General features: G+C 36.2%; 3 protein-coding genes across 3 annotated transcripts in view; 2 read left to right on the forward strand and 1 right to left on the reverse strand.

Moving 5' to 3' along the window:
• Positions 1–5,071: 5,071 nt before the first annotated feature.
• LOC113066362 (zinc finger protein 501-like) lies at positions 5,072–19,923 on the forward strand. The gene is made up of 3 exons (XM_026238281.1): positions 5,072–5,132; positions 11,901–12,229; positions 17,090–19,923. The coding sequence occupies exons 2-3, from the start codon at positions 11,971–11,973 to the stop codon at positions 18,136–18,138; spliced, it is 1,308 nt and encodes a 435-aa protein (XP_026094066.1). The 5' UTR covers positions 5,072–5,132; positions 11,901–11,970; the 3' UTR covers positions 18,139–19,923.
• A 28,082-nt stretch (positions 19,924–48,005) lies between these two features.
• LOC113067016 (gastrula zinc finger protein XlCGF49.1-like) lies at positions 48,006–54,365 on the reverse strand. The gene is made up of 3 exons (XM_026239193.1): positions 54,308–54,365; positions 51,933–52,138; positions 48,006–49,694 (listed from the first exon to the last, which is right to left on the reverse strand). Exons 2-3 carry the CDS (start codon positions 52,069–52,071, stop codon positions 49,009–49,011), a joined length of 825 nt encoding a protein of 274 aa, XP_026094978.1. The 5' UTR covers positions 52,072–52,138; positions 54,308–54,365; the 3' UTR covers positions 48,006–49,008.
• A 12,171-nt stretch (positions 54,366–66,536) lies between these two features.
• Positions 66,537–72,089, forward strand: part of LOC113066244 (gastrula zinc finger protein XlCGF57.1-like) — a 6,072-nt gene continuing 519 nt past the window's right edge. The window contains exons 1-3 of the mRNA XM_026238068.1: positions 66,537–66,613; positions 67,111–67,257; positions 71,039–72,089. The exon at positions 71,039–72,089 is cut by the window's right edge and continues 519 nt beyond it. Coding sequence (XP_026093853.1) covers positions 67,167–67,257; positions 71,039–72,089 — 1,142 coding nt within the window. The 5' untranslated portion in view covers positions 66,537–66,613; positions 67,111–67,166. The remainder of the gene's footprint in view (positions 66,614–67,110; positions 67,258–71,038) is intronic.

Genomic DNA, 72,089 nt, shown 5'->3' on the forward strand with positions numbered 1-72,089 from the left:
CAATTCTTTATTACTTGTGAAAACATAACACTATCTCATAAAACACATTACCCCCCTTTTCAGCCATTATTGGTCCACATGCAAAGCGGACGTGCTCACATCAGGCGACGAGGATACGAGGGAAATCTTAATCAGTTTTCATCCCTCAACAGACTCAATCAACTTCCTCATTCTCTGTAGTATTTAAACAGTGACATCGGTTGTGAGCTCTCCTAGCCCAAAGTCGTATCCCTAACTGTCTAACACATTTACACACCACTAACTGCCTATCTTCACCACTGGAGATACTAATTATCCTGAGCGGCCGTCTAGCGCTTCCCCACGAGTGAGAGCTCCCCGAATCTCTCTCGAACAGTACTCAAACCATCCTTAAATAATCATCTCCTCCCACATCAGCTGTACACTAACTTGATTAAGCAACAACCATTCATTCAAATTAAGGGGGCGTGTAATCACACCTAAATTCCAATTATTCCCTTGTCTTCATTACAACAGAGTCAGATCATCTTCAGATTATGCTGACAGGATAATGTACTGTCACAAACAATAAATTGCTTACAAAATTTATTAAATCAATTTTAACTTTAAAATTATAAGACATAGCTGAAATGGACTCTCAAGACACTGAAGAGTTCCTTTGCCCAATCAGGGTTTCTCAGTTTTCTACACAAATGACAACCTGTATCCACAAAACATCTTAAGGGTAAAATATGTCACAACATTACCATTTAGGTGAAAATCAATATTAAACGTAGGACTCCTAAATGTTTGCTTTAAGGATACAAATTGTTTTAGCACTAAAACTAGCTCTTAAATCTGTGAAACATTAGGAGTGATGAACGTGATTTGAGTAAGTAACATTCTAATCAATCAGTCAGAATTGAGGGACAGCCTATCATAAAATGTCAAGTCAAGCCACATTTCTTTATATAATGCTTTTAACAATACAGATTGTGTCAAAGCAGCCTTATAGTATTCTAAATAGAAAATAGTGTGTCAGTGAAAAAGAAAATTAAATACTTCATTGTCAATTAAAAGCAGCTCATAATTGAAATCTGTGCTATCAAGTCGACGATATCGCTGTAAATGAAGTGTCCCCAACTAAGCAAGCGACAGCGGCAAGGAACCAAAACTCCATTGGTGACAGAATGGAGGAAAAACCTTGGGAAAAACCAGGCTCAGTTGGGGGGGCAGTTCTGCCCTTCATCTTCATTTCGGGGCTACACTTGCTTAATTCAATGTGCTGTATTCTGCATGATATTGCATAAATCTAAAAATTCAAATGTTACAAAAATGGTTTCAGGTAGGTTATGTTCATTCATTTTTTATCATTTGTTTGAACTGCACTGTTTTTGTTCTGGACAAAAAAATATTGGAGTCAGTTTGTTACTTTATGTTTACTTATTTTTATTGAACTGGATAAACTGTTAAACCTTTATGTATTATATGTGGTGTCATGATTTGTTATCACAAAGACATATTATTGTATAATCATTTGGCATTTCATTTACTGTATACTCTTTCAATTTGCTTATTGAAAGAACAGCAGCAGTATGGTGTAACATTTATGTGAAACACATTTGGTACTTGCTATCTTGTATCTTTACTCATTCCTTTCATTTTTTCATGGCTTTGGGAAAACTTGTCTCGAATGTTTCTCTGCATCGCTTTTGCATAACTCCGGGTCGTCGACACCAAACTTTGTTGCAATTTCTTTCCAGGAATTAAATACCTTCTCTGAATCTTTAAAGTCTTTCCGCGAGCTATATATTTGTGAAACTCAGCTATTCGAGTGTATTCAGGAGATATTGTTCTATAGTAGGAACTCAGTGAAATGAGGAATGAACCGGAAAAAAAGCAAGTTAAAGGTGGTGGAGTTTCAGAACACACCCACCGATTGCAGGATTGCCACAGACCAATGGAAGCTCAAAAGTGTTTGAGAGCCTTGCTTTGGTGAGCTGGTTTGAACTTCTTTTTGGCCTGATTTTGTTCTAAATTACATCATATCAGTTCATTTTTTTTATTTAGTTTGAAGTGTACTGGGGCCTTAATCCGTTAAAGGATTTTTGGGCTGCATTAACTAGGTAAACCAGAACCGGAAACACTTCCCATTACACCCTATGTACTTGCTACATCATTATAAGAATGGCATCTACGCTAATATTTGTCTGTTTCTCTCTTGTTCCGAGGTCACCGTGGCCACCAGATCCAGTCTGTGTCCAGATCAGAGGGTCACTGCAGTCACCCGGATCCAGTACGAATCCAGACCAGATGGTGGATCAGCACCTAGAAAGGACCTCTACATCCCTGAAAGACAGCGGAGACCAGGACAACTAGAGCCCCAGATACAGATCCCCTGTAAAGACCTTGTCTCAGTGGAGCACCAGGACAAGACCACAGGAAACAGATGATTCTTCTGCACAATCTGACTTTGCTGCAGCCTGGAATTGAACTACTGGTTTCGTCTGGTCAGAGGAGAACTGGCCCCCCAACTGAGCCTGGTTTCTCCCAAGGTTTTTTCTTCATTCTGTCACCGATGGAGTTTCGGTTCTTTGCCGCTGTCGCCTCTGGCTTGCTTAGTTGGGGTCACTTAATCTACAGCGATATCGTTGACTTGATTGCAAATAAATGCACAGACACTATTTAAACTGAACAGAGATCACTGTATTCAATTATGAACTGCCTTTAACTGTCATTTTGCATTATTGAGACACTCTTTTCCTAATGAATGTTTTTCGGTTGCTGTGACACAATGTATTTTGTTTAAAGCGCTATATAAATAAACTTGACTTTACTTGACTTAATGATGAAGAAAGTACATTGGGTGTTATGGGAAGTGTTCCCGATTCCGGTTGTCCTAATTAATGTAGCCATAAAATCCTAAAACTAGATTAAAGATCCACCTCTTTAATCGGTCTTAAAATATCAGCTTTAAGGCAGGCGTTCACGGTGCGATTTTTGCTGTCGTACGAGTTCGCATGCAATTTTTTTCAATCGTGTGGAAACTGTGTATGCTCTTATGGTCACGGCTCGTATCATTTGCGAGGAATTAAGAGCCAAGCAGAATGGTTTACGAGCACTTTCCGACCATTTTTAAACATGTCTAAAAAGTTTGTGAGCTATCGGTTTGAATTCATGACGTGTGTGGTTGATCGAGCCGATTTGTTGCTCTATCTGAAGTTGACCAATCACGAACTAGGAAAACCACAGAAGAAGAAAGACGAAGACGATTCGAATGCATTGAATATGTGTTCTCTCTTATCGCTCTCACGGTACTTTAATGTCATACAGTGATCTTTCTGTGCAGCAGTGCTTCAAGTCGAATGCGTCTATCAACTTCGTGCGATTGCTTCGGAAATTGGCAAGTCGTAAAATCGTGTCGTATATTTTCTAGATTTTGGCCAGATGTTTAAAAAAAGATATTAAAGCATTATTATAAGATATTTCAAATGTTTGCTGCATGGATAAAAAACACTACTTGTTTAAATTTGTGTTTTGAGAGGGAAAAAAATTTCGCATTTTATTATTACATTCAGAAATAATGTAGGCTAAAATCGCTGTTTACAAACATAAACACAGGCTATTTTTCCCCTTCCCTCCACATCAAATTCTCCGTATTTAATGTTATTTAGGCTATATAAATGTCAAGCCAAAAACAAATTAAAGGCAACTGAAGCATATCCAAATGTTTTCATATTCACAACATATTTGTTTGCTAAAATAATATTTATTACATATAGGCTTTGCACTTGAATTATCTACGTAAATCATCATTCTTCACAAAGGCTATAACAGCACAGTGATGCTGTTATGGCTAAACGCTAAACGCAACATTGGACTATTTCAATGGAGCATTGTAATTTTCTATATGTTTCTTTGTAAGTGTTTTGTTTTGATAATGAACAGGCTGTGATGTCAAGGGAGGTGATGCGCATGAGGCTCCAGTGCGATCACTGCATTGCTTTTCTGTTAATCATAATTTAGTTTGATACCAACGCTGGTTGGTCAAACAAGCAAGACCATTTATCACTGTACAGCCTTGGAAAAAATATTATTATGATAATAATAATAAAGAATTAAAAGAAAACTAAACTTTTGCAAAATAGAGAATGGCTTTCTGCCTCATATTCCTTTATGTGAACGTTAGATCATGTCACAGTGAAAAACTATTTTTGTTTCCTTTCGTTTTGTTAATCTGTTAATGATTTGAGTGAAATATATTTATACGTTTTTGTGCCCTGGTCTGCTGCGGCGCTTCACTGATAATGATCTATTTAAATGGCAAACGCTTTAGTGATTCACTGATGACTTGTCACCAGATTTTGTCATGCAATTAATCGTTTGTTCTCAAAATTTAAAGTTATCAAGACATTTCTCCGGAACACAATATTTCAAGAAAGAAGACTCTCCAGTTTAGTAGTATTAGGATTTTTTTCTCGCAAGGTTGACAATGAGCTGCAGTAAAGTTTTTGTGCTCTCCGAGTGTTTTGGTGTACAAAGAATTTAGTAGAGTTTTTTCTTGTTTGTGGTTGTCAGCTAATAATAAGAATAAATAAGTTAATTGCAACCGTTGGCAAATGTATAGAAAGTAATTTTTCTCAAAATGTAGCACATACAGTCATTCCTTTAATTAAATTTTCTCCTAAGTTTTTTAATTTTCATATACTGAAAGAGATTAATTTTGCGTATATATATATATATATATATATATATATATATATATATATATATATATATATATTTTTTTTAAGCAGTTAATGAGTCTGATTATAATCAAATACTAAGCTCTGTGTTTTTTTTTTTTTTTTTTGCTGCTTCTTATTTAAGTCTCAAATCCATATATATATATATATATATATATATATATATATATATATATAAAGTTAACACGATCCCCAGTTGATCCATAACAACGGCATTCAATTGACAAAATATCTTCATATATTTAGCATAAAAAACAGATAATTTTGACCATACATTTAATTGTTGTAGAAAATATTGTTTTGACGTATTTGTTTACTAATGTAAAATGTTATTATTTTAGCGTCTAGACAAAACTTTTATTTTGGAGTGTCGTTGTGACGTCATACTGCTGCTGCGCGCTCCCGCGTCTGTGACTCGGCTGATAAAAGGTTTGTGCTTTAATCTTTATAAAGAGTTTAAATCAATCGTATTTGGCGAATTGTCTATAGAACCGTGCTTATTCTAGTGACACTACTGAAGGTTATTTCGTGTGAGTAACAGAAACGGTGCGTTTCATGTTGAGTGAATCAGTTTATCTTCTCTTCAGAAAGAAACTGTTAACACAGATCTGATGAAACTCTTGTTTGAGATGCGTCTGAAATGAAGGCGAGAGCCTGCTGCAGTGAAATAACAGTCCTGAGCTCTCGAAGTGAACAGATACCAACGAGATCAGATTTAATTCCACATGAAAGATGTAACGTTATTTATAATACATTTTTACTTTAATACAAACATGTATTTTAGATCTGTATAGAAATATGATAATATTCTGAAACACTATCAAATTAAACCGGAATATAAAAAATAAAAAACATTGTAGAGTAGAAAGCACTGTTTTCTTTTAAACAATGCATAAATACATGTAGAAAACAGCGTACGTACGCTCTTATATTTCACATGACTGCACAAAAATATAAAAAAAAAAAAAAAAAAAAAAAAAAAAATATATATATATATATATATATATATTAACATTATAGCTTCAGACACAAATGTGAGATTATAATATGGTTTGAGGCTTTTAATATATTTTGAAAAATTTATATTTTGTTATTAATAATATACACAGTAAAAAGTTTTTAATTGAATATTTTGCTCACCAGAACTGAATTGTGTTAATTAATGTTGGCTCCATCTGTGTTTCTTTCAGATGTCTTTCAGATAAAGTATACTATCAACAAAAAATCAGATGAGCCCCGAATATGAATGCAACACGTTTAATAACATGTTAAGCCTTTTCCTCCCATAGAAAACCGTTATAAGAAAACACTTAATGTGGCATAATGTACTAAAAAACAAACAAAAAAAATCATTCTCACCTCCTTTTGTTGAACACACCCTTTTTAAGATCCCATGGTTGCCTCCAACAAATTTCGATTCTTTGTTTTTGAGTCGTCCAATCACCACACAATGTAATCTTTGGGTTTATAAGACACTGCCAGCGTCACAACTCGAACTCGTCAATGGTGCAGTGGCCTTACTAGAGTCGCTGTCAGGCGGCAAGGAAGTCGACCGGAAGTTGAAGTCGGCCAGGTGCCGCCATCTTGTAGCAGAACTTCACTTGCGTTAGCATTCCCATTGACTCCCATTCATTTTGGCGTCACTTTGACCGCGAATAACTTTACATCTGAGGCGTTTAAAGACTCCGTTTGTCCATTATTTATTTCTAAAGATACACGACAATGTATAAAGGGCTCCATTACCTTCTATGTTACATTATGGCCCGTAGAAACAGTTTTTGTAAAAATAGGCTAACGATTGCATCATAACCACTCGACTCTCTGTCGCACAGTAGAGAAATAACCGTACAGACAGGAGGAGAAGCTCGCAGGCAATTAACTTAATATGGCGTACTGGCGTTACATTTTAAAATACTATACTAAATAATTAATCATAATACTTACTCCTGCTCACTCACGACAAAGAACTCCCCGCTCAAGCTCGCCGTCTCTGCAAGATTAACTATGGCAGTTTGCATTCACAGATACTAGAAGATTTACATCTGGCAGACAGGTTGCTGATGTCATCAAGCTTCGTTTGAGTCTGCGCGTATAATTCCCCTTGGAATTATAAGGTTCTATCTGCGTTCTGAGTAATTTTGAGATATTGAGCTTTAAAGTTGTGTTCCATAGACTTCTGTAGATAGAACCTTTTTGTTTTTTCAATAAAAAATCCCAAAATGTACACAACTTATAATAAAACATCACATAATGTAAATAAAGAATAAGAATATGTGAATAACTCAATTTTGATAAAAATGTCAGATAGAACCTTTTAATTCTAAGGGGACGAAGTGCTAAAAAACGCAAAAAATGGGCTTCACTTGTCTCAATTGAGTTCCAATGGGATCGCTGTGTCCATTTCTCTTACTGTCTATGGTCGCTGTATGATCCTCACTGTCATTCATTTGTTAATTTATCGGAATCTGTTTTTCTTTATAAAAATACTTTTTTTAAAGGCTACAACTCATTTTTCACTGGTGTCATACTGATCACCAGGGTATTCTCAATATACACTTCTATTTTATTATGTTAACATAATATATTAGGATATATTATTTTGTTGTATTATAAATTTTTTTAATTTTGTAAAAAAAAATAACAAATAAAAAACACATTGAAACAGGTGAATATCAGCAAAATGACTTTAATGCAAAAACACTCTTGAGTTTACGGTTTGATCAAATGATGTGGAAGCAGTGTATCTTTCTGGGCGTCTGGAACAACATTTCCAGAGCCTCTTGATATGGAAAGTCAGAAACGTCTGGTCCATTTATTGAGATCCGCATGCGTGCTGCAAGATTGTCTCCTTGCAGCCTATTGCAGATGTTTGTCTTGACCTGCAAATGCATGAACTGTTAAATGGGACAGATTAACATAAGCAGTAAATCCTATTGTGAAAAGTTTGTATTACCCTGTTCATGGTTGAGAAGTCCCTTTCACATTTTAGCTGGGTAATAATCTGTCATCCGGTGATGACTGGACATTAGATGCTTGTCAGGGGCAGGATGTGCAGCACTTAGCACTTCTTCTCTTAACCTGTGGGTTGGGTCGGGGTGGGTAGTTAAACTTTTTTTTTTAACAAATCCATTTAAATTCATTTATTGTGCGTACAATGGTGGAATTTTTTATTCTTTCAAGGGTTTTGAAGGCTATTGGCTCGAGGTTGAGTAGATAGACAGAAAGACAACACCTATTTAAAAAGCCAGTTTCAGAGAAGGTAAGCTCCATGCGATCAGCAGGATACCTGGGCTAGTCCTTCTGATGTGTGCCACTGGCTCTGATAATGTCTTTAGTGGTTATACATAAAATATTAGTTTTTTTTGGTAAATCTAACAGGTTATCTTTGGTTTGTATTCAATTTAACTATATGTTAAAATGAAAATAAAAAAGGCAAATTTATATAATATTTAGTTTCATTGTAATGGCTGTATATATACATTGTCATAGTGTTTTAAATTATGAATGGATATTCTGAAACGCTATCAAATTAAACCAGAATATAAAAAATAAAAAACATTGTAGAGTAGAATGCACTGTTTTCTTTTAAACAATGCATAAATACATGTAGAAAACAGCGTACGCTCTTATATTTCACAAGACTGCACAAAAATATATTAACATTATAGCTTCAGACACAAATGTGAGATTATAATATGAATTAAATGATGGTTTGAGGCTTTTAATATATTTTGAAATAGTTATATTTTGTTATTAGTAATATATAAATAAGATAAATGAATCCTGTCCAGCATAAAGCACAGTTTTCAGTAACAGTATCAGGTGCGCACAGCAGAGTAGCTTTTAATTTTGAGTCAAAACAGGGCGGAAAATGGGTAAAAGAGTGCTAAGGGAATTATTTGAATGAATATATGAATTAATCAATTATATGAATGCACCTCTGATGGTTTTGACTGTCTTCAGAAACGATTTGATGACATTTTGTTTTCATCTTTGCTCCATGTAATAGCTTACCTAAAGATGCGGTTCTCAATTCCAGTCCTCGCGCCCCCTGCCCTGCACATTTAGTATGTTTCTTTTATGGCTTCAGACATTTGTTCTATTCAAACGTAAGTGCCCTGTGAAGTGGACATCACTGGATATAACGCCATGATTCCAGTTCGAAGTGAACGTACTGTAGGCTATATGTTCCATTCAAAGTGCATTGAAGTCTGCGAGACAGAGTATGTGAGCAGAGCGACGTGATTTTGTCTGGAGCTATGAGTGGATTTTCTGAAAGTCGGAGCGTTGAGGTTTTCACTTGCTCTGAGAATGCTCTGGTACTGTTTCATCATGAGCACAATTTATTCCCACTCACGTATTAAACATAATTAGGGAAGAGTGCGCGAGGTTAAAGCATGTTGTAAATATGTTAATCTCCGCTCGAGAACTAATTTGCTGTTGTGATCGCAAAGGTTTATTAAGCAATTAGCATTTTGACATATACCTTTTCTTTATTTAAAGGCTGAAATGTGAGGTTTAACTTTTTATTAAACTTTTTCTTAATTTTGTTCCAGTTAAAAGTTCTCTTGTCAGAACGTGTACACGACAAATTGATTATCATCACCGAAACGGGTAGTTTTCCACATTTAGAAAAATATTAGATTTACAAATCTTCTATGAAAATGTACTTCATTAATGTCTGATTATATACACGGAGTAAAAAATTGGCTAAATCATCACGGCTTCTCTGTTGTTAGCAAAACATGCTAAGACACCTCATCCTCCGCAACAACATTCTCACTTACCGCAACAATTTATGGCCAGTTGCGGTAGAGATAACCTCTTTTTCGGTAATGAGATTTTAATCATACAGACTATTTTTTTATGTATATAATGAGTTATTAAATTAAATATAAAGCTTGAGCAAAGGCTAGGGTGACCAATTTCAGAGAAAACTTTTATACCAACCCACCAACTCCCAGGAAGGAGAGAGACATTATGGGTTAGAGGTTACAGCAGGAGTAATTATCAAAAATAGTTGGGAAGCCTACACAAATGTTGGTGCATCTAACATTATGATTATCTAAATTTTTTATCATCACTGTATGATTATTTAGCCATTTGATTTAAGGGGAGAGAAACATGAATACATACTACGTTATGCAGACATTTAGTCCTCACAAAGCAGGTAAACTACAGGTAGTTCGTATACAAATATTTGTTTCACTATATTAGGCTTCCACTGTTTTATGTCAGGTTTATGTTATTTACTATGTCTTAACCCGATCCCTAACCCTCACAGAAGCCTGTGGACATCATTATATTTAAATGGATATTTCACCCAAAAATGAAAATTCTGTCATTAATTACTCATGTCGTTCCAAAACCATAAGATCTTCATTCATCTTCATAACACAAATTAAAATATTTTTGCTCAGCTCTCTGCCCCTCCCATAGACAGCAACACAACTGCAATGTTCCCAGATCCATAAATGTAGCAAGGACATCAGTAAAATAGTCTATAGCCCCTTTCACACTGCACGTCGGACCCGGAATATTGCCGGAACATTGCCGGGTCGCCTGAAGTTTGAAAGCAAACACATCCCGGGTTTGACCCGGGTCGGGGACCTAGTAACATTGCCGGGTTCAACCAAAAAAAAAAAAAGGGAAAACCACAAACAATCAAGAATGCATGATTACATGGTATCATGGGTTTGCAATCAAAAAATGTCATTATAATAGAAGTAGGTGGGACAAAAACAGCCACCAACAACAAATTAGGGAGAAAAAATTAAATCTAATGCTGCACAAGAACTAAAAATGCATCAAAGCCAATGTTTCTACTAATCTTTGATATGCCCAAGACTGTTATAAAAAGTAAAAAAAAAATCCAGCCACAATTACTTTTATATTGAAAATAAGTCATTTTGTGTGTTTTTTCCCCCAAATCCAGTGACATCATTTATGAACTCGGCAATTAAATAGTTAAAATCTTGGATTTTTGTAAAAACATTTAAGTAGTTTTGATCAGGACTGAGGTTGATTAACAGATTTATGCAAAAATGTTTTCAAATGTATGTTTTCATCCACAAACAACTCGAAAGGGTAGTGAATTTGAACAATCCACAAGGGTTAATATTTAAGAAATTAAAAAATAGTAGTTTGCTTTTAAATGTATGTGCAGAATCCATACATCATGTTCTTTCAGGTTTGCCACATCATTTTGAAAATGTCAGTTTTTAATAAAATAATAAAAAATTGGCTGCAAAATGCAGAAGGTGTTTGGTATACTGAGAGAAATCATTGAAAATCACATAAAAATGTTGTTATAAAAATCTATTTCATTTCAGAGTTTCAAGTAACTGCATGACTTTTAATAAACCATTTGTAAAAATGTATTAGTTTTCCCCATGGCACTGACCTTTTCAGAGTGTTGTGGTAATGAGATTTTTAAGGACATATGTTGGAAAATATGTTCTAAAAGCTGTTAAATTGTCAATAAAACTTTTTAAAATGTATGGTTACCGACACTTCAGACCAGGCTCTTAATGCTTAATTTTTTTTTTTAAATGTCAAATAGAAAATCTTTGAAACTATGATTAATGAGAATCACCCAGATAGTATACTTTATTAGTATGATGTTTAGTGAGTTTGGTCTGTTAATATCACATTAGTACTGATACAGTGTTAGTACTTTAAACCACTTTAAGCATTTTTAATGTTAAGCGTCTTAGAATGTCCCGATTTGTGGTGTTGCCATATATCGGTGGTATTTTCTCCTACAAGTTCGACACACAGCCGTGTCTATGTTTTTTGGCTGTCCTTTATCATTGAGTGTAATAACCTACATGTGCCCAGATCAGTACTGTTGTTTTCATCTTCGAGATTAAATTTATCTTTGTTCAATGATTGTGCTGATATGAGGCAAGCTGATGGGTAGATCAACAGAGAAACATCATTTGAGTCTGATGCACGTGATTACTCAGAGTGTACAGAGTGAGACCGGTGGAAGTAGGAAATTTGACAAAGTATTAAATATAATCATAAATCAGTAAATGCCAAATATAAATCTGAATACAAAAATTAACCTCATATTTGATTTGTTTTTTGTTTGTTTTTTAATCCAGTTTTTTGTCCTTTGTGCTATTAAACTAGGGAACAGATTGAGAAGAACCCAGAGATTTAGCTTGCATTTATTTTTCTCTTCTTAAACAGGACAAAGTGTTCAAACAGACAGAAAAAACTCTCGGATTAACTGAGATCCACGTGACACACGACAATAAAGATGGCATTTATTAAAGAGGAGAGCAAGGACATGAAGATTGAAGAAAGATTCAGTGTCTCACATGAAGAAACTGAGGAACAAACAAAGATGGAGTTTATTAAAGAAGAGAGTGAAGACATGAAGATTGAAGAAACATTCAGTGCCAAACATGAAGATACTGAGGAAAAAACTAAGATGGCGTTTATTAAAGAGGAGAGTGAAGACATTAGGATTGAAGAAACATTCAGAGCCAAACATGAAGAAACTGGGGAACAAACAGGTTGGTTTATTAAAACCAGATCTACAGACATTAATGCAATTTTTTTTAAGAATATCATGTGTAGTGTAGTAATTAAACATTTATTTTGTATAATATTACACCCAAATATTTGTATTTATATTCCTTAATTATGCAATCATATCAAAAATGTTAAAGCCATGAAATGTGAATAAACAACTTAAGTATTTTTTTTTTTTTTAATTCTCAAAAGCACTCCAGGCACTTCCAGGTTGAAGAAAACTTCAAAAAGCTAAAAAAAAAAAAAACATAATTCTGCTAGTAATATAAAACATTTCTCCAGCTGATAAAGCTTGCTATAGTTAGTAGTTACTGCTGCAGGCTGCTTAGATTTGTTCTTCATTTAAGGGGCTTTAGAGATCAGAGAACATGGCCATTGAGTTTATATCAGTGATGCTCTCTGACATCAGAACCAGAAACTGTTACGCACCGCGGGTTCCTTCGAGATTTTTTCTGTGGGGTTTTATAATTGGGATTTTCAATTTATGAGTAAAATAACTAGTAAACACTACTTTTGATACTTTTGTTTTGTTGTGCGATGTAAATTGCACACACTCCCACTGAAATTTATTCTTATCTAACTACTTATTAAATACACTCATTAACTGCATAGAAAAATTATTTTGGGTATGGATGTGTGATTGTTCCTTCCTTACTCTTACACGTCCCTAAAATATACTATGCAGTGCTTCACACAGGTTTGAAATATACTTGTGGTGGTAGCCAGTTTGAAAATCGTCCTATTATTTACGGCACAAAATTGGTCTACCTAAACCCCGGGACACACCGAACTGATATCAACCAACTAGCGGTGATGAAAGCCGACTGTATTGTCGCCTCGGGTCACCTGCGTCTGTGCCCGTCTGGCTCAAAAAGCTGTGCTTGAACATATTAAACAGTTGACACCTGACTGCAAACTAAAATGTGCATTTTAGTGAATCTGTGGCATTGTGCTTTGTGATAAAACTGCATATTTTACAGTGGCCTTTTATTGTGGCCAGCCTAAGACACACCTGAACAATAATGTTGTTTAATCAGCATCTTGATAACCCATCCACCTCACAGGTGTGGCATATCTCGGCAAAGGAGAAGTGCTCACTTAGACAGATTTAGACAGATTTGTAAACAATATTTGAGAGAAATAGCCTTTTTGTGTACATAAAAAAGTCTTAGATCTTTGAGTTCAGCTCATGAAAAAAGGAAGCAAAAGCAAGTGTTGCGTTTATAATTTTGATTGGAGTACTACATGTGACAAATAACAAATATTGCAAAATTAAAAAAAAAAAGTGTATTTATTGAAATAAATTTTAGTTACGTTGGCTACAATTACATTTAATTGCATAATATCGTGCATTATTATATAAATAAATGGGACAAAGCAGCGAAGGCTACAAAAGTTTTTGTCTCTTTGGCTGTTGCGTGTCTCTTTCACCAGTTTCTTGGTCTCACTCTCAGAGGCACCTCCATGTCTCCTGAGAAAAAAAACGAAATCATATTATACATGCTCTATCTAAAAGAGAAAAAAAGTTGTAACATAAACGCGTCATCGATCAGATAATTCTAGTGTTTATTGTAGTGTTTAAATGCTGATCTTTTATATATGATTTATATATCATATCAGGCCTGGATTGGCTCAGCCAGCACTCACAGCAGCCCTATTTTTTTATTATTATTATTATTTTCTCACAGGCAATGTTTCACCAGACCATAATAATAACAAACTCTTCAAACAATCATTCTTTTTGGGAAAATGAAAGTTTGAGAAAGGCTTTGAGGCCAAGTGGAATCCTCCATCCAGCTGCACCTGCTTCACCATCCACATTTTTATTATACGAAATCAGTTTGAGGTGATTCCAATTTGTTGATAAGGAGCCCAACATTTAGCAAGGCCGGAAAACATTCGGTCTACCTGAAGGAAGACGTATTTCATTGTAAGTTAAGTCTGTTAAATAGAGAGAAAGAGAGAGTAAGGAAAAAAAAACAGTGTAGCCTATTCTTAAACTTGTACCTCATTATATTGAAGTACAAATCCAAACATCAGAGGCCACCTATAAGTGTTCTTTCATTGAAAAGTGTGAATTTTTTTTAATTCACAAGCTATATGGTTGAAATAATATTTTAGATCAAAACTTTTAAGTGTCATTGTTTAAAAAATGCTTTATTTAGTGACATTTCATAGACCTTCAGTTTTTTATAATAGATTCAACTTGAATTTTCAATACTATTAAACTGAAAATCTCAAGGAGTTTATAAGTTAAAACGGATGAAAATGTCACAATACGTTAAATAGCCTAAATGAACTTGTATCTTGTATAGTAACCAAAGATCTTGATTGAACCATATAATTTGGTTGTTTTTAAAAGTAACAATTCCTTTATAAAATGGGACAGCAACCTTTATATAGATTTTTTTTTTAAATTGTTCACAGCTGAGCATTCGCGCATCTAGAGCAAACTAGTCTGAAGCCCCTTTCACACTTGCACGTTGGACCCAGAACATTGCTGGGTCGCCTTCTGTATTAACCCAAACACGTCCCGGGATTGATTCTGGGATTGATCCCGGGTCACATGAGCGCTGTGTGAACAAAAGCCAAACTAATGGTGACTCTTTTAGCAAGATTTTTGAAGGCAGATCAACGTTCGTGACGAAACAGATATGTGCAAACTGTGATGAAGCAGAGATCAGTTAGCTCCTCACTTTCCGCTGAGAACGTTCGCCAGTTTAAGTGAAAATTAATGTGCCTAGCATTTTCGACTCGTACATAACACGTCACGCACCTTTACGGGTTGTGTGTATAATTGGCATCATTTGATCAAATTAGATGTGCGAATTAGGCAAATTTGCGTCTACCGCACCGGGCTAAATGTCTAATTCGTGCCGCGAGACCTCCCCTTACGAAAAATAACCATGGTTTTATTATAGTAAAACTGTAGTAACCCATGGTTTTTTGGCGTATTGACTGCCATTTGTAAAACCACAGATTTACTACAAATACCATGGTTAAACTATGGTTAATATAGCAAAACCATGGTTAATTTGTGGTTACCATGGTTTAACTACAGTAACTATGGTTTTTTGGTTTTATTTGAAGTAAGTGGTTCATTTTCGTAAGGGTCCAGACACTACATTGACTCAACATTGAAATCATTTGCGCCATAAGCTCTATTCGCGTTTGGTGTGAACGCAGCATTAGTCACCTATTTTTGTTTGCTGCATGTTTTTTAAAAACAAGCTAAAATAAATATACGTTTTTGAGAGAAAAAAAAGTTATGTAAGTCGCATTTTGTTACATTCAGAAATAATGACGCTAGTCCTAATAATTTTATAATGTACCATGATATTTTTAGTTCCCCTCACTTTACAACAAATCCTTTAAATCAGAAGAAATCTAACAGAACAAGAATTTAAAATATACAATTCAAATGGATAAATATAATTGCAGTATATAATAATATAGGCTTAATTATAATCAAAAACTAATAATAATAACAATAATAATAAAGCTAAACATAAGGTAAGGTTGTGCTTACCTTTCTCATTCAGGACAAATCCAAATGTTTTCATATTCGTGATGTTGCCCATTTGAAGATTAACTATTATTCATTAGGTAAAATAGGCTTTGTAGTTTCAATATTGACAGAAAAAAAAAAAAATAACAAAAATATACCAAAGTGGGCTGCTGCTCAGGCCCAATGGCACGGTGAACTACTGCCCTGTTTCCAGTGAATGTGTGCACGTGAGGCACCAGATTTTCTTATGGTTTTTAAGTATGTTATATTATAAATGTTATTGTTGTTTTACTTAGTCGTTTCATCTCCATTTACAAACCAAAATGTTACAATTACAGTCAGTTTGCAACCCGTCCCTTTGCGGCACCTAGCAGGAGTTTCACGAATAACTTAACATGCGACTAAATCGCAGTAAATGCCTTGGCCCTGCGGTGGCGGTACATGCAGGTGGTAATAGGCATTATGGTTGTCCACCGACTGTATATGTATATAAAAGAGATTGCTAATTTCTCCGTCCTTTCACCTGTTTTTTTTGTTTTGTTCAGGAGTGTAACACTTTATAATCTCGGGAAAAAGGAGGCGGGAACCGGCAGACAATCAAATCAAAACTTTTTCATAACAAACACAAAACAGCGCGACAGCCCCTCGTGGACGACTGTCGCGCACAGACAAAAAACAAAACACAAAATAAAGCCCAGGCCTGGTCCTCTCCCATCCTTCACTGTCGTCGCTCCTCCTTTGTTTCCTTCCATCTCATCCTTGGGACTCGCTCATTTTCAATAACTCCACCAGCCTCGCTCCGTTCTACATAAATGGGACTTATAGTCCAGTGCGACTTACATAAATGTTTTTTACATAAACTATGAGAGTAGGCTTGGAATGCAGTATTAAAGTAAAACGTTGCAGTTTAATTCACAGATGTAAATAAAAAAAGATTGTTTTATGTTCACAATTTTTTAAATCCAAATAAATGTTAAAAATCATGGCTTTCAGTGAAACTTTAATGCTGAATGGCTATAATAGCTAAATTTGAAAGGAAAATCCATGTAAAAAAAATACACCAATAGCTGTATTTGTATCAATGACAATGGCCTTCCTTAACAATAGGTTACTTGGTAAAAAGATGCCATTAAACAATATATGGTAAATACACAATTATTATGATATTTCTACATTATTTGGGGAGTCATTGTGAAATTATGACAATGTAAATATGCAATTACTGTAAATGTGCAATTAATTTTTGTAATTGACACCATTGCCAAATGGATGTCTGTTACTTTGTTCCATTAAACTTGTTGTTGTCTCTTTTCATCCCTGATGGCTCTGAAAGAGGAGAATGAAGAACTGAATGAAACCGAAGACAAAGATCAAAATGAGAATCAGCATGATTTCAAAACGGAAGAAAAATCTATTGGTTGCTCACAAAATGAAAAGAATGCACCGCCAAAAAAATATACAAAAATGCAAATGACAACCCTCAATTCCAAGATGAGAATTCACACTGGAGAAAAACCTTTCACCTGCCAACAGTGTGGAGTAATTTTCAAAAGTAAAGATACCCTGAAAGACCACATGAAAATTCACATCGTAAAGAAACTGTTAATATGCTGCCAGTGTGGAAATAGTTGTACACGGGAAAGTCACCTTAATATGCACATGAGAATTCACACTGGAGAGAAACCATACCCCTGCAAACTGTGTGGGAAGGGTTTCAGACGAAAAGGAGATCTTAAGACTCATATGATAGTACACACTGGAGAGAGACCACACATATGTGTTCAGTGTGGAAAGTGTTTTACACAGAAAAAAAACCTTAATGTGCACATGAGAATTCACACTGGAGAGAAGCCTTACACCTGCAAACAGTGTGGGATGAGTTTCATACGAAGTGCAGGTCTTAAGAGTCACATGAGAGTTCATACTGGAGTGAAGCCTTACACCTGCAAAGAGTGTGGAAAGGGTTTTACACAGAAAAAAAACCTCACTGTCCACATGAGAATTCACACTGGAGAGAAGACTTACACCTGCAAACAGTGTGGAAAGAGCTTCACATGTCAAGAAAACTTTAAAACTCACATGAGAGTTCATTCAAGAGGCAATAGTTTTGCATGTCATCGGTGCAAAAGAAGGTTCACGGACACAAATCACCTTCAGGATCATGTTAAAATTCACATCGGAGAAAAGCCTTTCATGTGCCATTACTGTGGAAAGAGTTTAAAAAACAATGTAAACCTTGAGAATCACATGAGAGTTCACACAGGAGAGAGATCTTTCACCTGCCCTCAGTGTGGAAGGAGTTTCACCTCAAAAAGGAATTTAGAGATTCATAAGAATTCGCACAGGGGAGAGATACAGATTTCTAAGCAAACTGAAACATAATTTGACTATTTCTGGTAAGAAATCACAGTTTTACTCAGTGACAAGAGGTTTAAAAAAAAAAAGCGATTTCTTGTACCCCATTCTCATTTCTTTAGAAAGGCACAGGAACGGTATTACATTAAAAGTAATATCCCAATTTTGAAATTTACAAATCACCTGAATATCTTTGTCTTTGTATGAAATCTGAACTCAAATTTTAAAGGTATTGTTTCTAGATTTGTTGAATATTTTAAGAGTTCCTCCTATCCAACATTTGAAGACGTCCTGGGAGAAAGACCTCAGTATAGACATTTCAAAAGACACTTAGACCGAGGCCCTTCAGGGAATTATGTTGTGTTCCATCAGCTCTAACTTTCAGCTCAATAGTGCCCAAACACCGATGTGCGAGGACCCTCTTGGAATTGCTTTTTTCATCATCTTGGTTTCCAAATGGAATCACACTTTAAAGCACCTAAACATGCTCCAATACTTTGCACACTGTTGAACTGGTGGAAATTTACATCTGTTATGTGTTTCAGAATTGAGAGAGGTAAAATGGTTCAAAAGAACCACCTATAAAATTATAACAATGCGACCCTCCTGCTATTTTTTATATGAGTGTATGACATTCAGTAAATGCATGTACTGTCCCTACACCTACAAAATAAAATTTTGGAGCTTAGTCATAAACACAACAAAGCCATTTTGCTATTTTGAATTTCCTCAGATTTTTGTTCAGTTTTGTTTTGTCAGCCCTTATAGCTTTAATTGGATCCATCTTCATTTGTTGAGTGTAATCATAAGGCCTTCGCAATGTTAAATTGCAAAGATCTTGGGTTTTTGTCAAGCAGTGTGTACCTGGCAGCCTGACAAACTTGTTGGGTGCTAGGGCTATTTCTATGCAGCTTTAATTCAATATTAACTTGAGCGCAAATTGCAATATTATCATACCGGAGCATGTTTCATAAAACAAGTTTACCCAATAAGCTAGGCTTATTTCAGTTAGGCCTGGCTTATTTGGTAAACTTGATTTATGAAAAGGGTCCCAGGTTACATTCCATATATCCCCCTTTGTCAACATCATGTGTTAAATGCGTGACCAATGAGGGAACATTGGATCATGATTTATAGACTGTGCAAACTCAGCCAGTTCAGTATGTGATTTATAATAGTAAAGAAGACAGGACATATTCTGTTTGAGCTGTGCTAGAGCACATAATGTCTAACAAGGGGTAATAATTTAGCAGCTATTGCATAATTGGTCAATAAATGGGACTGAAAATGTATTTTATATATACCTTTTTCTCCCCAGTGTTTTTAATTCTTTTTATGCATTTTATGTGTGTATCTATAAATTTATATATGCAATGTGATCTTGTGAGAATTTATATTTTATGTAAAATGTGGTTCTATAAAACAAAAATGTACTTATGTTTGCACAGACACTAAATTGTACAAAATACTGACTTATTAACAGCATAAAATGTACAGAATAGACATACACCTAAAATGACAAATGCTTACATATGATCAAGATTTCAGATTTCAAAATGGATCTTCTTTTGAGGTTAAACATTTTCAGAAAACACACTTTCCTGTCTGAAATAATCCTTTAGAAAATAAATAATTTTTGTTTGTTTTATTTGACAAAGTTTAAAACATAATACAAAAGTCCAAAAAGACAAATTCATACTCTGGTCATTCTCACGAAACTGTTGAAATGCCATGGCACGAATTATTTTAAATATTTAACGTGCAATTTTGTTATTCACAAAAACATCATAATAAAGACAATAGTGTTCTCTACCTTGCACAAAGAGTAATTTCAACATAGGAATGAACTATTTTTGCATTTTATTTCATAATCTACTGAACTTCTCATTACCGCAATATGTCAAGCTGTGTCTGAACTTATGTTGTAAATTTAAACAAATTAGAATTCAAATATTCTTAAAGTGAATTAATTTTCTGTTATATGTTTTCACATGACAGAAAAATTATAGACTGTAAATTCATGTATAATAATAATGATACAATAGTGGAAAAATAAAATGTCCATGACTGATGTTCTCATCCTCCGCAACATTTTTTCAGGAACATTTGTACACACAATTTTTTATTAGATACATTTTGATTTTAATGTAAGCAACATCTAACAGGTAGGCAGATCTCTTCATATTGTTTGAGTTAAAAATAAAATTTGATCTTGTCATAAAGTGTACACGACAATTTGATTTATCATTACTGAAACAAGTTTTCCACATTTAGAAAAATATTAGATTAAAATTTTTCTATGAAAATATACTTCATTAATGTAATTGAGTAAAAACCTGGCTAAATCATCATGGCTTCTGTTGTTAGTAAAACATGCTAAGACACCTCATCCTCCGCAACAACATTCTCACTTATCACAACAATTTAAAGCCAGTTGCGGTTGAGAGAACTTATTTTTCGGTAATGACATTTACATTTAATCATTTAGCAGACAGTTTTATCCAACGCGACTCACAAATGAGAACAATAGAAGCAGTCAGGTCAACAAGAGAACAACAACAGTATACAAGTGCCATGTCAAGTCTCAGTTAGTCCAGGTTTTTTTTTTTTTTTTTTTTATGAAAAGACAAGAAAAGAAAGAAAAGTGCTAATATTAGTTGTTTAAGTGCGTACGAAAAAGATGAGTCTTTAGATGTTTCTTGAAATTGAGTTAGGACTCAGCTGTACGAATTGAGATTGGGAGGTCATTCCACCAGCTGGGCACAGTCCAGGAGAAGGACCGTGAGAGTGATTTTGAACTTCTTTGGGATAGCACCACAAGGTGTCATTCACTTGCAGAGCGCAAACTGGCAACTGGTAGCCAGTGTAACCCGATAAGGAGAGGAGTAACGTGAGCTTTTTTTTGGCTCATTGAAGACAACCCTCGCTGCTGAATTCTGGATCAGTTGCAGAGGCTTGACAGTAGATGCAGGAAGAGCCAGGAGAGCATTACAATAGTCAAGTCTAGAGAACAAGAGCTTGGACGAAGTTGGGTTGCTTGCTCTGACAGGAAGGGTCTAATCTTCCTAATGTTGTATAAGGCAAATCTGCAGGACCGGGTCGTTGTAGCAATGTGGTCTGTGAAACTTAACTGATGATCCATCACAACTCCTAGGTTTCTGGCTGTCCTGGAAGGAGTAATGCTTGATGAGCCCAGCTGTATAGAGAAGTTATGTTGAAGCAATGGGTTAGCTGGAATCACCAGGAGTTCTGTCTTTGTAAGGTTAAGCTGAAGGTGATGGTCATTCATCCAGCTAGAAATGTCACTCAGACAGGCTGAAATGCGAGCAGCTACCGTCGGGTCATCTGGTTGGAATGAGAAGTAGAGTTGGGTGTCATCAGCGTAGCAGTGTTAAGAAAAGTCATGGTTCTGAATGATAGATCCTAATGACATCATGTAGATGTAGAAGAGAAGTGGTCCAAGTACTGAGCCTTGAGGAACCCCAGTAGCAAGTGGTGTGACTTAGAAACATCACCCCTCCAAGACACACTGAAGGATCTGTCAAAGAGGTAGGACTTAACCCACAGGAGTGCAGTTCCAGAGATGCCCATCTTCCTGAGGGTGGACAGGAGAATCAGCAGACAGGTCCAGTAAGATGAGTACTGAGGATTTAGTCTCAGTTGAGTGGCCACTTTTGAAGCCAGATTGGTTGCTTTCCAGGAGGTTGTCCTGTACAAGGAACATACAAAGCTGGTTGAACACAGCTCACTCAAGTAATGGCAGAAGGGATACCGGTCTGTAGTTTTCATGAAGCGCTGGATTTAGAGATGGTTTCTTAAGCAGTGGGCTTACCCGAGCCAGCTTAAATGATGAGGGAAATGTTCCAGAGTGAAGAGAGGAGTTGATAATGTGAGTAAGCGAAGGTATGACTGAAGAAGAGATCACTTGAAGTAGGTGAGTGGGAATGAGAATTTAATCATACAGACTAAATTTTATATTATTTAACAGCAAAAAAAAAAAAAAAAAGCTTAAAAAGAGACTAGGGTGACCAATTTGAGACAAAACATTAATACCAACCCACCAACTTCAGGAAGGAGAGAGACATTATGGGAGACACCCTACCCCTAACCTTCTACATTTTTAATCATCACTGTATGTTTATTTAAACATTTGATTTAAGGGGAGAGAAATATGAATACATATTACATTATGCAGACATTTAGTCCTCACAAAGCAGGTAAAAATACAGGTAGTACACATACACTGGTTTATTTCACTGTATGCACCGTAAGTCGCTTTGGATAAGAGTGTCTGCAAAATAAGTAAATGGGGTAGATGTGTATCATGTGCATGCCAACAAATTTTGTATCTTATGCATGTGAAAACTTTGCCTTATATGCATGCCAAACACATGTGTAGCATATACACATCAAAGCCCATTTTTGCGCATCAATACCACAAGATAATTTTGATCTGGTGTAATATTTATATGCATTTTCATAAGGCCAAGCTCCTTGATTTTTGTTTCCGAAGATGAACGAAGGTCTTATGGGTTAGGAACTACATGAAGGTGAATAATTAATGACAGAATTTACATTTTTGGGTAAACTAACCCTTTAACTATACACTTTTAACACATTTTTTTAACATTGAGGACATAAAATGTTCTCACACGTCAGCTGTCAGAATATTTCTCTATTAGTAAGGACATTGGACCATAAAGGCAGTTTCAGACTAAGAACAATAACTAATTGACAACTATAACAATATTAGTGTCCACACACTGATGATTGTTCATTGTAAGCATGTGCTGCAGTTGCTGTTTTAAATGATTGTGCACTTTAAATTCAGGTGGATTCTAATTGGCTCTGGTTTTATTTTTCATGAGCTGGGAAAAAAATAATTCTGAAAGCGATTCCATTGATATATTTTTTTTATCTCTATGCTGTTTGTCATTGTGATATGGACTCCACTGTTGTCTCACATTTAGAATAGTTTTTGAAACTTAATAGTTATTGATATAATTATTGTTTTTGCTTGTGCACCTGTAAAAATGCGACAATATAATAATAATAATAATAATAATAATAAACATTCCGACATTGATAATAAATTGTTTTATTAGAACCATTTCCGGAAGATACTTTGACACTGAAACCTGGAGTAATGATTCTGAAAATTCAGCTTTGCCACCACAGGAATACAATTTTGTTTTAAAGTATATTAAAATAGATGACCATCACTTTGAATTGTAACAGTATTTCATAATATTTTTACTGAAGTTCTGATCAAATAAATGCAGCCTTGATGAGCAGAAGAGGCTTCTGTAACAAACTTTTTTTAAATTCTTTTTTTATTGATGCTAAACTTGAATGGCAGTGTATTTGAATATGAAAAATGCAGCAATTTATATTCTAGTTCAGAAAGAATTATTATAGAATGGTTAGGGTTAAATTGAAGGAGAACATCTTTATGGAAAAAATAAAAATATATTGTGAACCATCCTTTTAGGAATAAGCAATGTTGGAAAAACCGTAGACTCAATGTCGTATCTCCTTGGCCACAAGAATGAGTTGCAATCCGGGTCTTTGTGTAGAAATGTGAACTTCACATAAGGGATGTCAACAACTTCAAAGAGACAGTGATCTGTTACTCTTCCTGTGTAATAGGCACAGGGTTGGGAAGGTTACTTTTAAAATGTGTTCCACTACAGATTACAAAATACAAGCTTTAAAAATACATCGGCAAGACTTAGCAACACGTGCAAACGATCAACTATGATCTGTTTCCTCCCTACATCACTATTCAAGATTGGGCGGTGATACATTTTGGTAGCCAAAGTCCAACTGGTCCAACAAGCAGTTTTTTTTTTTTGGTTTTGTTTCAACGTAGTATCAGTTGACGTATTGGTTAAAATCCCCAGACTGGTTTACTCAAGTATTAAATTAATTAATTACCCCTTATTTACAATGGAATCATAACAAAAGACAGTTATTCATATTTTGTATTTTAAATGTGTAATGCCATTACATGTATTTTTGTTACTTCACAGAACTGAATAGGCACGGTCATAAAATACAGAATAATAGTCGTCCTTCTTGAAGTCTGAACCTGAAAGGCAAATATTTGGTATTATTTTTTTGTTTGGTAATACTTTTATTTATTTCAGGTATTTGGAAAAGTATTTTGATTTCATATTAGGCCTTCCGGTGTGCTCCTTATACGAAAATGAATATAGGCTACTTCAGACTTTTTATTAGGCATGATGTGTCAAATATGATTTGGAGAAATAATACACAAGACTATAGGCTATAGCTGAGATGTGGCTGTTGGCTACACTTGCACTCAGGAAATAGTTTTACTCTTGACTGGTCAATTAAGTAATGTAACGCTGAATCGCATGGTAGGCTAATAATATGCTCTAGTTGCCATCAAACGGAGCTCCGGTGGAATTGAATGTAAACATCGCCTGTGGCCTACATCATTTGGACGTGATGAAGGTACACTTGACATACTGTGGAGTTTCATTTTACCACAAAGCTAATGTTTAAATTAGCTTTATTGTATGCCATCAGAGCAGAAAATCTGTGTGTGTTCCTTAACATTATAGCCCAGTAAAATGTTGTCTAAAAAACTATGCAATTAATTTAGACAGTTTATTCTAATGGCATAAGTGAGATTGTGTTAATGCACTATTAATGTGTTAACTTAGACGGCCTAAGCTATATTCTTACGAATACTGGACAGAAAAATTTTTTATAAAAAAGAAAAAAGTCAGCCAATTAATTTACGATGTTGACTTTCATGAAAAGCTTATTGAGTCAAAAATACTCAGAAAACATTGTTAAAAGTTGAACAGACTGAAAATTTTCGTCTAATTTATGATCAAGATGTGCAGAATCTGTCAAAATGTATACAACCACCATGCATGCATGCTCTTTCACAATAAACATGACGCAGCTTTCGGTCCGAAACCACTAGCAATCATCCAACTTGCACGCTAATTTATCCTTTCTCACCACAGTGATCCTATTAAATGTTTATTTAACCAGAGTTTTAATCATTTGAATGTTTGTAAACCTTTTGGACTGAAGCCACAAACTAACCCACATCTGTCGAAATCCTGTTAACTCTTCCTCCCATGCAGAGCATGTGTGTCCTAGACAATCTTATATCCGTCACGAGAACCGTTGAGACATTAGGATATGGAAATTTAGCGTCACAATAAAATGTATGAGCATTATGATTTTTGGACAGAAAATCTCTGCTCCTGATTTATTAACAATTTATCATGTACCAACGCAAATGAGAATTTAATCCACACAAGATGTTTTTATTGTTTTGTTAATGATAGAATTTTATGGAAAAATGATATCTTTGTTTCCTTTAGAATCATAGTTTAACGTTCGTAACTGTTTAGACAGAAGGTGTAACAAACATTAGTAAATGTTTCCATTGAGAGTATAATTCCCTTAATCCAACACGATGCGGTGTTAGTAGTAGAATCTTGTAGAAGAAACACCAAAATAAATGTTATGCGCCAAAATTCAGGATTTTATTAAAGGAAGTGAAAGAATTGACTTAGGAAAAATCCAGATGCACTGAATGTCCCACCCTGACATCTGCAATTTCTGTGGATAGAAATAAAATCTCATTACACGATAATGCCAAGGGTTAGTGGGATAAAATTTATTTAATTATTTCTTATATCTACCTGTAGCAAAGTTCATGGGATGGAAGGAAGAGGACAAAGGGGTCGGCTGGAATGCTGACAGGTTTATTAAACAAAAAAAACTAAAAGGTTGCAAACACCCAAACGGTGACTCTTATTCTGACACTTCAATATTGCTTTCTTTTCAATCTTTCTGGTTTCTATTTCCGGCTCGGGTCAGCAGTCCGTCTCTCTCTCGCTGGCTTCCGTCTCTCCTGGCGTTTTATACTCTCTCCACGCCAATTACTAGAACAAGAAACGGGTGATGATCATTTTTGCCCAAACCACTCACTTACCGCTCGTCTCCTGATTCTCTCTCCCGCTGCACACTTCGCTAAACCACGCCCCCCCTGCCGCACTACCTTAAACAAAATAGTGCACTAAAAAAAAAAAAAACTGGGTATTATTCAGTCTATATTGTTCATTATACACCTTATGGACAGAAACTGTGGAATCGCTCTAAACTTAAAGTCTCAGGTTAGCAGTTTTGGAACTGCCTTAATTCTTAGTGGCATAGATTCAACAAGGTGTTGGAAGCATTCTTGAGATTTTGGTCCATATTGACCTGATAGCATAATGCAGTTGCTGCAGATTTGTCGCCTGCACATCTATGATGTCATGATTTCCCATTCAACCACATCCCAAAGCTGCTGTATTGGTTTGAGTTGATTGTGAATCTATTGATTGTGCAGGCCATTTGAGTAAAGTGAACTCAATGTCATGTTAAAAAAATCAGTCAGATGATTTGAGCTTTGTGACAAGGTGCATCATCCAATTGGAAGTAGTCATTAGGAAGATGGGTACACTGTAGTCATAAAGGAATGGACATGGGCAGCAATAATACTCAGGTAGACTGTGGCATTTAAACGGTGTTCAATTGGTACGTGTGTCAAGAACATATCCCCCACGTTGTTACACCACCACCACCACCACCCATGTTTTTTTACACCAAATTCTGAATCTATCATCAGAATGTTGTAGCAGAAATAGAGACTCATCAGACCAGGCAACGTTTTTTCCAATCTTCTATAGTTAATTTTGGTGAGCCTGTGTGAATTGTAGCCTCCATTTCCTATTCTTAGCTGATAGGAGTTTCACCCGGTGTGGTCTTCTGCTGCTGTGTAGCCCATCTGCTTTCACGGTTCGAGGTGTTTTGCATTCAGAGATGGCATTCTGCAAACCTTGGTTGTAACAAGAGGTTATTTGCCTTTCTCTCATCTCTAACCAGTCTGCCCATTCTTCTCTGACATCAACAAGGCATTTTCGTCCACACAACTGCCGCTCATTAGATATTTTCTATAAAATCTATAAACCCCTAGAGATTGTTGTGTGTGAAAATCCCAGTAGATCAGCTGTTTTTTAAATACTCAGACCAGCCCATCTGGCACCAACAACCATTCCACATTCAAAGTCACTTAAATCCCCTTTTTTTCCACATTCTGATGCTCAGTTTGAACCTCGTCTTCAATGCATTGAGTTGCTGCCATGTGATTGGCTGATTAGAAATTTGTGACAAATTGAACAGGTTTACTTGTATCCTGTCTTGACCTGGCCACAGAAGCCATATATGACTGTTCTCTCACGGTCTCTCCCCCCCCCCCGACTCCATTTCCCATATTCCTTTTCCCAGGCTCATCAACACTCATCAATTGCAGTCACCTGTCTCTCATTATCTCATCAATCACACACTATAAGAATGACACACACGCTCTTACACTGCTGATGATTGATTTTGGGAGTCACACAGTTGATAAGAGTCTTTAACGTTTTATCCTTTTGAGCATTAAATGCCTTGAGGAAAAAAAAATTATATTTCAAATATGAATGCATGAAATCAGGCCTGGAGCAATCCAGAAAAGTAATGGGTTGAAAGTCATGTACCATAAGTTTTTATTTGAAGAAGCTACCATGAAAAATAATGTTCCTGCAACCAATTTTCTGAGACTATGTAGTTCTTTTCGCCTTCCCCCGGTTTGAGATACAAACACAAAAGAACCACTAGACTTAAATCTGCACAACCAGCGAAGGATTGAACGCAACTGTTTTTAACAACCAAAAAGTTTTGTTGTCTGCTGAGGACGTTCCACTCGTTTATAGCAGAGGAGCAGATCCAGATAGAGCTTGATGTGATAACGAAGAATGAAAACTTTATTTTTGGGAGTCACTATAGTGACGTGAATAATCCCCACCCACTCTAAAGCGATAGTAAGATGCAGTGGAAACGTAAAACTGTGCCGAGCCGACCTGACCCATACCGTACTGTGCTGAGCTGTACCACGCAGTGGAAAAGTGTCAAAAACTATTTTAGCCATTATACATACCCAGGGCTTGACATTAACACCCGCCAAATGCGGGTGGATTTAGCTAGTAGCGGGTAACACAGTGACCCCAACTAGCTACTTTGTTCTTAAAAGGCATCTGAAATAAGCCATATTGCAGTGTGACCCTACAACTCCCATGAGTATTACATGCAAACATTGTTGCCTTGCGCTTGCACGTTAGTGACAGAAACTAATAGACAGCTATCCATTTCTTGTCAACCCAGCCCTCCACATTGCAAGTAAATCACTCGCATTTAATCGCCATTCATTCTGGCGATTAAATATCTAATATTAGCCAATTGCTAATAAATTCTCAGATTTTACTCACCAGTGTGTGAGTTTGAGGCCAAGTTTAAGTTTAGCACAGATATATTTTCACTCGCAAACACTGACTCTGAGAAATATCACAGATCGCTTGACGGAGAGTAAAACTCTGAAGCCCTCAGTTCATATCAATGGATGTACAGCGCACCTGTATTTGATGTACCGTGAACTCAAGTGTGTGAAGGCAGAGTGAATTGACTCGCAACATTTAAACAATTTTCTTTGTTTTATATTTCTGTCAAAATGACAGTGTTCTTTTGTAAGTCTTGTGCTTTACTCACACTAGGCACGGTTGCCATGAACCGGGCCCGAGTACGATTGTCCCCCCTCCCCACTCCCCCTCTGGCCTGCACTCACTTATAGGGTTTCAGCATTCGTGCCGGAGCACGCTTATGTCATTATGGTGCGACGGTTTCGGGATAAACAGGAAGAGCGGCGCTCTCGGAACACAATGGAGTGCATCGCTCTGTTTTCTTTGTGGATAATTTTGTGTCGTTGGTCCACAGCCTGTTGTTAAACAGATGTGTCGCCTTAGTGGCGCGAAAATTTTCACGTAATCGTGCTGCTCGTATGAGGATGTTTGCAAGGTACCAGCTGAAGTGCAGCAAGGACTTTGCAGTTTTTAGTTTTTATGCGTTTTGCACCTCTGCCTTAGACCAAAGCGACCCTTTCCCTGCCATGTTGGTTTTGGAGCGTTGCAAAACCTTGACGCAACGCATCCTTTTCCGTGCTCCGGCATGGTTAGCGCTCACACTGAATGCGAACCGCGCCCGAGTCCAACTGAACCGTGCCCTGGCCCACCTTTTCCAAGCGGGCCAGCGCCGGCTAATCGAGCCGTGCCCGGGCACGTTTTGGAGCACTCACACTAGTCAAACGAACCGCGCTTTGGTGGTCAAACGCACTCGGGCACGGTTCAAACTGGCTAATGTGAGTAAACCCTTAGTTTACTTAAAAACAGCGATTGTATCCTCTCGTCGCTGGAAAATATAATGTAGCAATTCAGTATTTAAACTGTATTTAATAAAAATCGTGGGGCAGCGTTGACAAGTTTATTGTCTCCTGGATGTGTGAGCTGCGCGATTTCCGATATATGTGTGTGTGTGTGTGTCAGTAAGCAGCTCATTAATACAGAACGATAATTAAAGGCTTTAATGCACAATAGCACATCAGTATATGTGTGTATTGTAAGAGTACAAAATATTTTTGATGAGGCTTTGTGATGGATTCTCAGGTGGTGTGGAACAACCAGCTTTCATGCGTGAGGCTGTAGTTCTGCCAGCCCTAAATCTATACCAGACTTTACTTTTAGACTGTTCTCTTGTCTGCTGTTCCATTGTTTCAGCTTGACTTTGAAATATGTCAACTGCAATGTTACTATAGTGTAAGAGTAACTGTACGCTTGTCATACAAGTGCACTGTTCATCAAATAGTTCACTCAGGGGCTGGCCAGTATCTGTGTTTGGCACCTGGACCACAGAACTCTGCATAGTCTTTTATGACAGACAGCAAGACTGATTTATCACCTGTAGCATGTAGCTCTCCCAGGAAAGTAGCGATCTCAGCATCTGTTGGCTCTTGACACAATAGGTAGCTTTTGTTTGTCCTTGTATTGTATTGGTTTCTCTTCTGAAAATGTTGTGTCCAGTCTGTGTTTGATTGTAGCTTTTGAGTGAAAGTCAACATTTTCTACTTCAAGGTACTTTTCCTTTGGTTGTCCACTTTGGAGTAACCAATATGCAGGTTTTTCTGTCACAGTTTGGGACTCACCAAGCAAAACAGCTGCCTTGATGGCGAAAAGAACTGCTCCAACATGGCTACATGTCTCGCCTAATCCCGCCATGCAGGTGCAGTGTGCAGCCAATATAATGCCATCCTTCTGGGCAGTAACCCATGGGTGCAGAGGTGGGGCACTTAACTTCTGACTGTGTTTAACCTATGAAAACAGAATTGCATTCAAGATTTAAAACAAGATACATGAATGGCATTAATTTACGGGAAATTGGAGTTCAAACATTCACATGCATAGGTTATAATTTTCATAAAACACAGTTTCAAAAGGTTTTCAGATATTGTGGTATAGTATCTGAAGCAGAAACAGAAAGAAAGTATAATCACAACAAACGCAATAGCTTCAGATGTTATTCTGCAGCCTGTTGCACCAGCTGTTTGTAGGTTCAAAGGTAGCTTAATTACAACGTAAATTATTACTAAATTGTGATTTATGCTTCACTAAAATAAAATGTTGCACCACTGAGATAAGTTACAACATTACTCTGAGTAGCTACAGCAATGATCATCATCAAATCAAAAAAAATATTTACATACCTCTGTGATCACGACGATGTCGTTGGTGGAACAAAAGTAAGAAGGCTGCTGACTTTGCCAGAGATGAAGTAATTACATGACTCAAGTGACTTGAAGGCTTTGAGCTCCTGTGAAGTGTATGCGTATACTGTATGCACGAGATAGTTGTAAATATCTGGATAAGTTATGGCTGGCAATTAGGACGGATCTTTACTTAAGGCTATTGGGTCTATTTGATATGGGTCCACACCAATGAAGCTTATCTTCTCTTTATATCGACGAGATGAAGCCATTAGGCTACTGCTCCCCTCAACTACAATCAGTGTGTGGCTAGGGGAAGGACAGATGTCATGTAAACAATATGGCCACAGTTAGCTACTTCCGGTGTTTGCGAATAAGCCCTATTGTAAACTTTTATGTGATGACCATCAAGTAATTCTGATTTTCCAGTCTTTTTACTACGTGCATAATCTTCAGACTTTATAGTTTCAATCTCTTCACAGGTTTTAATTAACATCTCTAGGTTGTGCTCATGAACTTCGTCATTTGTGGAAAAAATATGTAAAGAATCATTATTTTCTTCACTATTGTCACAGTTTGATAATATTTCTAAATCTTCTTATCTCATCGGAGTTTTCCTATTTCGTTTTCTTACTCCATTTAATAATTCTGCAAATGTGGTGTCTTGCTGTCTAACAATTTGTGTTCAACAATACTAAAATAATTTATCCATAAGTTGAGTCCAGGTAGATCTACAAAGAGAGGTTTACCTTTCACGAGAGCCAATTGGAAAAAGTCACCTACAGCGATTACAGCAACATAACCAATAATAGCAAGATCTCCAGTATGTTTAATTTGTCTTAATCTTCCATGAATATATGCTAAAAGTTTATGATCTACCATTGAGATTTCGTCTATAATTAAAATCTTTAGGCCATGGAATTTTGCACGCAAAGAATTTAACTTCTCTTCACCCAAAGGTGCGTATAGCAACTTAAAATTTGTGCCGATACAGAAAGTTTGATGGATTGTAGACGCCTGGAGTTGGAAGGCTGAAATTCCTGTTGGAGCAGTTAAGAGAACACAAATATAATCTGGTTTCAAAGCAATTTGTTACAATAATCTTGTTGCTTCATATTTTATGGCTTTTATTAAATGCCTTTTTCCAGTGCCTGCTCCACTAGTAATAAAAATATGAAATGGTTTTGGGTTAGACACCACTGTCTAATTTTATTGAAAATTGCCATCCGGGTTTTGTTTAAAGAACGAATTAAACTCAAACCATCTACATGACTCAGAGTATTTTTTTCCCTCTAACTGAGAAAGCGGTTCACTATTATATCAGCTAAATCTGGAATACAACTTTCAGATTCATTTGTGTGTTTTTCAGATTCAAGTCTTAATTGTGCACATTCAAAATGCTCTAATTGTTGTTCAGGGCAGAGCAAACACCATGCATTTTCTAATATGCCATCATTATCTACAGCTGTTTGTGCAGTATCCAGCATATCTGCATCTTTTTCAAAAAGTGCTCTATTTGCATTTACTGCAGTGTGCACTAAATGTACAGATCCATTCCTTAAAAAAACTTCTCCTTCCCTGTAAAACTGTTCAAAATGATCAAAGCTCTCGGGTTTTAACTGGCTATTTACACGATAGGGAAGAAACAACTGTAATAAGCTTTGATAAAAAAAAATTCAGGACTCTTTGTCACTGAGAATCGAGCAGAACGCACAATAGCAGGTTGAGTACGTGTTCTTTTTACAATGAAACCTAAATTGTTTTTTAACTTTATTTTATTCGCAGGAGATGTTCCATGATATGCAATGCGATGCTCAGATGCAAATGTAGCTAAACACATATCATCAAAAGCAGTCTGATTTGCTCTATTCTTGTAACGATCCACAAAACTTGCCATCCATATATCTTCGCTTTTAAAATGTTCAGACTCCAAATTGTTTTGAATAACACTTAATAGTAAACTCATATGAACAGTATCGTCATCTGTGGGAATAAACTGAGCATGTCTTGGGCATATTTGTTAATCTGTACACTGCTTCTTGTGCACTAACTTCATGATTGTGCAAATACACAATGCCTAATTTCCTCAAAGCTTGCCTTGCATCAGTATTTCCTTGAGTTGATGCTTCCCGCTGTGTATTGGCTAACGACAAACCCATTTCTCTTTCCGATTTTGAAATATGAGAAATGGTATAAACAATGCAGGCATAAGCATCAATATTCCAGCACTGAAGGGCAAACTTGTTATACTGATTAACCCAAACTTCATTTAACTGTTGTTTTAAAAATGTGTTATTATTTATGCACTTATATGCCATTTCAAATAAATCCTGATTTATACCTACACTGCCAAACAATTCTTCCATAGAGTTTATATTCTGAACTAAAACAGCTTTCCTCACTGTAGCAATTATAAGAGCATATGTTACATTTATTTTGTCATTAATATCAGAATTTGTTCATTCATTTAGTTTTTCTCTGTTGTTATTTTCACAAATATCACAAGAAACATCTTTGTCAGACACCTCTTTCTCAGGCACATCTTCACCTCTTCTACTTCTCTTTTACAAGTTTTAGAATGGTGTTTACAATGACGTTGCACAGATGTAACAATGCTGTGTAGCTCCGCATTTTCAGTGGGCACTTCACATATAAAGTCAACTACTTCTTCATCAGATTGTTTATCTATTTGTGGAGCATTTTTTATCCAGAACAAACAATGAACATGAGGTGAACCTCGTTGTTGAAATTCAACCCTATAGAAATAATCAACCATTTCCCCTATAGGTTAAACAGGTTACATAAGGACTTCTTTAAGAAAGCAATGCCACCTAAAATCAAAATATATGTGCTACAGTGACAGGATTATTTCGCAAAATTGCACATCTTTCAGCCCATTCTAACTGATCTGATGTTTCTGCTCTACATTCTTGTTTTAAAATGCTAGACATCATATTTGTCCATCTCATGTCCGCAGATAAAAATGAATAAAAACCATGTGGGAATACCCAGCTGTTGAACCATTGCAAACAAATCTTTTTGCACACCTTGCCAAAATGCAGGGTTGCCTCTTATTGGCTTTAAAAACCTATAGCCTTCATCAAAATTAAGTATTTTCTATAAAGAGTCTGTCTTTAAACATGTCATTTGATGTGGACTTATGACATCCTTGGCCTTTTCTTAGAGCTATGGAAACATTAGATAAAACCTACTGTACCTTTATAAATATTGTGCAAACCTTCCATCTGCATGCAATATTCTTCTGTTAAAATATCTTGGTAGTGTTAATCTCTTTGACCTTTTGTCATGATATGTTGGACAACCGTTAGGAAATAAAACAGGAAAACACTTAGCTTTTAACAGTTTTAGCAGTTTAACAGGATTGTTTCCTTCAGAAGGTGCAACGCTCAAGATATTGTCAACATATTGATCAAGTACTTCTTGCCCAATATCAACTGGTTGTAAGCATGTGTCCATAAAAACACAGTGTTGTTGTCTGTCATGTAACTCCTCATCTTCATTTGCATTTTCCAAAGTCTCGTCTATGCTATTATAATCATTTTCTGCAATATCTTGCCTATGAAACTCATTTAACCAATCTTCATTAAACATTACATCTGAATAATACTTATGTTTTTTTTTAAGTAATACAATGCCAGTTTAATACTATTTGCATCAACATACTGATATTTATAATGTCTTTATATGTTAATTTGTGTTTTAACTTGATGCACACTAATGAATTGTCAGTATTTGTTCTGGGCAAAACATTTGTTGTGTGTTTAAGATTAGCTGTACAACATGTCACAGGACCATGTACTCCATTTTGACCACCTTTTGGTAATGCCAACATCTTCATAAATGGAATATGCAATGCTATTAAATGTTATTCCAAACTATTGAGAGAACACAACTCTTCTGATATAGATTGTAGTTCTAGATTGTTAATGGCACTTTCTGCTGGCATTTCACCCTTTTCAATTTAGAGTGACAAGTAAAGCAAATCCAAAGCTGACCTTTATTTGATTTCTTCAATTTACAGGGTAGAACACGTTCATTGTTGCACTTGAGTAAAAAAAACATCAGTAATGCATTTGAGCTAATAACACTATGCTTTAATTTTGATTGTAATTCTCTCTTTGACAGCATAACACTTGTTGCCTAAACAACAATCTGTGACAAACACAACCAATAAAGTCTTAAGTCTTAATCATCCTTTTGTGCAAAGTTGTTTTTAACAAAATCAAACTGTCGTTTTTTTTAGGTGCTCTTTCTTAGTTTTGTTATATTATTTTTTAATGTTCTTTATGTAATGGATAATTTCCATACTTTATCTTACTACTTTCCTTCACTGTATACCTATACTTTTCATTAGTACAGTATCTCATCCTGCAGTTTCTGTTTGTTGTATATTGTGACTATATTTTACTTTGCTATATTCTTTCACTTTATGCTTATGTTGCAGTTCATATTATTCATGCATACACTATACTTCAACCATTTTCCAAGGTGAAATGTAAAGATGTTGACCCCTAAATAGTTTGCTATTGATTGAATTTCAACCTCAGTGGCCCATGTTCCCACGTACTTCATTTTTGAAAAAGATAAATATCTTTCATAGATGTGTATTGAGATCTCAAGAGATTGTTGTATTCAAAGCTGTGCAACTGCCTATGATTCACAATTGCAAGTCTAAGTTTTCTGTGAGCTTTTTGTGTACCACACATCACCTGTGACACCGCCTGGAAAAAACTATTCCTGTCACCGACAGTAGTGAAAGGTGGATTTTCAACCTGAAACTCTAAACAAAAACTGTGTAGTAAAGTACATATAGTTTCAAAACACAAGGGGCTGAAATTATACATTTTATTAACCCTATTTCCTAAGCAAATGATATCCGCATTTACATTGCATATAGAAATTGTTGAATTATCCATTATATCCCTGTTTTCTTTCAAATTGTAATTCCGTTTCTTAACATCCTTTATATTCTGTGATTTCTTCTGAACTTAAAGGCAAAGTTTGAATTTTTCTCTTCTTACCAACACAATGCCTCGTTTCAGTCTTAGCAGTTGAGATTTCTGCTTGACTGTGACATGTGTTGCTGATTTTAATTTGGTGTACACAAACACCAGTTATTTCAAAAACCTTTTCATGAAGATGCATACATGCAGCTAAATTTTCAATGTGCCTCAAAACACTGGCCAATGTTTTGTGATATACAGCTACACTGAAGCCATTACCATCAATCAATCATCATCAACCTTTATCTGATCCCAGACCAGATGCGTTACGAACATTACAGTCTACAACAACATAATAATCATTGTGCTTCAGGATCGCGGAGAACTTTCCACTTATGGCTAACAGGCAAGTTATTCGTAACTAAAGAAAATGTCCTGTACTCCTTCATACAGCTCGCTCTTTTTTACATCTGGTCTCTGTTCTACCGATACTTCACATATTTTGTTGAAAACAGTGTGTTGACCACTAATCCAATGAGAAAAATGTAAATATCCATAACCTTTGAACAATTTTTGACAAAAGATCCACCACTAAATGACATTCATAGCGAGGGATCAAAATTATTAAGAACTGATTTCTTCCAGCTACACGCATTTTGCATTTTATGCTTTACAATTGAAGCAACGCTGGAAGCAGCATTAAAAATAATAAAAAAATAATTTTATTAAAAATTAAAAGGCATTCCTAATATTTAATACAAACATTTATTTTATAGTAAACCTAAAAATAAAATACTAATATTTACTACTATTATATTTACTGATTTAGCGCTGCTGCTGATTAAAGAGTGTCAGAGAAAGTTTTGCATTGTGCTTTGAAAACGGCATGGGATAGACTAGATTTATGCATTCAGGTTAAAAATAAAACGTATATAGTACAGTTTGTGATCTAAAATGGTATTTGTGTATTAACACCTGTCAACCATGTCCGTAACCTACACAAATGCACAATGTCAGAACATATTTATATAAACGCATTTTTTATTTTGGTTGCGCATGCGGACCTGCAGACCACGTATGCCCACCCCTGTGTATAAACATCTTATACTGTGTATAAATCTTTTAACCCCAGAAACATTGAACAATAAATAAATTGCATCAACACTTTTAAAAAGATTACATTTCCATAGACATCTATTGCTGCAAGCTTGGAAAGCGAAACATATAATTACAAAATTTCCACACAAAAAAATGTTTGCAATACTGAAAAAGACGCTCTTTCCCTTTCACATTCAAGTGAAGTCCATCTGGACTGAACATTTCAGAACATATACATCCTCAAGACACAAATGCTCTCAACGTTCACAAAAAAGCAACATTGTCCATCTCACTAGACCATCTTTCCAACAACATATTGCAACGCTTCACTGTATGTTTAGTTTGCTTGTCATCAACATACCAAGGAAAACAGAACAAATGGCGAAATACAGTTTGTACTTGAAAAGTGACTAAGGCTATCCACAAGCAAGGCCATTCGGTTAACGACAGTTTCCGCTGAAACCCCACTAGCGACATCATTTGTCCCAATCTTAATGATCAACAAGGCAACTCCGTTTACTCTTACTTGGATGCACCCAACAATATGCGCCTTGACAGTATTGGTCCAAACCACGGCACATGAAATCAGTCAAGAAAAAAACATGCAGACCTGCTAGAAATAAAACCATTATCACAACCAAATAAACCGTGTGTCAAAAAATAAAATAAAACACACCCACCTAACACACACAATATATAGACTATTAAACCTTACTCGAATACATTAAGAACAATTATTCATGCAACAAATATACCTTTAGGTACAACGAAGTCTTTCTTCCCAAACCTGGAAACAACCATGTTGCTTTCCGTGCCTACAAAATAGATAAAAAATAAAGATAAACAACTACAAAAATAAGGATTAATAACTTTAGATGCATTCGCTACACATACAATCACAACATTGTTCCTCACCTGGCAAAAGAACCTGTTCTGCTGAACCCCCAGGAACTATAGCTGCCTACTGGAGCGGGTATGTGTTTACAGTGTGTTCACTTGCTGTGTGTGTGTGTGTGTGCACTTGGATAAGTTAAATGCAGAGCAACAATTCTGAGTATGGGATACCAAACTTGGCAAATGTCACGACATTCATTTTCACTAATCTTTATTTAAAAACATAAAATTGTGACTATAACATAATACATATCTACTATACTTGACTTGTCAATACAATATATACCAAACAAGATAAAGGTATGATTTTACCACAAAATTCAACATATTGACATTACAGCTACAAAATCGCATGTTTCAGTGCTTGAAATCAATTTGTTTCTTTCCATAGCTCTTAGCAATCTATAAAAATATAGTTACCTCAGATTTTTTTTATACATACACTATTAAAGCTGCAGTAGGTAACTTTTGTAAAAATATATTTTTTTTACATATTTGTTAAACCTGTCATTATGTCCTGACAGTAGAATATGAGACAGATAATCTGTGAAAAAATCAAGCTCCTCTGGCTCCTCCCAGTGGTCCTATTGCCATTTGCAGTTACGTAACTTTTTTTTGTGTTCAAAATGTAGAAAAATTTATATAATAAGCGAGTACATCCTGAATCCATTTTCCAAACCGTGTTTTTAGCTTGTCCTGAATCACTAGGGTGCACCTATAATAAGAGTTTATATTCTGACAATTTTAGATGCTTCGGAGTAACCCAGTACCTTTGTGATTCTTCATAGACATAAACAGAGAGAAGTAGTTCCGGCGACGATGTTCTTCCACAAGATGCAAGCAGTTCAGTTTATTAACCGCTAGAGCGTCAAAAGTTACCGACTGCAGCTTTAATATAGCTTTAAATAATACTAACAAAGTTGTTTATAGATCACTAAATGTTTATTTCATAACTTTTGTATATAATTTTAATAAATAAATATATAATTAAAATAAATGATAAAATCTTGATCAACTTCCCCAAACATAATTAGATATACTCTTGTTAATTAAAAAAAAACATTTAATATTATATACAACACCTTATACATGTCTATACGTAAAACAACAAGCACTTCTGTCACTGACTTTACCGATAATTAAATCATACACAACACATTCTTATAAACCTTATTGAAAACAATATTTTCTTTGAAAATTTACACCAACAAATACTAACTCAAAAATAATAAAATATAGATACATAAAACATTCAACCTTTCTTTCATTTCTAATTTTGACTGTACTTAAACCATAAATGTTTGTTTAAATTCTTAAATTAAATTATTAATAATATTTTACACTTCTACCATCCAATAACACAACACAATATTTCCATGAAAATATCCATAATGAGATTGTTCTATAATGCAAAATTCAAACGCACAACTATTGACTCATTATTAGCCTACTAATCACATAATGAATTTTCACATATTCGTTTTTCTATATATTGCTCTTTTAGTTATACAGTACAGCCACCGTTTTTGTCACCGACAACTGTTACTTAATAGTGAAATTTTATCTAACAATATTTATGTATTTCTTTTTCTTTGATTAATTGTTCTTATTATTAATAATAGCCTAAGGATTTTACAGCCTACTGCTGGAATACAATTCCCATTAATCAGAGCTGTTTTTTTTAAGTTTTTCCCATTTGCTTCTTTTTTTTTCAAATAAATAAGTAAACAAACAAATTAATAAAATGTTGTCTAAGTACACCTACTACATTGCTATGTTATATGTTAACATGCATACCTTGTCTTTCCATTGTTTGCACTTTATGCTCTTCTTACAATTTACCACAAATTCATACAGCACATTTTCATATGACCTTGCATTGAAAAAACACTTTTATCCAACAGTGTTTTGACCAACACACACACACACACAAACAATTATAATATGAAATAAACACCAAGTATATATATAATATATTAGGGGCGTTACGGTACGTGTATTTGTACCAGACCGTTTCGGAACAGGGCTTTCAGTACAGTGCACGTGTGTGCCGAATGACCGAATGCAATATTTTGTGTCCGGAACATAGGTACATGTTCGTGTTTCCAAACAAAAATATTAAGTGGCTGAAGTCTACACGTTGAGCGCAAATCCCGCCCTGCAGCTGATTCTAAGGCCGGCGGCACACTGGCTGCATGGCGTGAGTGTGGGGTTTCTGCTCTGTGTCAGTTGCGTGACGGCTGCTTCGCGTTTTCTGTGTCTTTACACACCAGAATCGTGCCTGATGCGGCACTGGTGCACTGCTGCTTGCATTTCTTTCTGTAACAGCTTTTCATTAAGCTGTTGTTGTACTGGTAATAGGAGTGAGCAAGTAGTCAACGCGTACAAACTCCATGAACACAGATGTAAGATCAACAATGTCTTTTATTTATTGTGCTCTAATCGATTAATGTTGCTTCCATTTAGCTTCTTGTAGTGTCTCATTATTTGTTGTTCAAAGAATTAAAGTCCATACCTTGCATAATATAGCGCACAAACATTGTCCATATTCCATATGTCCTTGAAGCATGGTTAAGCACCATTAAATTTAATCCAAAACAATCTTAGAAGCACGGTCAGCATAATAGTCCACGTAGTACATGGCTTAACACGGTCAAAAACTGTGTGCTTCCCCACTACCAATACACCGGTTGTCTAATTACCCATGTGCTCCTAATATGCCAATGTCAGAGCACCCCCAATGGACAAATATTTAATTGCATTAAAATGGCTCCTACACTTTCCCTTACTGTACTAAAAATGAACCGAACAGTTACTTTAAAACCGAGGTATGTAACGAAACATGATTTTTGCATACCGTTACACCCCTAATATATATAGGAGATATATAGGAGCAGTTGCGGTCTGTCTGTGCATTCCAGGAGCGGAGCGTCTGCAGCAGTGCAGCAATCGTTTTGTTGTGTGGAGGGGTTGGGATGAACTCAGATGCAGACAGGAAGTACCAAACACGGGATTTATTAACACAAAAGGGGAAAACAAAACCCACGAGGGGGAAAACAACGACTAGGGTAGACACTAAATAACTTTACAAGATAAACAAAGACTCTGAACACTGGCTACAAACAAACACTCACGGTTATACAAAGACTTCTTAAAGGGGGTTACAAGGATAAACTCTCTCACGAGGCTGACAAGTAGAAACACATGTGGAACAATCACAGTGTGGAACAATGAACCGACAAAAGACAGAGCACACTAGGGGATCTAAATAGGAGAACTAATTAAGACACAACAGGTGGCACAGATAAGGCAATCACGACAAGACTAGGATAACAAGGGGGGGCGGGCCAAGGGAACGAGACAACACAAGCACATGGCCCTAAGACAAGGCCATGTGCTTGTACACAAAACACGGCTCTGTCATGATCCTGCCTCAAGACTAGAGAAAAGTCAGGACATGAAGGCAGAATCATGACACATTTACGTACCAAGTCTATTTTTGCTGTGCTGCATGCTCTGAATTAAAGTGCATTGTTCGCACATTGTTCCAATTTGCATACTGTACTCCATTTATAGCACCTCTCAACGACCACTTATTCATACTAGAAGCAACATCGTGTCCAGATGTTTATGGCTTCCTACACCTCACCATCAAAAATCCCCAAAATACACAACCCTGAGACTGAATCAATTCATGACCGCCTCCAACTTATTGCTGTAAGCCATATTCTTTACTACCTTTGTTTATTCAACTAATATTAGCCTAATACATAGCCTACATACAAATGCCACCATTACCATCCATACTATTTTAACAGTGTTTTATTTGCCATTTCTATAGTACAAATGCCAAGATCCATCTGTCAACCCCATCGAAACTGCACAACAACTTTGTAATCTAGGCACTGATATCATGAAAATCATGTCACGCTGGCACAACCAAAACAAGGCTCTCCAGGAATGTGTCACAATACTTTGTTCAGTACAAGACATGAAAAAAATAACTCTCAGAAGCTCAAACTTCTGCAGAAATCAACACTGCTACCCCAATAGTTTTTCAAAGATGGTAATTATTTCTCATACGTTACCTTTTCTGTACATTTGTTCTTTACAATGGCAATTAAACCTACATGTTTCCTTTTACAGACCAAGTTGACATGTCCACACAGATGGAGCATGTCTCTTCAACATTACCTGAACACTTACCTGAGAATAACAACACACAAGGTAATAAACACTCCCACTCCAATATACTGTCATTCATTACACATATCCTTTACTACAGTAAATCTCTTCAATCAAATAACTTCCTCTTTTCCTTTTTCAGAAATACAAGCTGCAACAAAGACTTCTCCAAAAGCAACCAAAGATCTACAGAATGCTTAACCATACACTCATTATACTGTGACCACACTTTTTATGCTGCAGTGTTTTTTACTTTTAAAACTACAAATTGTTATATTTCTGTTTACTCTTAAACCACATTATTTTCTTTTATTTTTTCTTTTCTTTATTTTTTTACATACAATTTAACATACTATTTGCCTATTCCACCTTTATAATATATAGTTGTTTGTGTTCTTATTCTTCGTATTTTATACAATAAACTTACAATTTTCATTAAAATACAAAAATATTGCACGCTACACTCCCACAACACAAGTATATTACTTAAACTTCCTTTGTAACACAGGTCTGCTATTTATTATGCAATAAATCTACTCTTATTAACACAAATTTTATGCTAAAACATTGAGAAATTTAAATTGCCAAAGCATTATTGGTATATTCACTGATGTTAACATCACCATTAATTCAAATAATAAAAAAAGACAATAATTATCTTTCGTTTTAACCGTAATATTTAACAAATCTTTTAATAAATACCAAATTATTCTACATAAACATACTTAGTCTCATAATTTTATTCGATTATAAAGGCTAACAGAAACTTAAATGCCATAAATTCTTTAAATGCCATAAATTTTCACTGATTAATTGCACAGGTCAAAAAAGTTTTGACAGGTCAGCAAGAGAGAGAGCGCGAAAGAGATAGAGAGAGCGAGCCCCCCAGCTGCACGCTCACCGTCTTCAAACAACACGAGTGCTGTCTTGCTCTCTCTACCTCACGCATATTAATCAACTGACAGGATGGTGTCATAATAATTTAAAATGAGAATGTAAATCTGCTCTCCCCATTTTTGTTTGTAAAAAAAAATTTGATTAGATTTCATATCGCAATAAAATAAAATAAAAATATTGCAATGTCATTTTTTTCCCAATATCGTGCAGCCCTACTGTATAATTTTATTTACATCTGCATCCATTGTATTTTGTACTGTTTTACTACCTTTTCTGGGTCAGAACGTCTACGTTTGGTAGTTTCAGCAGTGTATAGTGTAAATGCAAAATTCGGATACGGGACACTTTTAAAAGATGATGTAAGCAGGTCGTCAAAAAAATCGGATATAGTCAGAAAATTCACATCCCGTGGTAACTAGGATTTACACAAGCTCCAGTCTGGTTCCAGAACACCTGAGAAGAGATGATGCTGACCCTCAGAGGACCCCAGATGATGCTAACCCTGAATGAACAAACAGAACTAACAATTATTCCTAATTGTGTGACTTAATCATATAATAACTTAATAATATTGATAGTTCATCGTCTAGCTGACTACGTCTTGTATTATTATAATTTTTTAGTTTTTCTAAAATCCTGTCAAATGTGCACAAACTACTAGCTACTACTAAATATTGTAGAAACATAATTTTCTGTAAAGTTGCTTTGTAACGATTTGTTTTGTAAAAAGCGCTATACAAATAAACTTGAATTGAATTGAATTGAAGACCTGCAGTGTAAATGCAGCCTAAAAGACTCTGGGAATCAGAAAGTGGCAGAGAGAGACAGACTGAGAAGAGGAGAACTGTTGCTGTTGGTCACAGAAACGTCAAAGTGCTGTGGATTTAAGCTTACTCCAACTTCTTCCTTTCCTCAAACTTTATTACATGTAACTTTAAAGGCATGAAGCAACAAACAACACATTTAGACATGAAAAGCATCAAATCCAAGTTAGATCCTATTATCTACTACCACAGAAAGAGTCTACTACTCTTACTTTTTACACAATTACGTGTCTGGTAGTTGCATTCACAAATTGTTAATAATTATAACTATGGCCTCTTTCACCTTATAAATATTGCAGAAAGAAGAAATAAGCTCTAGCTGGTTGAATAGAGCACTTACTAATCACACTGACCTCTAGCTGTGTTTCCATTTCCCTTTAAATTGCGCAAACTGAAATTGTGAATTGAAAATACATGCAATAGAAACCGGTCAATATTTCGCAAAACTCACATATATCACAAAACATTTTTACACTTGGCTCATCCAAAAAAAAAAAACATAAGAAAAACAAGAAAAGGCGATGGTCAAAGAGGTGGAGACAACGCGAGCATGGACATTACTTGCTACATCATGATATGAAGGTAAGTTGTTGTTTTATCTCATAGAAATGTTGTAATAACCGTTGAAATAAACGTTCATATATTCGTTTCCATGTACTTTGGTGGACTGCAGTTGTGGTTGTAGTTATGCCCATCGACTTTATTTGTATTGTTATATTTGACAGGTTTCTGACAGAGAAGGGGTCAAGGAGCTACTTTGTATGAGTGTGGTGGAGCTTGAGTTTGTCCTCAGGGGACACCACACACGAGAAGAAATCCGGCCAAATAAATCCAACATGTTGGATATCCCCGATTTGAGATCGGAGCGGTCCCGACGTCCTTCCGAGCAGAGGAGAGCAGTCTTAACACACCACACACGGCAGGAATATTTGATCAGATTATTTTACGATAATCGGAGCATCCTAAGATTGTCGGAAGGGGTGAATCGGGGCTAAAATCAGCCTAATTATCTTGCCGTGTGAACCAGCCTTAAGTTGCATATGGCCGACAAACCACCAAGGGGCCCCACTGCAGCTATGTAATTAAAGTGGCTTTTTGCATTTTTCCTTGATAGGACAGTGGAAATACGACAGGAAGTTGTTGGGAGCTTGGAATGGAACTTAAGAGCCTAGTTTCACAGACGGGGTTTAGCTTAAGCTAGGACTAGGCCTTTGTTAAATTGAGATATTTAAACAGATTTTAATATAAATGGCTTAGAAGAAAATGCTATATGTGTACATCCTTCGACAGAACAATAGCATTTTAAGATATGTTAAGATAAAGCGCAGCAGCGGACCAGGGCATAAAACACAAATATATTTCACTTAAAGGCCATGTTGCAGGTTAAACATCACTTTTGATTAATGGTTACGTAAATCATTTTTAAAATGTCTCAAAAATGGGCTCAAAGACCTATTTTTTAGGTTTTTGGTATTAACGGTTTTTTTACGCAACTCGGTGATGACGTCATGTTGGGGAGAGGTCGAGGAAAGGTAGCCTCAGTCTAGTATTATGCCGCGTTCCAGGCAACCCGTAACCCGGGTTTTTCCAACCTTAAACCCGTGAAAGTGCACTGGAACGACAATCAAACCCGTGACTTCCCACCCGTGAACTCGTATCTCGTACTAGATCGCTATATTTCGAGTTCCGAGGTCACACAGCACACGAAACAACGATGACAGCCAAATGAGGAATTGCCAAGAACTGATGTCCGTCAAAGTCTGTAATGCATGGTCCGAGGAGAATGAGTGGAGTTGGTGAAGTGTCCTGGTGAGTTGCTATCATTTAGCATCGCAGCAATGAGCACTGGAGCTAGTCTACGAGCAGCAGTGCACAATAATGACATATTTGTTTTTTTACTGTCATTGAGTAGCACAGAGTGAAAAATCAACGTTTTCTTTATATCTAGTGGCAGTGATCATGACATTAGTTCAGATAAGTATCAGTAACCTTTGTCAGATAAGTATCAGTAACCTTTGTCATAGTGTCATAGAACTGGTAAACTTTGTCTTTGTCATCTAGAAATAGAAGGCATCATGCTAGCTATATGGACGTTTCTAAGCGTTTCTCTCTTCCTCCGGTGAAAATGTTGTTGCAAACGTAGCCGCATTTGTGTCGCTGTGTTTGGCAGGTGCTTGTGTGGGCGGCGCTGTCCCATGTAAATTGCGTTGGAAAGCTTTTGCTGTAGGGAAGTGAGTGCGTTTGGGTCGCTGTTGGTCGATATCTCTCCATCTATCTGTCTGTCTATCTATCTATATATGTAGTCTATCTATCTATATATATCTATGTATTTATCTGTTTATCTATAATCTGTGCTATCTGAATACTCTCGTCTACTACTCGTCTCTCTCTAGTCACTCTCAATGCTCTCAAGACGGGCTTTGGTAAATTCTCTCCCCAACGTGACGTGATGCAATGCATTGTGGGGGAAAGGAGACTGCTGCAAGATAGTACCTACTTTTTCGTATTATATTCCATTTTGTGATACCCAACAACATAAAATACAATGGATAACAGTTTAAATGTGTATTACCAACAAGCAAATTGCACAAATTCGTTAAAAAATTAACCTTGCAACACGGCCTTTAAATTATTAAGAGATTTATAAAATTAAAGGAGAAAAAACTGTGCCAAGTTTCTATTCATTGTGACACGATCCAAAGTTCACGTAGGCTTTAGGCCTAAAGGAAAACCAACCAGAAAGCAGTTTTATCTATTTTGCAAACGCTTTAGTTTCCTTTCTTTTTATTATTTTACCAAGTTTTTACAGTGATAAATGATGTCTTGCATGTATGACCAAACAAGACTAAATTACGATTAACAGTTGGGAAAACATTAGTGATCCTTAGGGATCAACATATCAGGCTGATTTTTAAGGGATTTACATGTATCGCATAGGCCAATAAGTGACTGCTGCGTTCTCCAATAGATTTCCTTGCCATTATTTACAGATAGGCATCCACAGGCAGCTCTGTGTTGCTGGAGATGCTGTAGTACACACTGGCCCTCTAGTAGAGTGCTGGAAGCCTGCTCTGGTAAGTTTGAAACTTTCAAAGCATAGTTTAACTGTTTGACTTAGCTGAAATATTGCCATACACTTTGAAAGTGCGACAGACGCCACAGGAGCGCAAACATGTCTTCTTGAATAAATGATTGGATGAAAAAAAAGAATAACAGTAGATTTTTGCCACCTACTGGAGTGATGTAATCAATATAATCTTTAACTGAAGAGACTCCTTTCACTTTAGCCATTTTATTGGTTATTCCTTAAAATTGAAATATTTACACTTCAAGTATTTGCCCTTCCCCACTAAATTTTTTATTATTATTAAAATAAATAATATTTATTAAAAATAACAATACCCAACCCTACTAAGACATACTCATTTTATTATATGTAGAAAAATTGAAACCATGGCAGTCTTAAATTACAAATCAAACACTTTATTTCAATGGCTACTTTTCAGGTTTATTGTTTTCTTAAATTATTTAAATGTCTTGACAGTCAGGACATTTTGTGATGACCTGATTATAATATGTCATATGTAGATGTTGATGAAAGCCTTTTAGCCTTGCACAGTTAACCATATGCAGTACACCCATCCATATTAAAGGGGGGTGAAATGCTATTTCATGCATACTGAGTTTTTTACACTGTTAAAGAGTTGGATTCCCATGCTAAACATGGACAAAGTTTCAAAAATTAAGTTGTACGTTTGAAGGAGTATTTCTGTTCCAAAAATACTTCTTCCGTTTTGTCACAAGTTTCGGAAAGTTTTTTTTCGGGTATGGCTCTGTGTGACGTTAGATGGAGCGGAATTTCCTTATATGGGTCCTGAGGGCACTTCTCCCGGAAGAGCGTGTGCTCCCGTATAGCAGAGCACTGAGAGCACAACAGGCATTCACTGATCAGAGCGAGAGCGTCGCGAAATGTCACAAAAGGAGTGTGTTTTTGGTTGCCAGGGCAAGATAACCCTGCACAGATTATCAAAAGAGAAACAGCATTAAGGGACCAGTGGATGGAGTTTATTTTTACAGAGCATCAACGGAGTTGTGCAAGTGTTTGTGTTTGTTCCCCTGAATTTCGAAGATGCTTGTTTTTCAAACATGGTCCAGTTTGACGCCAGGTTTGCACATCATTTATTTCTTAAGAATAATGCAGTCCCAACGAAAAAGGGTCACGATCGTGTGTTGGAACCACAGGCGGTGAGTAAAACTGCTTCAAATATCTCTGTGTTGTTAACTTAGCTATCGGCACGTAAGCACATCAAGTAAACAACGTGAGATGTTGTCATCAAACTGCACTTTCCACATGTACAGCTTAAAAAAAAAAAAAGATGACAAAGTGGAACTTAGTCATTTTCCAAAACCGCTAAGCAAATATATACAGTTTCAGTACATACCACATAGAGACGTTGTTGCTGATGCTGCTCTTGTTAAATTTCAGCATCTTCAGTAAATGTTCCTTTTTTAATTTGAGACTTGTAACATTTGGTATCATTGTGTCATTTTTATTATGTAAATTGAGTGAGAAAAAGCAGTATCGGCTCCAAATATCAGCTCAAGAAAATCAGCAGCCCGTATCGGTCATCGGCTAAGGCTATCGGTCCATATCGGTCGATCCCTACAGATCGTGCTCTAGCCTCACGCACAGGCACAACATTTTTGGTACCTTGACCTCACAGCCTGTTCATTATCAAAATAAAATATGTATAAAGAAAATAGAAATAGTCTGTTCTTACATTCAGTGTAAACAGTGCCTCACTATGCTGGTATAGCCTTTGTGAAGGATGATTTACTTCAATAATGCAAATTAAGTGTAAAACCTATATGCAATAAATATTTTAGATCCAAATGTTTCTATATTCGCAAATATTTGGATGCTGTGCCAAACGAGAGAGGTAGGCTTCAGATTCCCTTTAAATGAACTAGTTGACTTTCATATAGCCTAAGTACTGTGAACTTTAGAGGTTTGTGGAGGAAAGGAAATAGTACAAAATATAACAAGTAGTTATTCAGTTAGAATCAGTTCACTTGACAATTCAGTTAGGTACCAATGTCAATGTTTCAAGATCAGATTCAGCTCTACGGAAGATGGTATGCATCGATCTAGTTTGTTTAACTCAAGATTTGCTTTGTTTCTGGAAGTCTTTCCACAGTCGTTCCACTTCTCTAGTGTGAATTTTCATATGGCACATCTCAGGCTTCTCTCCAATCTGAGTTCTCAAGTTCTTGTTAAAACTTCCTTTCTGTGCGAGTTTCCACTCTGTTTGCGGGTAAAACAACAACAAAAATAACTCTTCATAATGTGAATTTGCCTGTGGGTGTAAAGGTTTCATTTCTTTCCAGTAGGTTTCTTTTCAGTGTGAACTTTCATGTGGTAATTAAGGTTTCCATGTTGACTGAAACTCTTTCCACACTGTTTGCAGGTGAAAGGCTTCTCTCCAGTGTGAACTCTCATGTGGTAATTAAGGCCTCCTGGTTGACTAAAAGTCTTTCCACACTGCTTGCAGGTGAAAGGCTTCTCTCCAGTGTGAGTTCTCATGTGGTAATTAAGGTTTCCATTTTGACTGAAAGTCTTTCCACAATGTTTGCAGGTGAAAGGCTTCTCCCCTGTGTGAACTCTCATGTGGTAATTAAGGTTTCCTGGTTGACTAAAAGTCTTTCCACACTGTTTGCAGGTGAAAGGTTTCTCTCCAGTGTGAGTTCTCATGTGGTAATTAAGATTTCCCGGTTGACTGAAAGTCTTTCCACACTGTTTGCAGGTGAAAGGCTTCTCCCCTGTGTGAATTCTCATGTGAGCTTCAATGTGTGCATGTTGACTGAAACTCTTTCCACACCGAAAGCACATGAAATAACTCATAGTTCCTGTCTTTTGAGCTCTTTTTCTTGTGGAAGTCTTTTCAGACTGCAAGGAACAAAACTTATTTTCTCCAGTTACGAAATCATGAGGATTCACATCCTGATCATTCTCTTGAGTTTCATTCAGTACTTCCATCTCCTCTTTCAGTGAATTTAGGTCTAGGGTGGAAAACAAACAAACAAAAAAAGTTAACCCCAGTTATATGGCACAAAGCAATCTAAATCAAAATGTAATGCATGTATACTAGATCCTATACCAGGGTGTCCAAACTTGCTCCTGGTGGGCCGGTGTCCTACAGAGTTTAGCTCCAACTTAAATCTGCTAGAAGTTTCTGAGATGTTAAAAAGTCATTGTTGAGCTTTAATTGGGATTAGTGTTTAACTCTGTAGGCCAATCAGGGCTCCAGGCTCATTCTTCCCACTGGTCTTTATGTTGATCGCATGAGTACATGATTTGGTGAGAATTTATTTTGTGTGACAACATGGGAAACATCAATGCATGATGGTGAACTTTTATCATAGTTTATAGTTAATTGGAAACAAAGGTTGATATTGAACCTGTTTGTTTTAATCAGTAGAAGTATTAATGATTAGAATTTTGTAAATGGGAGTTCCTCTTTTGCAACAATAAGATGAAGCATGTCATACACCACAAAGTGTATTATATTATTATAATTATATACAACTAATAAATGACAGAACGTTTGGCAAACACTGAGGAATTAAAAATTAAAGACTTTCAAAAGCTTCCATAGCATAATGTGAGGTAAACAGCAAAGATAAAAAGCTTCTCTCCCATAAAATTATATAAGACCACACACACCCTTTCTATTATTATTTTAAATGGTTGCCCATTGGGAGACGTATAAAGTCAATTACAAATTTACTTTTGTGCCTGAAGCAATGTGTGTATGTAATAATTATATAATATAATTAAGGGTGTGTCCACTTGAGTGACAGGTGGATTGCTGCTGCTAGGTGGGCGTGGCTTCAGCAACCAGCTCCATTCTTTTTGCCCATTTCCGATTGTCCGGAAGAATCACATGGCGATGGCCTGCTTTGCACACTTTGAGCTTTAAAAATGCTCTTCAGGAGTCTATGGGTCCATGTTTTTGTACAATCTATGGTTGTAGTCCAAACGAGTCATTCATTGTGGTTTTTGAAAAGTGATTTCTGTCAAATAAATAATAAGCCTAAAGTTATCAGAGGTGCTACAGCAATGGAAGAAAAAAAAATCATTACTATTGATAACTATTTATCTTAAATGCTTATGGAACATTATGTAGTGCATGCAAAGTTTGATTCCAACATATAATCATTTCTGCTAATCAACTCTCTATGGACACCTTGGTAGTTGAATCGCCATTGGCTACTACATTTTTTTGTTTACTTGCCAAACTGAAATAGATACTGTATAGGTTTGTAAAATGGCACAGCTTTCAAGCATTATAATATGACATTTTGATCAAGTATTTTTAATGACAGCATTTTAGTAATTAGAATTACAATTTGGTAACCATGTATTAATGCACAGGCACTAACTGAATTTAGGACTGGTGGTGGTGGTTTTTGGTCATTCAGTGCTTCAAAAAAAAAAAAGCAAAATCTAATTATAATACTGATAAGAGGATGAGGATAATAATAATAATAATAATAATCTGAAATTATACTAATAAGAACAGTATAAAACACACTAAGAATTAACAAGCTGCTGAATTCATGAAAATTAATTAGGTTGTGTGTGTTCGCTCAAACTGGTTCCCTAAAATCAAAAAAAGGATGATAGCAGGTGAGCACCAGCCAATTTAATTGGAAAACCTGGCAGTTCTTAAAAGCTGATAAAATCCGTAGGAACTCTTTTTATTTTGACAGGAAAATATAACAAAGAATATTATTTACATCTAACGCAATAAACCTTTCCCCGAAGTGACGGTGAGTCATGCGCTGTTACACTAGATTTCACGGTACTTCAAATACAGGTTTGTTGTGCATCCATTGAGTTGAACTGAAAAATATTAATTATTTTAATTACAAATGTAGAGAATAAATATTAATATAGAGGGATTCTTTTTGAAAGATTATTATTTGGTGTATCTGGTGTAACAGAATGTGTTTTTTGAACATTAAAGCATGTCTACATAATCTTTTTCAAATACTGTACATTATTGTAAATCCTCTATGCCCCGCCTCTCATAAACGCATCATTTTCGACAAAGTCCAACTTGTCCAACTGATCAAGTGCATTGTAATTGACCACACACCGCAAGCACTTGTCGAAAATGTAACGCCCCTTTCCACAACACTTCTATTAAATTCTTCATAAACATCATTCATTTCTGTAGAACTGGACATTTGAATAAAGATCAAATGAGTTCAGAATTGAGAATGAAAACCAACCTGTTTGTTCTTCAATCTTCATGTCTTCACTCTCCTCTTTAATAAACTCCATCTTTGTTTGTTCCTCAGTTTCTTCATGTTTGACTCTGAATGTTTCTTCAATCTTCATGTCTTCACTATCTTCTTTAATAAATGCCATCTTTATAGCAGTGTCACGTGGATCTCAGCTGCTTCAGAAGTTTTTCTATGCATTTGGACACTTTGCCCTGTTTAAGATGACAATAATCAACAGTAAATTATTTTCAAAAATAAATGCAAACTTAATATCTGAGCGTGTCTCAATCAGCTCAATAGTTCAGTAGTAATTGGGAGTAAGGGAGTAAGTCGAGTTAGAGTTTTAAATGACCTGAATTAGGTCAAATTAAATACAATTATACAGTCATTTACTGTCATGTGTTTATGGTATATTTGGTATTCAACTATTTAAACATAATATGAAATAGATTACAGTTTTGAGAACACATTTGTAAAAGTCATTGAACGCAGGGGCGGATCTACCGGGGTGGCAAATGCCACCCTTAAAGAAAGCCTTGCCACCCCAGTTAGCAGCAACGAATTAAAAGTTATGGCTTTTAAGAAAATTTAGAAAATTAGAAAATTTACGAGCGCGAATCTCCAATGTCCGACTAAAGTGAATGCAGCCAGCACGAGAATATGACAGAGCAGCAATAGACTATATTTTACATTTTTTTGGAAAACTTTATGAGTGCACGCGAAGCGGAGTAGCAAGGGAACCCGGAGTCGTGAGGAGACACAGGAGGAAAAAGGAAAAAAATTGATTATCTGTATATCAAGAAATTAAGCTATAATGATAGCACAGTGCTAGCATAGTTTAAATGTTGACTTTGAGATGATAAATATCGGGTTGAAGAATGTTATTTCACTAACTAATGTTACAGTGGTGTAGTCTACTTCGTGATATGTTACCCATTTCGAAACTTTCACACTTTCATTCATAAATTCACCCCGTCTGTATTTGCAAAGCGACAGGGATTGAGTCGCAGAATTCAGTCACAAATGGAACTTGCTGTATAAAGCAGAACGTCGCGGAATTCAGTCATTTTTGAATGAATAAATAAAAAGTAGGGCTCTACATTTAATCAAATCTCGATATGGACTAGTGTCTGTGAATATTAAAGGTCAAAGAGACTGCAATTGTTGTTCTACACGTCTCTGGGATCTACGTGTGCTCTACTACTACACACACACACACACACACACACACACACAGAAGCACGCGTGGTGTTTTTTAGCTCTTCGCTATATTGACACATGATGTAGGCTACAACATGTGCATGCAAGCGCGCTATGAGAGGATTTCACCATTTCATTTGATAAAACTATCGTCATTCATTTGTATCGTACACAGACATAAACTTTATGACAACCTGTCAAAATAAAATTTCGGTATAACTTCAAGAAATGTAAACAGAAATATAGTTGTAATGCACAGTAGATTATGATATACTTCAAGTAGGCCTAATAGCTAATAATAATAAAAGTATATAAAAAAAAAAACAGAAACTCTGTCTACAACCCACCAAAATAAAATTTTGGTCTAACTTAAAGAAATTATGTAAAAAATTGCACAGTAAAATATACTTAATAATAAAATAAAAGATCTACTAAAACGTGCTTCAAAAAAGGAATATCACACAAGTTTTCATAGATGTTTTAATATAAACTTGCCAAAACAATAACACCATATTTTTCAAAAACAATTTCTAAAAGTACATTTGTATCTGTGCCTATAATGTTTATTAATTTATTATGATTGTCAGCTTATAAAAACTATGCTCCAGGGACTATATTCATATAAAATCTAAGGCTAAATGTAGCTCTTGACTGGTTGAGTTAGATGATGATTAACACTAAACAGTAGAAAATCAGTTCAGTCTCCCCAGCTGTAAATGTCATTGGCTATTAAAGTCTTGTGTTTCTTATAAATTGACATGTTGATAACACTAATGCTCTCAATTACATGTCGATGCCTACTGTATGCATTAGTGAAAAACAAAGTTTAAAATGTGACACTGGTGTAAATCCTGCTGAATATGAAGCAGTGTTTTTTTTATGTTTCTTATTTTGTATATACAGTCACAGTAATAAAAACGCTGATTCAAGCGATCCGAATCATTTTACTAATGACTCGGTTCAGATGATTCAGATTCAAAGTTTCTCTCACTTCTTTGACATATGGAGCGAAATGAGAAGCACCTTTTCTGTTATTGATATGGGGATGTGCTTTTCTCACAAAAAAAAAAACGCAAAATAAAGTATTACAACATAAGATTTAATCGTTTACTTTTCATAGCTTGTAAAAACGTGTAAATACATTTGAAAAATCACTGATTTAAAAGCGTAAAAACACGTACCTTTCTTCAGCCAAATCACAACATACACAGGGAGCAAGGGGCGCGGCTTTATGACGTCACATCACCACAGCAAAATAAAAGTCCGGTTTACACACTTGATGTATATTATGTGCATATGATTACGCATTTCCACAATTATTAATAGGCTAATGATAATCTAGAAACTTTATTAAGAGTAGTGGTTGGGCTGAGTGAGCACGTACATGTTCTTGGGGTTATGAAGTGGGCATCCTTTTTCAAAGACGACTGTGTGTTTGTAGGTCATATTTAAAAAAAATTTGGAAACACCATTATGAAAATCACTTTGAACAAGTTTCAAACATGTCCTAGATGTAATTAAGAGCCAGTGTACTTTCTGAAAGATGAATATATATATATCACTAGGGATGTCAGATGGTAATCAGCAAGAAATTGTCTTCCCTCCATTTTCCCAAAAATATTAATATGACTAGCTGTGACTGAGTTGAAGACTTTTAACACATTTGAAGGAATAGATCACTATAGGGGTCACATGAAGTCTGCTAAAAAGAACATTATTTTGGCTGTGTCCAAATTCAGGGTCTACATCCTTTGGAGGACTCATTTGAATAATGTTACGTCACAGCGCCGCGACGAAGGCTGTCCAAATTCGTAGGATCCTTCAAATGCGGCCCACAAATACGTCCTCCTTTTCTCCAAATTGGAAGGATGGGTGTGGTGGATCCTATCCCGTCCTAGCTATCCCTTAATTCTTTTCGGCAGAGCGTAATGGCAGACGAAGCGAGCGGTAGCGGAGTGGGAGAGGAGTATGCTTTTCGATGTAAGTTTTTTAAAAACTGGCTTTTCAAAAAAAAAAAAGCATTTTTTTTTACATTTGTACATTTATATGTAAAAAAAACAAACATTACTTTTGTAAACTAGCTTCTTCCTTACTGCCTGTGTGAATATCCCCTTACACACAGCTAATTTGTTAGTGATTGAAGCTGTTTTTAACGCTTCTAGGGACGAATAAAGCGATGTTTATAAAGCGATGAGAGAACGATGAGCTCGTCACCGGAGCAGAGAATTGTGGGATGGAGGTACAGGAATAAATTTATTTAGAAATCCCATTGTAATATCAAGACAGTTTTGTTTCTTTTTTGTTTTGTGCAGTACAGATAACATTTCCTGCAGTCATTAAACAGCTGAAACATTTTCTTCCTTCTCGTTTTGTCCTTTTGTAGTATAAATCTGTACGGTATTGTTCCACGATTGTCGTTTTGAAATCTGTGTTTAACACACTTTCCAATATTTTCTCTTTATCTCATACATTAGGATAATTTCGGAGAAGATGGGCCTGTCTGGCAAAGTGACACAAGCCAAAGCAAAGAAAAAGACAATTTAAAAAAGAAATAAAAAGTATGTCCATATATAGAAAATAATATTGTTGAACAGTTTAGATTTTTACTTGTCTTTAGGAATGCAAGTATCCAGCGTCAGGAGAGGGAGTGAGTGGGAAGCCCACTGCTGCTACTTGGCCCTGGTTTGTCCAAATGGATGAGGTTTTAGGACAAAGGCCTTCAATATGCCCCCCTGTCCTTATTGCCTCCATCCCTATGGAAACTCCAGGGCCAAGTGCAGCAGTGAGTGACCAAGAGGAGAGAGAGGAAGAAGAGAGGGAAGGAGATAGGCAGCCAGCAGCGAAGAAGAGGAGTAGGGACAGTGACCAGGAGCTGTTAGACCTCATCAGGGAGGACATGAGGCAGCAGAGAGAGGCTGAAGAGAGCAGGGCACAGGAGAGCAGGGAGAGCATGGACACGCTCTTCTCCATTCTGGAGCGTTGGGTCCTCAAATAATTTTTTTTTCTTGGGGTGGGAGGGATTACATTTTTCCCATTGTTAGCTTCAGTTGTTTGAAATAAATTGTTTGAAAGAAATACTTCTCATTCATTGTATTTCTTTTTTATTTTCCATACTTTTCAGAGTAAAAGGAACATTTGTAAAGAAAATTAAGTGTACAATTATTTAATAACATTCAAGAAAACAAAATTGAGGTAACAAAATTCAAGAACATACAGAAACTATTTAAAGGACAACAGATTTTAACAAATCACTGCAGGATTAATCTGAGTGACCAGGTATTGGACCATTTTTATGTTTAATTACAACGGGAGTCCCTGGCAGTGTTGCTGGAGCCGCTGAAAGGATGAGAGACATGGATGGAGTGCAGCAGGGATCCGTGGCTGGTCCTCTGGCTGGCAAATGAAACATCACAGGGTGGTCTGCAGAGAGCTTCAGGATGTCTCCTCCCATTGTCCACTACATCGTCCACCAGCAGGGTTTTCAGAGCGACTCAATCTACGGCTGTCACATCTCTAACATGCATTAATAAATATGTAAACAGGAGAAATTGAATCTAATCCTTTCATGACAAAGTACTTTTTAAATAAGATATTAAAGTTATTGTTTACTTTCTTGTTAAAGGTAGTCATGACCTGGTGATACAACCTCCCCCTCATCTTCCTCCACATCGTCCTCAGGTTCATCCTCAGGTGCCAACATGTCTCCGGCACTGAGGCAGATGTTGTGGAGGATGGTGCATGCTGTCACAACCTGCAATAGCATATATAAATTTAGTATATTGCGATATTGAAGAAAAATAATTTAATATAACACTGGCTGGTAACTTACATGAGGAACAAAGGTGTAGAGCACCTCCAGCGCTTGCAGGAAGATGGACCGGAACCTTGTCTTCATCATTCCAAAAGCACGATTGAGCAGTTTTGTATATTTATTCAGAGTCCACTTCATCTGAAGTCCTCTCAAGGGTTGGCGTCATCTCTTCACGGGTGTAGAGTCATCTGAAGTCTTCGTAAGAGGTTGGATATAATCAGCAGGAGCAATCTATTGATTATTCCTTCAACACAGTATTTCTTTAGTAGCTAAAATACACTAATAATGTACAGGGGTTTACGGTTCTTTTTGATGAGCATTTCACACTTGCAGAGCAGGTTCAGGCTTTTCATTATAAATGCCTTGCACTTTTTTATTGTACGTGGCAACACTGCAGTTTTTTTGGAAATGCAAATGTAAAATATATTGCAGTAATAAGAAACTGTCTGGAGACTTCCTACAGGCCCATATCATTTTTGGTTTCATTACTTGGCAATTCCAGCGACATTCACAGTCAAATATAACCTGAAATATAAATCTGTTTTCATTACCAATTTATTGAACCATCTCTTTGTATTTTTATAAAACCCAAAAAATAGACTGCAGACATCAAAAAAGTGTCCATCTATAAACTTTTATATATTAGATTTTGGAAATACACATTTATCATAGTTAAGGGTGCTTGCACACTAGCACTTTTGGTGCACATTTGGGTTTGATTGACATCAGAGTTTGGTTTATTTGGATGATGTCTTCTGAACTCGGGTGTGCACCCGTGAACCATACCCGAGTCGACTTAAAAACACTGGTCTGGGGTACAGTTCCTGTGAACTCCTCTCTGCTGATGTGAACGCAAATGTACCAAATTGCAGAAGTGAACCGCTATTAATGATCTATTATTTGATGAAAATGCATGTTTCCTGACAAGTGTGACTGACGCGGTGTAGGCAAAAGAGATGTTTATCCAATTTCAGTTTGCCTTCAGTGTTCTTCAGATCATTTGCAATACTCGTAAGACAGATGTAAGTGCCATTATATACCAAAGCTTTGTAAACAAAACGAAAAGTTAACAAACATAAATACATAAAAGTGCAGAGTAATGTGATGCATTTACCACCTTCTCTTGCGCCGTCGTTACTAAGCAATGGGATAAATAGTTGCTGGTTTGATGACGCAAGCGAACTGCAGTTCAGACCCAAATAACATAATATGAATGCAGTCTACCGGGGGCAGGGGGAGCAGTTGAACTCGGGTTCAGACCAAGTGCTAAAGCACCCTAAGAAACAAAAAAGACCAAAGTTTTTGGGATATATTTTGTAGACTTTCTGTGATTTACAATGCACAAACCCGACCATTCTGAAAGCAGAATTTTTATATATATATATATATATATATATATATATATATATATATATATATATATATATATATATATATATATATACATTTTATTTATATATACCTACGTGTAAAAAATGCTTTAACCCTTTGAGCGGTACAGTCTCACTACAGTCTCAGCTTTAGCTGGCGACGAGCCAGAGAGACGTGCACTGCTAGATGTGTAACACTAGTGTCATGATCATTAGCTAGAGTGCCCAAAAACTTCAGTAGAGGGCACTCCACTCAGGACCATTCCACCCATCAACCACCAGAGGTCACCATATCACTTGGACACTTGCACCTCTCATCTGCTGCACCACACCCAAACTACATCTCCCATGAGCCTCTGCGTCACTAACACCTTGCCACACCTGCACCTCATTCATCAGCTAATCTCCTTGCCAAACCTGCACCTCATTTACACATGCATATAAGCAGCACTCACACACAGCCACATTGTGAAGTCTTGTTTAGCCAGTCTTACATTTCTGAGCAGTTTTCCTTGTGTTTGTTGTGTTCCTTGTGTTTGTTGCTTCTGTAACTGACCTTTGGATTGTTGAGACCGACTCTAATTCTCTGCTGCCTGCCCCAACATCTGCTTGTTTCGGTTATCGATTATGGTTATCCCTAACATACCTGATGCCGTAATGATCATTGCCTGTCTGACTATTCTCATAATTAAAGTTTTGCATATGGATTCAAACGTCTCTATCTCACCATTACAGAAGACTTCGCCAAACCAGGATCCAGCAGCCTTAAAGGGTTAGTTCACCCAAAAATGAAAATTATGTCATTAATAATTCACCCTTATGCTGTTCCAAACATGTAAGACCTCCTTTTATCTTCGAAACACAGTTTAAGATATTTTAGATTTAGTCCGAGAGCTCTCAGTCCCTCCATTGAAGCTGTGTGTATGGTATACTGTCCATGTCCAGAAAGGTAAGAAAAACATCATCAAAGTAGTCCATGTGACATCAGAGGGTCCGTTGGAATTTTTTGAAGCATAGAAAATACATTTTGGTCCAAAAATAGCAAAAACGACGACTTTATTCTAGCTTGGAATGCAGCATGAAACGGCACGGAATCCCATTCATTGTATTCAAATTGAAATTATATTGATTGGAAGATTTAAATGACTTAACTTTTTTTTGTTCATAGAAATTCTGTGGAAAATAGATTTTCTTAAAAATAAAATGCACAGAAAACAAAAACCTTACAGCTGGTAGATGTCGGAAAGCGTCGTGTTACAAAGCTTAAGTATTTAGATTAAGTTACTAAATCTGAGTAATGTAACAAAATACATTACGGATTACTTTTTAAATCTGTAGTAAAATACATTTTTTTTTTTTACTTTTTGTTTGAATGCGGTTTAAATCTAGATTAAAGACCCATCTCTTAACCTTGCTTACAACATAACAATATGCTTTTAATATCCAAATCTGTTAAAGGATTTTTAGGCTGAATTAATTAGGTGAACCGGGAACACTTCCCATAACACCCGATGTACTTGCTACATCACTAGAACAATGGCATCTACGCTAATATTAGTCTGTTTTCCTCTTATTCCGAGGTCACCGTAGCCACCAGATCCAGTACGTATCCAGACCAGATGGTGGATCAGCACCTAGAAAGGACCTCTACTGCCCTGAAAGACAGCGGAGACCAGGACAACTAGAGCCCCAGATACAGATCCCCTGTAAAGACCTTGTCTCAGAGGACCACCAGGACAAGACCACAGGAAACAGATGATTCTTCTGCACAATCTGACTTTGCTGCAGCCTGGAATTGAACTACTGGTTTCGTCTGGTCAGAGGAGAACTGACCCCAACTGATCCTGGTTTCTCCCAAGGTTTTTTTCTCCATTCTGTCACCGATGGAGTTTCGGTTCCTTGCCGCTGTTGCCTCTGACTTGCTTAGTGGGGGTCACTTCATCTAAAGCGATATCTTGACTTAATTGCAAATAAATGCACAGACACTATTTAAACTGAACACAGATCACTGAATTCAATGATGAACTGCCTTTAACTGTCATTTTGCATTATCGACACACTGTTTTCCTAATGAATGTTGTTCAGTTGCTTAGACGCAATGTATTTTGTTTAAAGCGCTATATAAATAAAAGGACTTGACTTACACCACGTTACAACCCATCACGCTCCCTAAGGTCACAAAACGCTGGACTTTTGGTAGTTCCTAGGATAGCAAAGTCCACTAACGGAGGTAGAACTTTTTCGCATTTGTCTCCCAAACTCTGGAATAGCCTTCCTGATAATGTTAAGGGTTCAGACACACTCTCTCGGTTTAAATCTAGATTAAAAACATCTCTTTCACCAAGTATTCGAACAATGCATCTCATAATTTGTTACTGCAGTTGTATCTGATCAAATATGTATTATTATTCTTTAGCTAGGGTTAATTTTACTAATTAATTTTACTTGGTTGGAACAGCAGCTATGCTAATGATGTCTCCATTTGTTTCTATGTTTTGCCACAGGATTTACATCCCGTGGTAACTAGGATTTACACAAGCTCCAGTCTGGATCCAGAACACCTGAGAAGAGATGATGCTGACCCCTCAGAGGACCCCAGATGATGCTAACCCTAAATCAACAAACAGAACTAACAAATATTGCTACAAGTGTGACTGCATCATATAATAATTGCTGTTCATCGTCTGGTTAAATACGTCTTGTATTAATTTTTCTGAAAATTCCTGTCATTTGCACATAAACTGATTTGCACAAAAGTTTGAAGTCATACATTTAGGTTAATGGGTGCAGAGACAGTGGTAGTTTTGTAGGCAAACATCAATTCCTTGAATTTTATGCAAGCAGCTATTGGAAGCCAGTGCAAATTGATAAACAGAGGTGTGACACGTATTCTTTTTGGCTCATTAAAAATTAATCTTGCTGCCACGTTCTGAATTAATTGTAAAGGTTTGATAGAACTGTCTGGAAGACCTGCCAAGAGAGCATTGCAATAGTCCAGCCTGGACAGAACAAGAGCTTGAACAAGAGGTTGTGCAGCATATTACCAAAGAAAGGGCTTGATCTTCTTGATGTTGAATAAAGCAAATCTGCAGGATCGGACAGTATTAGCAATGTGGTCTGAGAAAGTCAGCTGATCATCCATCATAACTCCAAGGCTTCTAGCTGTTTTTGAAAGAGTTATGGTTGATGTGCCTAACTTAATGGTGAAATTGTGATGAAACGATGGGTTTGCTGAAAACACAAGCAGTTCTGTCTTGGCAAGGTTGAGTTGAAGGTGATGGTCCATCATCCAGGAAGAAATGTCTGTTAGACAAGCTGAGATGCGAATAGCTACCGTCGGATCATCAGGATGGAATGAGAGGTAGAGTTGAGTATCATCAGCATAGCAGTGGAATGAAAAGCCATGTTTCTACATGGATTAAACTGGATATTTATTTGAACAGATTACCGTGAATGCCTTTATAGTTCTGTGTATGTCATGTGACGCTAGTTTTACTCAAATCAAACAGTAAGATGATCTTGACTCTCAAACCAGTTCTGGAGATGTTTTTCATGTGTTTTTATTCATTAACACAGATACATTACATGCAGGATTTATATTTAAATAGACTATTCCGGCTTAATGTTTACAAGTACTAGTCCATATCACGATCTGATGTTAAGTGCAATGACCTACTTTTGATAAATTCATTAAGAATTTAACAAATTCTGTGACATTCCGCGTTAAACTTAAAATATCATTATTATAACTGGATTCCGCGATTCCATCTGATCCCCAATAAAAAAAGTCTAGGCGTCCTTTCAGAAAGGCTACTTGGAGACTCATTTAGTTTGCATGTGTCCATTTGGAGGCATTTCTAAAAGGACGCCTAGACTTTTCTTGAAACAAAAGCTTTTTTGAAGTAAGTGTACAGAAACGACATCTATATTGTATTTTCAAATCTGTAGTTTCTGTAATATTTTTTCTCCCCAAGAACAGTTCAGGACCTTTCAAAATGGCTATTTAGAGACTGGAAATGACACTTCATACTTCATATACCGTGTATATCAACAGTCTAAATAAAGTCTTTATTTTGAACAATTCAGATAAAAACAGATGTGACCAGTGATAAGTTTCAGAACAAATGAACAAACTATTTTTACTACATTTGTAAATGTAATCAATCTAAAACAGTAAACTACTAATTAATTATCCAGAAAAAAAGCACATTTTACAATGTATAGGAAGACACTCAAGGTAGTCACGAAGAAGGTTTGTCCTCTGACCAACTGCAAAACAAAGCCACTGAAAGACAAGAAAGGGAGAAAGAGAAAGTGGGAAAGTGGAAGCAGAACAAATCAAATTTGCAACGCTGTATACACAAGTGTGTGTGTGTGTATATGTGTGTGTGAATACTAACCTATACTGCCTCACGCCAACCTGTCACACTTGCTTCAACTGATCCGACTCAGAAGACTGCAGATAAGAGCGAAAAAGACAGAGCAAAAAGTGTAAACAGACCAAAGAAGACTTTAATAAATTAGAATAAATCAAAGCTATGCATTCAACAACTATTAGATTTTAACTTTTTATACAATATAACATGTTAACTAAAAACGATTAATATTTCCCACCCTGCTCATGCCAGACATTGTAACAGTCCCATTTTGGGGCTTTCTCCATCCAGCAGTGCTGTCGTCTGTGACATGCTTTGGATTGTGGCAGTCGACTTTTGAAGCCTGAGGATCAGCTGTGCCTCAGTCCAAACCTGCAAGTTCCAGAACAACTGTTTCCCTGAATGCTTTCTGGGTCAGGGGTCTTTCCTTCTTTGCTCTGGCCAGATGCTGAGGCAAACAGCAATATCTACAAAGTGGTAAAAGAAGGTCCGTTACCATTTCCGTGTCTTGTGGAGCACTTTGTAGTATCCAATGAGGGCATCGGACAGGTCCACTCCCCCCATGAACCTGTTGGTAACCAGCACAGCACCTGGAATAGGCACATTTGAGACACTTTAGTAGACAAACTTGGGACCACTGCCCATCATTGTCCTTCACCCTCCTTTGCTCTGTGAAATGTAGAACACATCAGTACTTCCAGGGTGTCTTTCCTTTCCACCAACAGCAGCTCATCCTCTCTGAGCCATTGTATGGACCCTCATTGTATGGACCCTCATTGTATGGACCCTCATTGAGAATTCCGCGGCAATCTGTTGGTAGTTGTCTTTGGAAAACCGATCCTGTTTGGACGAATGGTGCCACATGCCCAAATGCTTTTTGAGAGGAGGTCTCTGAAAAGCATGGGACTGGTGTAAAAGTTGTGTAACGGCAAAAACGGCATGTTGTCATAGAGAGGCTTGATCTTCCTCAAGCGGTCATAAGATGCTGTTCCCTTCTTCTTTTCATTTTCTTCAACATCCTAAGATAGCGTTTGTTATGTTCAGAAACTTCCTACAGGACAGAAAGGGGAACACTATAGATTTGAGACCTCCTCTAATAATCACTTACAGAAGAGACCTTCAAAAGACCCATGTACACAACAAGTGCCAGGTAAGACGTCAAGTCTTCAACAGAGATGGTCTGCCATGGCCCGCTCTTCCCTGGTGATTTTTGGATCCATAGGAATTTGTGTGTTGAACGATGGTTTGCAGCACAAATGATGAAAAGACAAAAGAACGAACAACCAGAAAGACCGGAAAGATGAACTAATCAATTCTCTTTCCGGCTCAGACTGCATTGGTTTAGCATATGGGCCTGTCACGTAATTAAGGAATGAGTCAAAAACCAGACAGACCCGAACTATGAACTAATAAATTCTCTTTCCGGCTCATGGGCCTGTCACGTGATTAAGAAACAAGTCAAAAACCCGAAAGACCCGAAAGATGAACTAATCAGTTCTCTTTTCGGCTCAAGACTGCATTGACTGATGCAGCTGAATTACTGCTAGCAGAACAGAACCTATAGAATATTGCGCATGCGCGACTGATTCAAAATCAACAAATAATAGAAAATGTGTTTGTGTGTGTGTGGATATAAACCCTTTAAGTAACACTGAGATTATATATTTTTTTTTTTTCTTCAATCGTTCAAGAATGACACATCACTACATTTTACACTATCCTCAGATAAACGTTGCATTGACTTACCTATGATGAGTTCACAGCTGAGCAGACATTTGACTCGTTGGCTTCAGCATCAAGTTTGCATATGCTATATTGCTGGAATTCGTGATTGGCTTACAGCTAATTTCTAATATGAAATGGAATGATAAAATAACGTTATTAACCGGTTAATAGCCATTTCAAATTTTCGAATCTGTTCAGAACTATACAATTTGATTTCGTTACTGTTTCTGGTTCGGTTACTGTCAAAATGTTGTACTTTCTTTCATTCCTTGAACTGGTTCAAAGCCCTGAACTAAATTCTTGGTTACGTATGGTTACATTCCTTCACAGAAAAATAAAAAATATCGACTTTATTGAACAATTCTTCTCTGTGTCACGTTAGGACCATTTTGGAGAGTATACACTGAACGCTGTTGTGTGTCAGCAGCACCACACCAATACGTTTCCTACGTCTATTTACGCTCTGCTTTGAATAAAACAGCATATTAATTTGCATTTAGCAGATACTCTCCAAAATGGTGCTGTGGTGACACAGAGAAGACGAATTGTTGAATAAAGTCGTTTTTTTTTTTTTTTTTTTTTTTTGCATATAAAAAGTATTTGTCGCTTCAAAATGTTTTGGTTGAAGCACTGATGGCGGTTGGACTATTCTGACGATGTCTTTTGTACTTTTCTTGAGCTTGACAGTGTATTTTACTTGGCAGTCTATGGGACCACAAGCCTCCAGGTTTTCATCCAAAATATCTTACATTTTGTTTCGAAGATGAAGAAAGCTTTTATGGGTTTGGAAAGACATTAGGGTTAAGGATCCCATTAATTGTACTGATTTATTAATCATGATTTTATCATTATACAAAGTGAAGCAGAGAGTGTCAGAAGCACTGTTAACACTACATGATGAGAACTGTTTGAGGGGAGGAGGAAGTGAGGATAAAACTACACTGCCATACAAAGGCAAAACACTCACTAGAGTGTGAAATGGAGAAAAATTACTTTTAAGGTTTTTTATTTGTCCAGCCAAATTAATTATAGGTAGGACACTGGAAATTTGGCAATTAGATGTATTAGTATTTAAAATGGTCTACATTCAAAAATGATTGATTTTTGATTTTGATTTTTATCCCTGTTTTGAAGTTACTGTACAGTCTCTTTACATTTTCTGCAAAAAGTGAGAAGTCACACCAAGGCAAAAGACAGTAACTTCCACATTATCAATATTTGGTTGCTGATCAACATTTATAAAATCTTTACAGTAACTCCTGTATAAAATCTAGTGATCATGGGCTGTCTCAGTATATATAGTAATGTGACTTTCTTGTTTATTTAACCATAACAAGCAGACTATAAGTTAAACATGAGTGAATACCATTTTGCAACCAATTTATTTGCTATGCTCAGTAACGTAAAAGAATGCTAAAGATAGCTTAATTGCTTTTATATTGACTTGAGTGAAAATAGCCTAACCTAAAAGAGCAACTTGTGGATTGATGAGAATGCCAGGATGCTCAGAATGCTTGTGGATTAACATCTCCAATGACATTCATGGCCATGGATTGAGTTTATCAAGTTACAAGAAAAGGTAGGATATGGATTTAATTGCAAACTGTTAGTACTGATTGTATAATTGATCTTGCTACATGCTACACATTAGAGTCAACACGTGTCCAAATAGGAATGACAGCCTGGTGAATAATCTGTATTATAATGAAAAAAAATAAAAATAAATCAATAACTCGTTTTCGACCAAAATCCAAGTTACTTTAGTTAGTTATTTTATCAGTGCTTTTTGTGCCTTATAAAGTATATTTATTATTACCTAAAACATACAAATAATAGAAAATGTGTTTGTGTGTGTGTGGATATAAACCCTTTAAGTAACACTGAGATTCTATATATATTTTTTTCTTATCAAAACCCTCTGTTTGCATTTTAATAAATGGTTTCTACAACCAAACAACAAAGTTCTGCCTCCCAGACAGAATCTCACACTCTTTCGTTTGTAGTTCAATATATCCAACACATCAATGGAAGAAATTTTTTTAAAAATATGTATTTCACCAAGAAATCAACTCTGAACTCCTTTGGCATTTAAATTTGCATTTTTACAGACAGCCGTCTGATGACAATACTTTTATTTTGGTGTAGTGTTGTGACGTCACAAAGCTGCGCCGCCCTGCTGCATCTATTGTGATCGTCTGAAGACGGGTATGTGTTTTTAATGAGTTTACATCGATGTAGCCAGATGAAGAACTAAAAAAATGTCTTAATTATTGATGAATTATACATTTCAATACTTTATCTACCATTGATAAACGTTGTGTAATATTTAGCCTAATAACCGGATTTGTCTAAACATGATAATATTTACTGCTTTAATTTTTACACTTTACTAAAATATTATTTCAGCCATGAAATTCTGTTTGTTCATGAAAACCAACGGACTAACTGTTTTCCAGATGTCTTTCATATGAAACGCTTCTTTGATGCCTTAAATATACAGAACGTTTGGCAGCCTTAATCTAATACCCAATGTAAAACATAAATGCTGTTTGTTTTTTGTTTGTGTCTTGTCTGTTGATTTAAGATCATTAACTATCACTCTGGCTGACTCACAGTTCAGTAACTAGGGAGCTGATTGAGATGCACTTGAATATTTGTTAATTTTTCTTTTACTTTTAATTTTTATTTTCATCTTAAACAAGACAAAGTGTCCAGTTGCTGGTGAAGCGGCTGAGATCCACCTGACACGATTATAAAGATGGCGTTTATTAAAGAGGAGTGTGAAGACGTGAAGATTGAAGAAATATTCAGAATTAAAGAAGAAGAAGAAGATACTGAGGAACAAACTGGTTGGTTTTTATTCTCAAAGCTGAACTCACTCGTGATATTTATTAAAATGTCCAGCTCTACAGAAAGGAATGATGGTTTTTAAGAATATCATATGGTTTTGTTTGACATGGAGTAGGTCCTCATGCTGCCCAGACAAATACTGGACAAAAACACACAAAATGTCAAAGGTCAAAATGACAATTTTTGCTGAGTGACTTAGAATAAGGGAGCAAAACAGACTTGTGTCAAATCTGCGTCATGTCCATCAAATTGTAAAAAGATTGTTCTGCTTTTATGCTGCATTTGAGATCAAGTCGGATATGGAAACATTTGATTTGAAGTGCTCCAACCTCAATGAGTTCCAGTGAATCTCCAGTCAAATACACACTGATCACATGAAGCCACCATGACACTTTTCGTCATTTTTTTGAGTCAGTTAATCCAAAAACATGAGGAAAAACAACTAATAAAATGCTTCTGTTCATTTTTGAAAACGGTTGACAAAAAGCTAAATATAAGCAAAAATAATATCAACTTTAATTACGTAAAAACGTTAATATCAACGTTTTTAACCTTGACATGCGTTGGGATCACTCTACGGTAACTACAACTCACAGGTCAGATATCTGGCTTCAAGCGCCGGTCCAGACTTTATTTCCAAGTAGAAGGTGGAAAAATCTACATTTTGGGTTGTCAGGAATGTAGCATCAAAGTCATGTATATAATTGTGACAATATATAATTATGACAATATAAACACAATTAATTTGGCAAAGGCAATTTTATTTATATAGTACTATTTATTACAACCATAGTTGACCAATGTGCTTTACAACAGAATAGCTAAAAACATCAGTAACACAATGAGAAATTAAAACCGTTAAACAAAAAACGAAAGAAAACATAACATGCCACAATATACAAAATATATAGAACAAGGATAAAAAGAGTCCTTTTAAAAATTAAAAGCCTTATCAAACAGATAGGTATTTAATTGAGACTTAAAAATGGCCACAGATGAAGCCATTCAATAAAAATGGGCAGATCATTGCAAAAGCGCGATCATCCCTGCATACTTAATATTAGGGCTGTGCAAAAAATCAAATGCAATTTTCATGCGCATCTTGTCAGTGAAGGCGTTCTGTAATTAGAACTACATCTCCAGCACGTACGCTCAGATCAGGGTTGTCAGGTTTTCACAACAAATCCTGCCCACTTGCTTCTCAAAACTAGCCCAATCGCATTTCCAGGAAAGGTTCCCCAATAAAAATAGCGTCCCAAGGTTAAAATACATGTTTTTTGTCAGGGTTGCCTTGGTAAAATTTGAATTTTAGGGGCTAAACATTACGTTATTTGTATTGGGGTCACTTTAAAATTGCTAGCGATTCTTTGTTGATTTTGAAAGAGATTTTGTGTAGGTTGTCGGTGGACTACAGCTCTGTGTAATAAATGCCTCTCCAACTGAACAAGTGTTGGAAAATATCTAAAATATCTTAAACTGTGTTCCGAAGATGAACGAAGATCTCACGGGTTTGGAACGACGTGAGGCTGAATCATTAATAACATAATTTTAATTTTTTGGGTGAACTAACCCTTTAGGCACTCTCAAGATTCAAGTTATTCTTATAGTTACGGTTTTAGCTGATTTTCTAATACAAAACAAAAAAACACTTATTATAATCACTAAAGCTGTATAAACTGTGAAATGAAACTCTCACTTATACATCTACGCTTTGTTGTTTATGATGAGGGAATTCGCAAGAGTCCGTAATTCAGTCAGCGAACGCGCACACGCTCAACAAAACTGATGAGTGTCAGCGAGGACTCATCTGAACACTTCTGTTTTGCCATTGCATTCCTAAACTCAACAGAACTGTGTGTGATTGGTTAAAATGCGCAACACTGTAAAAATGCCTTAAATAAAATACAATGAGCAGGATTTATTGCCACATTCGACACTGTCTATTCATATTTACTTTGTTTGCAACAGACATAATAGATTATATTTGTTTGTGCAGGGGCATTTTTTTTGTCCCCATACGTGGTGAGCCTTACACACGCTCCGCCTATGACTGAGATGTCTTTTAGAGATTATAAATGCAGAGTTCTTTGCTTGCATTCTGTCAAACCATGCACGCAGCGGCCGCTTGCTTTAGTTAAAAATAACAGTGTTCTGTGAATGTTGATGCTTTAATAACAAATATTTATCGGGAGCGTGTATGCTGGGATTTCATCAATTTCATAGAGAAAAGTTAATGTAACTAGTAATGTAACTAATTACTTTTAAAATAAAGTAATCAGAAGAGTAACGTAATTACTTTTAAAAGGAGTAATCCATATTCAGTAATTTGATTACATTTTCAGAGTAACTTGCCCAACACTGATGATAACCTTAAGCAAAAATATCACGGTATTGTTGTTACAGCTCTGAAATATATTCATTTTATTTATTTTTTACTGGACACAATATATATTTTGCTTTTAAGCAACATAAAGAAAAATAAACTTATTCTACCATTTCTAATATTCTTTTTTTTTTCTTTTTAGAAATCTTTATTTAACCCTAATCTGAAATTAGTTATTTAATTGTAGTTAAATAATTCATATACATAAAATTTATTATAATTTCATATGATTTAGTTATATAATAATAGCCATACACATAATTTGAGTAAATAATATCCAAATTTGAAGGACTTTTGTGAAATTATACTACATGCCTGAATGAAACAAACAGCAGAAACTTTGAATGAGACGCATGTTCACTCTCTGACAGCAGGAGGCGCCTCTGTAACATCAGATACGTGTTTCCTTGGTTAATGCTGTAGACAAAGCTGCGCTGCGCTGAATATGAACTATACAGAGACGAGAAGAAACAAAAATACCACAAACTTTTCTAATTACAGTCAGCTCCCCTCAGAAACATATTCATATAAACCTCCAAATCAGTATTGAGGATTTTCTCCCAATAGTTTGTGATTCATGAACAGTGAGTGATGTGCCTGCTACAGTATTTTTCTCTCATAATAAAGTGTTTATATGATAAAGAAGTTAATGGGATCTTCATGATTAAATTAAGTATAAATACAAATATAAAATCAACAAATAAAAGTAATTGGTCATTTTCATCATCGCTTATTACACAAAATCAGTAATAATCTGTACTAAATTGTGATAGTTGCGCAATTTTGTAATTGGCATAACATTGTGAGCTCTAATGATAATGTCCCTCAAAGTAATCATTTAATATGAGAAAATCAGAGGACCTAATACTGAGCCCTGATGCACTCCATACTTGAGTTTGATGAAATGTCTTTTTGTTTATATAAAAGTATTAGCAGTCAGATCATGTTTTGTATCCAAAGCGACTTACAGTGCATTCAGGCTATCAATTTTTACCTATCATGTGTTCCCAGGGAATCGAACCCCCAACCTTGAGCTTGATAGCTCAATGCTCAACCAATTGAGCTAAAGGAACACTAGATATAGGAAATCTAAACCGTCCTAGTGCTTATTGACATGAATGACAGATTCAGGACTGGTCTCTAACAGTGGTTTTCAATCCTGGTCCTGGGACCCTCTGCTCAGCACATTTTGTATGTTTCCCTTCTCCCCTAATGATTTGGTGATCTGCATCAGGTTTGTCATATAACGTAGACAAACTAATTATGCAGAGGTGGATCTCTATGACCAGGAGTGACTAGCTTATTATAATCAAGTTTTGTTGGAGGATGTTGGTTTAGATGTCTGTTGTTTTTAGCCAATATTTTGCCATTAACTTGTCTTTTTATTTTTACTTTAGACCTGGTGGCACTAAAAGAAGAGAGGCAAGAACTTACAGGTATAGAAGAGAAAGATCAATATGAGAGAAATGACTTGACGAATGTGGAAATATCCATACAGTCTGAAGCAACTTCATCACAAACAGAAGTTCAGAAGACTGAATCTAACAGTTGCTTCACCTGCCATCGATGTAAACAGACTTTCAGTCAGAAATATAACCTTAAAAATCACATGAAATTTCATCCTAGAAAGAAGGCTTTCAAATGCCAACAATGTGGAAACGGCTTTACCCGTAAAGAAAACCTAAAACGCCACATTAAAGGCCACAGTGGAGAGAAGCCTTTTATCTGCAATCTGTGTAGGAAGACCTTCACAAATAAAGCAAACCTTAATTCCCACATGAAATGTCACTTTGGAGAGAAACCTTTTACCTGCAAATCGTGTGGGAAGAGTTTCACACGTAAAGGATCTCTTAGGTGTCACATGGTCATTCACACAGGAGAGAAGCCGTTTACATGTGATCAATGTGGAAAGCGTTTCAGACATAAAGCAACCATTGATTCACACATGAAAATTCACACTGGAGAGAAGCCTTTTACCTGCAAACTGTGTGGGAATGGCTTCACAAATAGATCAACCCTTACTGCCCACTTGAGAAATCACACAGGAGAGAGGCCCTTCACTTGCGAACTATGTGGGAATAGCTTCTCACGCAAAGGATCTCTTAAGATTCACATGGTTGTTCACACTGATGAGAAACCGTTTCCATGTGATCAGTGTGGAAAATCTTTCAGACATAAAGCAACCCTTGATTCACACATGAGAACTCACACTGAAGAGAGTCCATACATCTGCATTCTGTGTGGGAAGAACTACTCAAATAAGTCAACCCTTAATACCCACATGAGAAATCACACAGGAGAGAGGCCCTTCACCTGTAAAGTGTGTGGAAAGAGCTTCTCAAAAAACAGTAATCTCAAGACTCACATGACAACTCATACAGAGGAGAAGCCTTTCCTGTGCACTCAGTGTGGAAAAACTTTTACACGTGAAAAAACCCTTACTTACCA

This window comes from Carassius auratus, chromosome 4 (genome assembly GCF_003368295.1).
Source record: "Carassius auratus strain Wakin chromosome 4, ASM336829v1, whole genome shotgun sequence".
NCBI classification, from domain to species: Eukaryota; Metazoa; Chordata; class Actinopteri; order Cypriniformes; family Cyprinidae; genus Carassius; species Carassius auratus.

Coding starts and splice junctions, on each gene's coding strand:
- LOC113066362 (XM_026238281.1), top strand. CDS start 11,971: ATGGCATTTATTAAAGAGGAGAGCAAGGACATGAAGATTGAAGAAAGA. Junction 12,230..17,089: donor AGAAACTGGGGAACAAACAG/GTTGGTTTATTA, acceptor TGGCTCTGAAAG/AGGAGAATGAAGAACTGAAT.
- LOC113067016 (XM_026239193.1), bottom strand. CDS start 52,071: ATGGCATTTATTAAAGAAGATAGTGAAGACATGAAGATTGAAGAAACA. Junction 49,695..51,932: donor GAAGATTGAAGAACAAACAG/GTTGGTTTTCAT, acceptor TTTCCACCCTAG/ACCTAAATTCACTGAAAGAG.